Raw genomic sequence first — 72,089 nt, 5'->3', positions numbered from 1 at the left:
TTTTTTTTTTTTTCAAAAATGCTTTTGGCGACTAAAAAAAAAATAGTCGCCAAATGTATAAATAATAAAAATAATAATTCACTATTAGCGACTAATAGTTTAGTCGCCAAAGGTATAATTTCCAAAAATGGAATTGACTATTGGCGACTAAAACCTTAGTCGCTGAAAACCTATGTATTGCCGACTAAAAATTTTTTTTGTCGCCAAAGGTATTGCCGACCGTCTATTTGCGACAAACCCGGCGACTAAAAGATTTTGTCGGGGAAAGTGGAAATTTGACATTTGGCGACTAAAAAGGGACTTTTGGCGACTAAAAATTTAGTCGCCAAAGGTGTATTTTCCTGTAGTGTCTGTCAATTTTATGTGATGGACTTAGAATATTTGTAGGTTTTGTATATTGTTTTAATGCATCCGTAAGTTTTAAAATAATTCTTTTAAAGCATCTGCATCAAGCTTGCCATATTAGCTTTGTATTTATATTAGTCCAACTATATCCAAAAGAATCTTTACATCAGGATGGTTGCAACAAAATAAAATTTGGCATTATTACAGTACATGCTTGATGTAGCAATAGTTCACAAGTTATATACTATTTTATCATTTATTGTAAAGAAAATTTCATCAAGTAGTTGACCACCCGATCATCCAACCGGTTGACCACTTGATCGGTCACTCAATAAATGAAAAAACCAAGCAATTTTTATCAAATGGTTGACCACTCGGTCATCCACCCGGTCGACCACCCAATATCTCTCAAAATTGGGCAATTTTAACCAAGTAGTTGACCACCGAATAAAAATAAATATTTTATAAAATTAAATTTTAGAATAGGGAGTCTGATAGAGATGTATATACAAAAAAAAAAAAATGTTAGATAAAATATAAAAAGTTACTTTTTTATTATAATTTAGATCAAAATTTACTGAGTCTGATATGGATACCCTTACCCCATTACTTTTTGGAGACATTGATAGATGAAAAAAAGGGTATGAAATTTTAATAAGACATAAAAATGTGATTTCAAATTCTTATAACTTTAGTGTTCAGAATTGATTAAAATAAAAAAATAATTCTTGATTATTTATTTGAGCATGAATCACATTCTCAGATTAAGTGCAAATTTGATATTCTCCCTTCACTATGGTAATTTCACATTTCTAAAGAAATGTTAGCTATTCAAGTCTAAAAATAATAAATGGACATACAATAGTTAAAAGGGAAAATTAGAAATATATCCTCCATATGGTTTGGATAATAAGAGAGGTCCAAGATAATTTCCTTCCTAGTTAAGATCCCTCAATGTTATTCTTTTAGTAGCTTAGGTCCTTTATCCCATTTTTTTAAGTCTAAAATACCTATTTTACACTCTCTTACAATATAGGTTGAAATTGATTCGATTTTTTTTTTTTTTTTCTAGTTTCTATGGGGATTGCGATTTGATTTTGTTTTCAGATTCCGATTCTGTTTTCAATCTATGAGGTTTGATTTTTGTGGTTTTGGAAGGTTTCTTCGAGGTCATTTTGTAAAATTTTCACTCGATTTAGTTCGTGTAACATTCTAACTAGGGCTGGATCACTCGAGCGGTGGAGTTAACGCTCGAGCGGTGAATCGAAACTTTCAGTATTTTGTCCTGCAGGTTTGATATTCTGGGAGGTTTATTTTTTGCTCGAGCAATAGAGTTATTACCACTCGAGCGGTTCAAGCTCTCACACTGCTCGAGCGATCTATTTGGGATCAACATATTAAAAAGTCACTTTACTCCTCATTTCTCACTCTTCTCTCTCTCTCTCTCTCTCTCTCTCTCTCTCTCTCTCTCTCTCTCTCTCTCTCTCTCTCTCTCTCTCTCTCTCTCTCTCTCTCTCTCTCTGAGAAACCTTAATCCAAAACTCTTGATTTCACCCATTTTCATCAAAAGATTATCCTAGATTTAATACTAGAAGTGAAGTGGAGGTAGAGACATTCTACTGATCAAGTCACTTTATCTTCGAAGTTTCTTCTTGCGTTTCATTTCTAGCTTCTATTTTCAAAGTAGGAATACCTTTAATCTTGTATATCTATATTTTGACATGATTATGTGTTAGCTTTCATAATACATGTTGTGGTATGAGATAGTTGACTTGACTTAATGGGTGTTAATGTTGAAATGTGTTCTTCCTTCAATAATCTTGTAATGTTTAGATATTCTGATTCCATGACTCTTGGATTTATAGAGAATATGGAGAAAAGTCCTAAATTTTATAAAACTCTAGCTATTGATTTTGGCTTTCAAGGAGATAATTGGAAATAAATTGATATTATGTTGATGTGTTGAGAAATCTTGTGATGAGGTAAATTTAGGAGTTTGTTGAAATGATATGTTGAATGATGTATTTGGTACCCAAGCGGGGAATATAGGTGCCCACGGGCTCAATCATGTGAGGACGATAAATGTGAAAAATATTTGAGGTGTTCACATGCTCGATCATGTGAGGACGATAAATGTAAAAAGTTTGAGGTACCCACTGGCCCATCCGTGTGAGGATGGAGAATGTGGGATTGTTTTTGAAAGATCTTATATTTATCTAGATAGACACACACACACACACCCCTATGTGGGTTCATTTTGAATAAAAGTCTTAGGACAACTGATTTTGGGTTGCATATGATTATATCAAATGTTGATATACCTTATTAAATGTATTTTATACTGGGCAATTTTGCTCATTCCTATAAAATTAACATTTCATGTCAAGATGAAAGAGTGCTATCTCATTGAGCAGAAGACGAGGATAAATCTTTTGTGGAGCACAGACGGTCTTTTGTTGTGCCTATTGTGATTTAGATGTTGAGCTAATGTGTCCAAGTAGTTTTATTCTTTTTGTGATTCAAAACATGACGTCTTGAAAATTTGTAAGCCGTTACGGCATCCTAGTGTAGTCTCTTTTCTAACTTTTTGAACTACATGTATTATTATTTCTGAATGTGGGAATGATGGATGTATGGTGAACATGTAATCAAATGGAAGTTCAATGAGAAAGAGAAGTATTTTGGGGTGCTATGCTGATCTAATCTATCTACATCATTTATACATACTAATTACAATTATTATTTGGAAATGGAATTAAAAGATTGGATAATTGTTGAGGATTATATTATCGAGGCGTGACAATTCGTTTTTTCCATTCGAGCACTACAACAATTTGCACTTTTAGCGACGTTTTTTTTAGTCACCAAAAGTGTATTTTTCGTTGCCGAAAGTATTAGCGATGCAAAAAAAAAATTAAATAAAGTCGTTGAAGCCATGTCACTAAATGATTCGGCGACCAAATAAATTACGATCGCGCTTATAAAAGAATCAGTGACCAAATAGTTTAGTCACCAAATACCAAAAAGTCATCGCTGTAAAGTAACATTTAGTTGTTAAAAATAATCTTAAACGTTTTAGCGACCTATAAAAACGGCGCTAAAACATTCTTCACCGACCAAACAAATTAGTTGTTGAATGCCAAATCTTTTGGCGACCAATTAAGATTTTGGTTGCTATAGACTTTTAGTAACCGAAAAAAAAAATTGTCACCAAAAATAAATTAACAACTAAAAAACCAGTCATAAAAAATTCAATATTTTAATTTTTTTTACAATTTCCTTGTTCAATTCATAAACTTGTAAAAAATAATCCAAACCCGAACTTACTTTTTCTGTGCATAATTTCTACACATACATGTAATAAAAAAAAAAAAATAATAATAATACATTGTGCAAAGCATCCAAACTATAAACTTAATTAATTCAAAACTAGTTGCATATTAAATATAAGTAAAATAACAAATCCAAAACATTCAACATGAGTAAATCCCTTACAATCCGAAACTTAAAACATATACACAATGATTCCCAAAAAAAAAAAAAATCCAAGTTAGAAAATCCTATGACAAAACATATCCAAAATTTCAAAATGTAATCCTTTGATGCTCCCTAAAATAGGTTCCATCCATTGCCAATCTGTCAAACATATGAAAAAAATTAAATATTAAAATGTTAGTAATAAAATACTTAGTCTCAAAATTATGATATATCAAACACAACAGCCACTCCTAATATATTACCCAAAAAATAAGAATAACAGCAAGATTTTTTTTTTTTTTTTCACAAAAGGTAGCTTATTAACCAAACATACAGCCACCTATATGATAATTTCTAAATAACAAAAGCTGAAATGAAAGTAATTTGGAAAAAGACCAAGTATGGTGGAAGTTGTCCCCTGTGCTCTCCTAATTGGAAAAAGAATTAATTTAATTGACAAAGATTGTAACTTTTGTTTGACTCATTTATAGAACCATAATCATTACAATAAAAAAAAATGGGAAGACATCACAGGTATTCACATGGGATGACTAGCTTTCTACTTAGGCTTTTTAGGATTTTAAAGGTGGCTTTATGCTTTATTTTTAACTTCCTAACACTACAACCTGCGTAATACTAGCTAGGATGATGAGGCCTAGCCTTTCAGACCTCGTATACATATGTGTCCTAATGTACTAAAATAAACTATAATTTGATCGAAACTGAAGACCAATGAACGAATGGTTTGAACGGCTTTTGGGTGGCTGCTGCCAAGTTTTGTTATGTTCTGTACCGGTTTGTGAGACTTGAGACGGGATAGCCGAAGTGTTTGTTGTGTTTTGGTTTTCTTTGTTGGTTTCTCACCAACCTCCCTCCCCTCCCTCCCCTTTATTGATGTAATCCTTGAATCTTGTACTTTGTGATTTATCAATAAAGTTCTTTTTTTAGATAATAAAAAAAAAAGACTAAATATTTCTATTTTGCAAAAGGTGGAATGATGATATGTCTACCAAAGATATGTTCATAAGGCTTATATGTCCACAAGAACGCACAAATAATAATAAATTTTCTCAGCCTCTTTGAGGCAAAATCAGAAGGCAATATGAAATCAAATGAAATGAATAGTTATAAAAAATCTAAATGTAAAGACCTCTAAAACAATGCTTAATATTATGACTTAAACCTGATTAATATCAACCAAATAAATAAGGATAAAATACACTTTCAAGCTTATCAAGTAAGCCTCCGTTTGGGAAGTGGGTTGGCTTTTTGGCTTTTTGGCTTTTTGGCTTTTTGGCTATTTTAGCCTGGGCTATTTTAGCCTGGTTTGGGAAGGGCTTTTTGACTTTTTGGCTTTTTTGATTTTTTTTGTGAGAGAGGATTGTAATGATTATGGGTTGGATTTGATGTTTTGTTTTTTGTGGCTAAAATAGCCTATTTTGTTTTTTGTGGCTATTTTAGCCAAAAAAACCTGGCTTTTTGCTTGCCAAACGGAGGCTAAGTAGGCTACAAGGTTGGTTGGGCAGTGGCTAAAACAAGAAATCATTTAGGTAGAGAATATGGACTGAATATCAAATAACACATAAGGATACTCATGTCCTATTTTTAATTTTTTTTTTGTTTTCTGCCTTATTGTCAAATAACATAAATGCTTGTACTTATAATATAGACAACAATTGTATTCTTGCCAAAAAATGATAAATCACAGCTTTGAAAAATGTACAATGCACTATTGAAAAAAATAGATACACAACATAGATTAGAAACTTGGATTGAAGAAAAAATAAATATCAACTGAAGCAATGGCATGGCATCATACAAGTTTGAACCTATAAGCAAAAATAACAAACTCTGTTTATATATATATATATATAAACACTACTTTTATGAATTTAAATATTAATTTCAAACTCTTTAAATAATAGGACCAAAACCTCTCTCTAATTCTTCATTATTAGACTTTTTACTTAACAATCTTTTCATTCAATTCTATTTATTAAAATAATCAAACAAAATCAATCACATCTCAGTCCTATTACAATTTTTTTACTTAACATTGGCCTATCAATATGTTTTTCTAATTCATTTCCTTAAAAAATTATCTTGTTCTCTATAGGACTATCACAACATATGACAAACCCCCTCCTCTTCCCTAAATAAAAATAAAAAAAACCAAAAAAAAAAAAACCAAAAAACAAAAAGAACAAAAAATGAGGCAATTAAAACAAACAAAAATGAGGATCAACTTTCCATGCATCATTTGATTAAAAATGTTCTGAAAGCATGGGGAATTTAAAAAACTAAACACAAAACCCCATTAATTAATTAAGTTATTGGAAAAGATTGAATATATCAGCAGACCACCAATCTCTTCTTCACCCCTCATTATGTTGTTATGTTTCCAGTAAGTTTTGTTTGGTTGTAAGGTGGTTACTTTTTTGAATCAAAGAAGGCTCGGGGACTTTGTACCCCCCCCCCCCCCAAAAAAAAAAAAAAAGGAAAGAAAAAACTACAAACAAACAACATTTAATAATATAGGAGTATTTGTTTTCTTTAATTAATATTATTATTAGGGTATGAAATTTACATTAACAATTCCACCTTCAAATATACAAAACCCCAACCTATACCTAAATCCAACCCATCTCAAGAAATAGAAATCTTTTAGAAACTCATTTCAAAAAATAGAAGTAGAAACCATTTAAAAACCCACTTCAATCATTGTAGAGAAGAGAAGAGATGCTATAGAAATCATATCATTTCATAACCGAAATCAAATAATTTCAAAACCATTTGACTCATAGAGAAATAGATTTTAGGAAATAGAGAGTAGAAATTGAAGTTTTTGTTACTTGTGATTATGAGATCCAATGGTGTGAAAATTTGTTTCCCAACAAAAGAGAGAAGAAGAATTCAGCAATTTCCAAAGAAGTGAGTTATCTTTTGTAGAGTTATCATCCTTAAGGTCCATTGTGGCTTCACTTGTAATTCCTTCAACTCTATAGCGATCCCGGTTGTCCCTTTACTGTTCTGTTGTATTCCGGACTCGGTTCCGTGATGTTGGTAGTGATACACCTTGTTGTCATCCTTTAATTCCACTTGATTGAGTTTTAGGATGTATTGGGCAGAGTTGTTATAGGTTGGTTAGGCTCTGGTTTCAATTCTTTGTTGCCCAGATTTTAGGAGGTCCACTCGAGCGGGTCTTCTTGCGCTCGAGCGGGTATTCTAGCGCTCGAGCGGGTAGTACTTTTTGGTGTAAGTTCTGGGAGGGGGAAATCTACGCTCGAGCGGATTGGTTTTCACGCTCGAGCGGATGTGCTTTATTCTTGTGTCTTGGCGCTCGAGCGGACCTAGTTTTTGTTCTTGACGCTCGAGTGTTGTGTTCTCCGCTCGAGCGGGAATGTCGTATATCAGTTGGTAGCTGGGCATTTTAAAATCACTTTTTACATTCTCTCTCTCTCTCTCTTACTTTTCCAAAAAGCCATTTGAGAGCTCCTCTCTCTAAAATCATAACTTCTCTCTAAGTATTGATCTAGCTAGGGTGTATTCCTCACCTTTGGTCTTTACAAGAGTTGGGTTGATCGTCGAGGGCTTTACCTTGATCTGAAAATCTCGAGTTTTGGAACGCGTTGAGCTTCGTCATCTTCTTCCCTTGAGCTCCGAATTTGCAGTAGAGATTCCTACTCACTCTTATGGTCCTTGACCTAGATTTTTAGTTGTTTTGATAAAGTGTTGAAGTTGGGAAAATTTTGGGACTTAGGGTTTCAAAATGTGTTAAAGAGGGTTTTGTGATTTTGGGCTCATAATATGTATTTTGGGTTTCAAAATGGTGTTATTGATGTTGGTTGTTGAAATATAGACCATTGGGTCAATATTGAGAAATGGGGTAGAAAACCCTAATTGGTTATATAAATTAATTGATATGATTAATTCGAGAAAATGGTGGTTATATGGAATTGAGTTGGAAATAATGAAATTGCCTCATTATATGGTTGAATAGTGGAGTTAGATTTGTTAATCGCTCACTTTTGAAAACATTGATATTTTATCTGTTGGAGCTTTTATTATCTGTTTAGAAATAATTGTTTGGGCTACCGGTGGAGGGTAGTTTTGATTGTTGTAGACAATGCATGATGATTAGACAAACTAAAACTAATCAATTGGATATGTCATAGAGTATGACAGTTGATAGAATACATTAATGTTATGTATTGATTGATTGTGTATATGACCTTTGTGTATATACGTTGTATGTGCGGGAGGAGATAGGGGATGTACTCCACAGTTTAGGGGAAGATAGGGGATGGACCTCTAAACCGGATGTTGTTGGGGAGGAGATAGGGGATGGACTCCACTGATACAGCTCATATGCTTGTCGGATAATGTATTGATATAGCTCATATGCTTATCTTTGGAAGTGTTGATACAGCTCATATGCTTATCATTGGAAGTGTTGATATAGCTAATATGCATATCTGTCGAAATGTGGATACAGCTTGTATGCTTATCTGTTGAGATGTTGATACAACTAATATATTTATCTATTGAAAAAAAAATGGGAAATGTCTAATATGAGTCACTGTCTCATAGAAATGGTTGGCCAGGTTTTGAGCCATTGATGTAAATTGTGAAATTCAAATGAAATATGAACATGGTGGTCATGAAATGGAAATGGGTTATGAATTGATTTATGGAAATTGAACATTTATCAATTGCTAATGTCTTAGTCATTGCTCATACTGTGTTTAGCATATCTCTACTAGGCGTTGGCTCACCCTTTATGGGACATTATTTTCAGGTACAGGTAGTATGCCACCTCCAAGGACTTAGCTTGGATGATGATGAGAGTTGAAGACTCTTTTTGTTTATTTTGATGTATTACATGTAAATTCAAGCCAAAGGCTTAATATGTATTGAGTTAGTACTCTTTCTTTTTGTAACCAAGTGTTAACTTGGAAAGCTGTAAGCCCATAGGGCATTTGCTTTTGTTGTTAACATGTAATACAGTTGTAAGGATTACTCTGATGAATGGAAATAGTTGGTTTCTTTTATATCGATGCATGTCTAACGTGATGGGTTTTATGTATTATTTTGAGGGCGTTACAAACTCTACGACACCATTTACAATTTCACACATCTACAACATGTCCACTCACATTACAAGTCAACCAAACAAATAGGTAATTCACATAAATTTGAACTTCTTTTGATTACAAGAAATTATGACGTATTTGGGAGGATCATTAAGAAAACAAGCAGTGTTGAACTATAGTGATCCATAAATCGTCTAGTATTTAGCTTCAGGGGCAGCTCTCTCTTAAAAAAACTTTGCCTCCAACTCCTTGTTGGCTCTACAATGGTACAACAAAGCATTACACTTCAACACACCGAAGAAATCTATGTACATACTTTTTGAAACCATTTATATATCAAATGTTAAAGTCTAAAGAGAAACAATGCTACAATATGACACCCAACGAGGGCATTCCTATAAATAACAATATAATTAGCAATTCAACATCATTGACACGTTCCTGAATAGAAACTAAGCTACGTAATTTATGCATAATATCAGTTGAAAATGGAAATAAAGTACAAGCTCATTCCTAAATGTCAACGTTTATTCTCAACAAAGAGTAAACCCTTACTACTTTTCCTAGTTCCTTCTCTTCTAAAAGTTGGTTTTGTCATGCTTAATGACTTTTCAATCCCCATAGAAGTGGTTCTTGAAGTACTTAGTTGGAATTTCAAGAGAAAAAATGAATAATAAAATGTCTTCAAGATAAAATCCTAATAAGAAAAATAGGAACTCCATTCATTCCATTGGACATTCTCGTGTACACATCAATACTACTAAACATTTGGAACCCAGACATAATGAATTAAAACATATTAAAATTTGTAAATTCTAAGTTGTTTTCAATATTGCATTCTGAGTTATAGAGACTTGGATATTGCATTATTTCTTACATGGACCTCCATACTTAAATGGCAATAATTTTTTGTATTATTTTTTATATTTTAACACTAATTTATGTTTGGAAAAATCACAAAAAAAAAAAAAACCTATAGAATTTCACTTTTATAACGAAATATAAACATAAGCTTTCAATTTTATCAAGTTAAACCTTAATTTTTGATATGTTTTCAATCTAAACCATCATGACTAGAAAAAAATATTTTTTAAACACAATGTACTGGAAATACCGTCTCCAATGAAACACACATTTCATAGATCAATACTATGATCCATATCTATACACTAGCATTTGAAATGCAACTGAAATTATTGTTGAGTTGAGAATAGCTTCTATATTTTCCTCTATCCAAGTTTGAATAAGGGTGAGCATGTATCTGTGAGGTTAGTGACCTGGTGTTAATATGTTTTCTGGTTATGTACCCATTTATGGGGTGCACTTTTGTTCTTTGATTTTTATTATTATGCTCTGGTCTGTGTGAGTTCAATTGACGAATCTTGAAGTATAATGTTTTGTGTATTGTGCTGGACGCCACTAGCTTGCTTCGGGTTGTCTGGTGGTGGGGTCCAAAGAGTATAGGTTGCTTAGGCAATGAGGGTAGTGTTAGATTTATTGTATTACCTGGGGTAGGCCTCTTGTAAATGTGTACATTTTTTTCTTTAATTTACGACTTATCCACCCAAAAAAAATAGTTTCTACATTTTGAGATACAATTTTCTATATATATATATATATATATATATTTGAAGTAAGGGGAAAAAAAACTACAGGTTTTCTATTTCTATTTTCATAGCAAACATGTGGTGTGCATAGTTTACACATAAATTAAAGTAAAGAAAAACAAGAACATAGAAACCACGTGGTGGCACATCTTGGAAGACAAATAAACATGGAAGTCGCTATCTACATACCAGATTGTCTAGCCATCACAAAAGAGCATTAAAATTCAAAGTTGAATGAAGTTCCAGTTCGCAAAAACACCAATAGAAAATGCAGAACATTGAGGAAAGCATAACGTAGTAGGGAATTGCAGTCCCAAAATCTATCTTCTATATAGAATTGCAGTCCCAAAAAATATTACATAAATTCAGAATATCAGAAAGAGAGAAGTGAAGAGGGTAGTGACCAGACAGGTGGTCACAATCGGCGTTGTGAGAAAGGGAGACAAAAGGGAAGCACTGTTTGAGGGAATGCCATCGGTGGTGCTCAGTCGGTGGTGCAAGAGAATGAGAGGAAGAGAGAAAAAGAATAAAAAATGAGAAGCTCTAGTTCTGAAAATGCAGAACAAGAGAATGAAATTGAAGACAAAGAAGAAGAAAAAAAAAAGAGGATAATGCGGTGTAAGAGAATGAGAGGGAGAAGGAGAAGAAGAAGAGAAGACATACCTCTGTGTTATGCAGTGTTCTGCCATACTGCTTGAGGTTGTGGAGTGAGAGAATAAGATGAACAATATTAGGTCAATTATTTGTTTATTAACCTAAAAGGGTCAGCCAACTCTTAAAAAAAAAAAAAGGACAAATTCAAAACGACGTGGTTTTGACAGCTACTTTATTGGCGATTAAAATAATTAGGTCGCTATAAATATCGTTCACCTTTTCCCAACTATTTTATTTCTGTTGCCAAAAATTTACAATCAGCGACCAAAATTTTCGTCTCCATATATTAATTTGGTCGCGAAAACGTTTTTAGTGCTCTCGTGCAGAAATTTAAGTTGGCGCCAAACTTTTTGGCGACCAATAATCTCAACTTGTCGCCAATAGTTTATTTTTTGGCAACCAACAAGTATATTGTCACCGATTATATACAATTGACCACTAATTTCAGTTTGGTTGCTAAAAAACATTGCCAAAAATGCTTTTTGTTGTAGTGGAGGTATTTGTTGTTTTCGATTTCATTAGAGGTGTTTGTTATTTTGCCCTGGAGGTGTTTGTTGTTTTGTTTGGGAGGTATGTATTTTGTAGCTTGTGTCCATGTGATTAAAGATTTTTACAATTGAAAAAATATTTTTTAGTGATTGAATATGATGAAGAAAAATTTCTCTATGTTTTTTGGATGTGAAGTGATTGCAATATAAGTATGAATAATTTTGGTGTTGTTGTGTTCTTGCAATTTTGATGAAAGTTGTGCACTATTGCATTCAGAGGTGGTCATTCACCGGGCCAGGCAGGGTTGGCCAACACTACCTAATAAGGGACTATGTGTCTGTCCAAGCCCGTTCGGTCCAAATATTGGAACTATATAGTCACCCCAAGCCTAACCCTAATATAAATTATAGTTCGCAAGCCTGTCCATCGAGCCATATACATAAGTGATTAATAAATAAATAAATAAAACTAAACATTATAGTACCTATTATTTTTTCATAAATAAACAAAGGCCTATTGAGCAACTAATAGTTAAATATTCAATACATTTTTAAATTAAAACATTATAAAGTTTTTTAAACCAAACACACTCATAACCTTATAAGCTCAAAATTTTTAAAACCAAACTATTAGTAGTACATCCAACTATTGTCGGACAATCTTCACTGTATTCGAAGAATTACAAAAATGAGAGAAACTGTTTGATTACAAAAATCAAAAAGTATATATAAAATAAAATAAAATAACATATTCTTATTTTGTTACAAAAAACAAAATCAAAATCTGATAAAAAAAAAATAAACAGAAAGTAAATTAATTACTTACCTTGTTAACTTTCTCGAATAAAATTTTGATCAAGTCCAGTGTTTAACATTATGTTCTTAACACAGATTTGTCCTCTCTACGGTGTTTTCAGATTGTAGACATCTATCTCTCAAGATAAAATTATCAATAGCAAACAGTAGCAGCACTACAAACTGTTTGCACAATGAACACACTTTGTGTTTACACTCTTTCTCACAGGAAAATAATGCAGCAAAATGTAGAGAGAACAATAGCAAGGTTAAAGACGAAAATTCAAGTGAAAAACCAAATGAGGGACTTGTCTATTTAAAAGTGCAAAGGTGGCTGTTTGGTTTGAATCCAACAGGTAGCAGATCTGTCTGAACAAGTATTGTACCTGTTCAACACTGTTTGAACAGATACAACCTGTTCGGTTTTAATTTTGAACAGATAACTGAATCTATTCGGTTTATATTGGACAGATATGGACCTGTTTGGGTGTAGGAATAATCTGGACACCATTTCAAAATTGTTTTCAAAATTTAAATTCAAAAAAGGTAAGAATTTAATTTTAGAAGAATAAAAATCCAAAATGTTTTTGGCCCAAAAAAATAAGCATTGGGCTGGACAAGCCCAACCTAACCTTACACCACACGCCCGCGCCCAACCTACCCCACCGATGGAGCGGACGGACGGACGGCGTGTGCGTGTGTTTATTTTGGATCCAATGGGTCTAGCCCACTTTGCCCATAACCTCCCCCTCTGCAAAACTTGAGCACCCCTTTGGGCCTATCCCAAGTTCCAAACTCAAGCCTTATAAACTCACTCAAAGTTTGCCCACCAAACCAATGTAGGACAAGCTTTAACTCAAACCTTTATGGAAATTCCACCAAAACACCATTTTCATGGTAGTCACTTTGGTTTCAATTTCTCATTCACCCGATAATGGTTTTGAGCAACCAAATATACTACGTGAATCATCACGCGGCATAGAACGCGTTACCACTTAGATCCGCCAACTTTGGCGCATGGGTCCCACCTAAACATTAGACCAAAGTTGAGGAAAAATTTGATGTTTCAAAAACTATTTCTTACAATCCCCCACATGAATGGAATTTGATGATAACAGAAGTGCAACAATATGCAGAATTTGTCGAAAGAGTATAAATCGAAAATATTTTGCATCATGATAGGTAGCTTTCAGCCTTGAACCTTCCCCTAGTAATAACCTATCGGACTTACTAGTTAGCCAATGGACGCGATGCCTTGAATTGTTCAGTCGTTTGTGTAAGCCAAGACAATAAATTTCACACAAAATATCTTTTGACACATCATGGTTCTCATGGTTGTGTTCATTTTGGCCTTAAATGCTCCTCGTTGTTCATGAGTGCTTCTAGAGAATTTATCCTCATCATTTTCATAGAACTGACCCCAGTTCGACACTCATATAAGTGATTCTTACTGTGAGTATCTGTTATACTCGTCTTGATTTTATGCATAAATCAAGATATAAGTAATCATTAAAAGCAAAGTTTATCCTTAAACCCTTGCATACAACACATGTTGTAGATATCACTCTCACCATAGGAATGGGTTGAGAATTTTTAATCCCTTGGTGATTTCTGGCGAACCACACATAACTTAGTTGTCTCTCTCAACTTAGTTCTTGGGATCTCCAGTCACTTAAGTAGGGTTACCATTATAATGACTCTTATGTAATAGGCTTTAATCACATCCCCTTTGATGAACTATACATTTGTTCTTTTGTCAAACCTTTTGTTAATGGATCCACAATATTTTCCTTAGATTTTATATAATCTATTGAGATTATTCCATTTGAGAGCAATTGCCTTATGGTATTATGTCGACAATGAATGTGTCGTGACTTACCATTATACATATGACTCTGTGCCCTGTCTATTGTAGATTGACTATCATAATGAATGCAAATAGCTGGCACATGTTTTGGCCACATTGGAATGTCTTCTAGGAAGTGGCGAAATCATTCTACTTCTTCTCCTACTTTATCTAAAGTAATGAACTCAGATTCCATTGTGGATCGTATGATGCATGTTTGTTTCATAGATTTCCAAGAAACAGCAATGCCACCTAGAGTAAAGACATATCCACTAATGGATTTTGAATCTTTAGTATCCGAAAACCAATTTGCATCATAATAGCCTTTTAGTACTGTAGGATATCGAGTAAAGTTCAAACCATGATCACGGGTAAATCTTAGATATCTAAAAACCCGACTGATTTCTTTCCAATGGTCTTCTCTAGGGTTACTAGTGTACCTACTGATCAATTTACTGACAACATAAGCTATATTAAGACGAGTGCAATTCATTAGGTACATTAGGCTGCCAATGATTTGGAAGTATTTTAGCTGAGACACCACATCACCTTTATTTTTTGATAAATAAAGACTGATGTCTACAGGTGTTCTAGCTATATTCATATCATCCTTGATATATTTACCAAGAATTTTCTCAATATAATAAGATTGAGATAATGTATACCCATAAGATGTTTTAATAATTTTCATTCCTAATATAACATCTGCGACCCCCATATCTTTCATATCAAATCTTTTGTTCAGTATTTGCATAGTTGATTTGATCATGTTTTGACTGCTTCCAATGATAAGCATGTCATCCACATAAAGACAAACGATGACATAACCTTTGTCAGTATTTTTAACATAGACGCACTTGTCACATTCGTTTATCTTAAACCCAGTAGTAAGCATAGCATGATCAAATTTTTCATGCCATTACGTAGGAACTTGTTTTAATCTATAAAGAGATTTTACAAGCTGACAAACTTTCTTATTTTGCCCTGGTACTACAACTATAACAATCCCGACCTATGATTAGTGTTAATCCATGACTTCATATGTCTAATAAGTTATTAAGATCAAATTCTAAATTAATTACATGCGTGTTGCATCATATGTTGCTTTATGTGTGTGTATATCTGTCTAACATAGATGATCTGTTCATGCTTTTTATTTCAGTTGTGAATTGAAGGCCTTATTGGCATCCGATTCAGAAATTGACTTGATTTATGTGTTAATTAGAATTTTTAAAATTTTATGATAGGTTTAATTTAAATTCAATTCGGAACGATTTAAATTGATTAATTTGATACCCATGTGATTAGCCTTAATTAACTATCATTAGGCAAGCCTATATAAGGCACCTTTTGTCTCCACTCATCTTTTCCCTTCATTCAACACAGCTTGAGCCTATATTCACACACACAACCGTGAGAGTGAGAGGGGGGAGAGATTGGAGTCAATTTGAAGCCAAGCTAGCAAGAATTAGAGGAATTGAAGAGAATTGAAGCGATTAAGTAAGAGAACACTAGCATTTGAGGAATTGAGGAATCTAGGTAAGGAATCAAACTCTTAGATATGTAAGTGAGTTAGATTTTACAAGAATTCAAGTGAGAGAAATGGATTGACAAGAGAATCAAGTCAAAATTTGGGAATAGTAAGTCATTCCATGCATGCATGACCATATCATGAAGTTTTGAATTTGTTTTCATGAGAAATCTCACATGCATGTTCATATTTTGGTTGTAGTCTAAGAATTCACCATGTTTTTGAGTTGAATATTTCATTTGATCATGTTTTAGAAGCCATGAACTCAAGTGAACACATGCATGTCATGTTCACGGATCATTCATGAATTTTAAGTTGAATTTTGCACAATTGGCAAGCTATTTGGCCATGATTTCTTGAAAAGATCCTTAATTCATGATGTATTATGAACTTCTAAGTGTTCCTCAAGTTTCAGCCTAGAAAAAAAATCAAGTTTATTGCTTAAAGTTTGAGTTTTGAGCTTTGGGAACAAATCTGGAAATCCCAGAATTTGCATCTACGCTTAAGCGACCACTCTGAGTGCGTGCACTTCTGCTCGGGTGACCTGAAGTACGCTCGAGCGTGAAATGCAAGCTCTCAGAAGTTTTTATGTTTTACAGCACGCTCGAGCGACAAAAGTCATACTCGAGCAAGGGTCTGAGTCTCGCGCTCGAGCGAGGATTGAGCGTCTGTCGAGTGTAAAAAACAAGCAACCAGTACTTTTGTCAAAGTTTACAGACCGCTCGAGCGAAGAAAGTTATGCTCGAGCGGGCCCTCACATTTTACATGTCCGCTCAAGCGAGGAAAGCCACACTCAAGCGTGGACCTTGTTTTCAGCAAGTTTTGAAAAATGTTTTCAAGTACATTTTTGCATCATCATTTCATCATAGGCATTCCTAGGCCAAGATTAAGACACCATAATGAGGATAAAGGCTAGAAACACACTAAAACAAATGAAATAAGTTGTGTGATCCGAACATGTGTCTCAACATATATATTTGTCATGTTATGTAGGTCACGCGCCTCAAGTTTAGTGAATTGCCCACTCTACCTGTCTAATTGGAGCCACCGGTTATCTATGCGTAATAACTCTGTAAAGCTATGTTTAACTTTAATTATTTTCTGATGATGTGAAATGATCAGTTTTCTAAGATGCTATGTCTTGAAAGAATGAATGTTTGTCCAAGTATCTAAAATATATTTGTGGCATCCTTAGTATCATATGTTATGGCCGTCCCTTTATGGGTCTTCGGAATTCCTTTATGGTCATCCCTTTATGGGTCATCGGAATGCCTTTATGGCCGTCCCTTTATGGGTCATCGGATTTGTTAATGCTAATGGATGTGCCACGTACTATGATGTGAAATATATGAATTTTGAAAATAAATATGAGCAAAGGTATGAATAATCTGAAATCTGAATATGCATGAGACTCTGATTTCTCATTTTATGCTAGACATCATTTATTAAAACCCCTTTACCTTGTTATTATTCATTGGGCTTCCGCTCACTATTTATATTTTGTATGTAAGTGATCAGGCACGTGACCAGGCTCAAAGCTGAGAACCTGACGTCTCTATTTTTTTCAGCCAACCTTTGTGCCTCCTGAGGAGGTTCCAGATTAAGTCAAGTTTAGTGGTTATTTTTGTGAATGTACTAGACTTTGTTTCTTTTGATTTTCGAGTGAGACTTATGATAATATGTTTATAGAGTGATGTGTAAATACTATATCTTTTGACGTCACTCGCAAGTTTATAAAAGTTTCAAATTACCTGTCTCATGTATGTCTTCACAGCTCAATGGACTACGTATATTTCGTATATTTTGTATATTTGCTTCCACAGCCCCTTATTATATGTTATTCTGTTAAGAGGCCTTTGGTAATCCAAGGATTACTGGCCGGTTACGACGTTAAACCTATATGGGCGGGTTTGGGTCGTGACAACAATCCTTTCAAGTTGCTCTATATAGATCTCTTCATATAGATAACTATTTAAGAAAGCTGTCTTAACATCTATTTGATGTATTTCTAAATTATACAATGCTGCTATGGCAATAAGCATGCGGATGGATGCTATTCTTGTCACAGGGGAATATGTGTCAAAATAGTCCAAACATTCCTTTTGTCTGTAACATTTTACCACAAGTCGTGCTTTGTACTTGTCTATTGAACCATCTGCTTTTATTTTTCTATTGAATATCCATTTATATCCAAGAGGTTTAGAACTGGTTGGAAGATCCACCAATTCCTAAGTATGATTTTGCATAATGGATTCAATTTCATTATTAACAGCCTCTTTCCACAAAGGTGCTTCAGGACCTGTCATTGCTGCCTTAAAGCTTTGAGGTTCATTTTCTAACATGTATGTCAGAAAATCTAGACCAAACGATTTTGATGTTCTTGCACTCTTACTTCGTCTTGGTTCATCATCAGTTAAATCTTATTGGTCGAGACCATTACTAGTCTCTTGTGTTTGATTGTCATTAGTCTCTTGATGTGTATAATCATAAGTTCTTTTATGTGAACTTAATTTCTGTCCTTTCTTGTAAGGAAAAACATGTTAAAAAAACACAATATTCCTGGACTCTATAATAATGTTCACTTGCATATTAGGTACTTCTTATTTATAAGTTAGAAACCGATATGCACTATTATTCTAAACATAACCAATAAACACACAATCTATTGTTTTTGGTCCTATCTTAGGCTTTTTCGGAACAGGGACTTCTACTTTTGCCAAAGACCCTCACACTTTTAAGTATTTGTAGGAAGGTGGTCGACCTTTCCACAATTCATAAAGAATGCTGTTGGTTTTCTTGTGGGGTATTCTATTAAGAACATAATTAGCAGACAAAATTGCTTCTCCCCACAAGTTTTGTGGTAAGCCTGAACTTAGTAACCTGCATTCTTTATTTCTTTAAGAGCATGTTTGTTTTGAGGAATAAGAGGGTGGGATTGGACTATTAGTCCCACCGGACTAATAGTCCATTGTTTGTTTGAAAATTTTTGCTCCGGACTAATAATCCCCCCGGACTATTAGTCCCACAAACATGGGACTATCCTATTCCATGGGGGGTGTGGGATAGAAACCATGGGATTGGTATCCCATGGGATTATTTTGTGAACAATAATGATTCATCCCACTAAAAACACTACCACTAATAGCACTAATGCATTAAAAAAGTAAAAAAAAAAAAAAAAATACAACTCCAAGATCAAAACATCACATCATTAATGGCGGGACCCACTGCCACCTAATTAGTGGGAGCACTAATTAGTGCTCCCAAGCATTTTTCTTTTGTGAAATGTCCATTTTACCCTCCATGCTATTACTTAGTGAACAATTAGAAAAGGGTAAAATAGTCTTTTGAACATTTATAAATTATTTTTTTAGTGTTGTTAATTTAAAACTATATATTAAATAAAAAATTTAAATTATAAATTATAAATTAAATTTAATTAAAAATAATAAATTATAAATTATGGCCTTATAAATTAAATTTTTTTAGTGTTGTTAAAAAATTAAATTTACGTATTAAATAAATTTTTTTTAGTATTGTTAATTTAAAATTATATATTAAATAAAAAAAATAAATTATAAATTAAATTTATTTAAAAATAATAAATAATAAATTATAAATTATGGCCTTATAAATTAAATTTTTTTAGTGTTGTTGAAAATTTAATTTATATATTAAATAAAATTATTTTTTTATTGTCGTTATTTAAAATTATATATTAAATAAAAATATAAAATATAAAATATAAATTTAATTTAATTGAAAATAATAAATTAAAAATTGTGGCCTTATAAATTAATTTTTTTTAGTGTTATTAAATTATAAATTATAGATTATAAGGGTAAAATAGTCTTTTGAATATTTATCCTTATCCAGTCCGTCTAACCAAACATTGGATTTACTAAAAATAGTCCAATCCAGACATCTAATCCCATGACTAAACAAACATAGGATACAAATCCAATCCAACCAAATAGTCCCGGGACAATGTATCCCGAGACTAACAGTCCGATGGATTACAATCCCCCCTTATTCAGTCCGTCCAAACAAACACACCCTAAGGGTTCTATTATTCCTTTCAGCAATTTCATTTTGCCGTGGAGAATAGGGTGCTGTAGTTTGGTAAATAATGCCTTGTTGTATACAAAATTCATTTAAAAGCGTATCATATTCACCACCCCTATCACTTATAACCATTTTAATGGTTTTACCGAGTTGATTTTCAACTTCAGTTTTGTAGAGTTTAAACATTTTGAAGGCTTCATCTTTACTTCTAAGTAAGTATACATAATAATATCTTGTGCAATCATCGATAAATATTAGGAAATACTTTTTGCCTCCTCTAGTTTGAACAAATTTAAGATCACACACATCAGTATGAATTAATTCTAGAGATTCGATTTTTCTTTCAATCAATTTAAATGGAGTCTTAGTTAGTTTCGCTTCTACACAAATCTCACATTTGTGATTAGGATCAATTTCAAACTTTGGTATATAATCCAAACCAATTAATCTACGCAAAGTATCAAAATTTACATGTCCTAATCTACCATGCCATACATTTGACTCAAGAATATAAGCAAAAGATGTGTTATTCTTATTAATAACAAGCTTTGGTACAATCGTCATTACATTTAACTTAAAAAAACCATCGCTCATGTATCCTTTACCAATATACATACCACTCTTTGTTAATACAAATTTATCAGACTGAAAAACAAGTCTAAAACTATTCTTACTTAACAAAGAACCAGAAACTAAATTCTTCCGGATGTCAAGTACATGCAACACGTTGTTGAGGGTCAGTTCTTTCCTTGATGCCATCTTCAAGATTACTTTCTCTTGTCCAGCCACAGCAAAAGTAAAAGAATTTCCCATGAAAAGTTGTTCACTATTTGCAGCCTCATTGTAAGTAGTGAACATCTTCTTGTCTGCACAAATGTAACGAGTTGCCCCAGAGTCAACCCACCATTCCTTGGGATTTCCAACCAAATTAGCCTCAGACACCACAGCAAAGAGATTGATGTTATTTATCCCGTCAAAGATGTAATCTAATTCTATCACATTGGCTTGATTGGTGGTCTTCTTGCTTATACTTCCGCGATGCTTCTTTGGGCGGCGGCAATCAGAGGCTTGATGTCTAGTCTTGCCACAATTATAGCATTTTATTTTGAACTTCTTATTGCCATTGTTGTCGTCTTGTTTAGGATTATTTCCAGCAAATTTCCTCTTTTTATTATGTGGTTTGGGCGCATGTTCAACTACATTAGCCTTGGACTCAATAGGATTCTTACCATTCCTCTTTTCAGCCTTACGGTATCTTCCCCAATTCTTAGTCTTACAATAATTTCATCCATAGTTATCTTTTTGTGTTTATGTTTTAAATAATTTTTGAAATCTTTCCAAGCCGGTGGTAATTTTTCCACTAACGTAGTGACTTGGAAAGACTCGCTCAGAGACATACCTTCAGCATGAATATCATGCAAAATTAATTGAAAACTTTGAACTTGAGAAATTACTGTTTGGGAGTCTACCATAATAAAGTCCAGAAATTTACCGACAATAAATTTCTTTGTGCCGGCATTCTCTGTCTTGTATTTTTTCTCCAAAGAATCCCACAATTCTTTTGCTGTTTTCAGATGGTTGTAAACATTATACAGTATGTTGTCAAGGCCATTGAGGATGTAGTTTCTGCACAAAAAATCAAAACGTTTCTAGGCATCTACAGCGGTAACAACTTGTCGATCACTTTCATCCTCTTTAAGTACTAGAGCCTCTTCACAGAGAAACTGGGCAAGATTCAGAGTTGTAAGATAGAACAGCATTTTCTGCTACCATCTCTTAAATTCAATGCCATTAAATTTTTTTGATTTTTCTCCATGATTTATCGAAATTTGAACATGCTTCTGGATAGGGACCGAAGTCGTTGTAACAATCGGATTTGGAGTACTACTTTTAGCAGCCATAATATCTTATTACAAAAAAATCAGAAAAAACCAAAATCAAATTAATTTTCTAGTTACTCAAACCAGAAAATAAATTATACCACAAAATAATTTTATTTTTCTAGTTACTAAAACCAGGGAAATAAAATACTACACAATAATTTTCTGTAACACTACTAAACAAATTAATATTCTGAAATTGTTAATGGTAAACAGTATATTACTACTATTTGTCAAAAAAAATAAACAGCATATTATTACTATTTATCAAACAGTATATGACTACTATTTGTATTTTCCAACCAGAATATCAATTTGTAAAAAGCATAGAAAATAAATACAATGAAGGCACCAAAAAATAATTTGTCTTAAGATTGTTGGACAATCTTCACTGTATTCGAAGAATTAAAGAAATGAGAGAAGCTGTTTGATTACAAAAATCAAAAACTATATATAAAATAAAATAAAATAACATATTCTTATTTTGTTACAAAAAACAAAATCAAAATATGATAAAAAAAAAATAAACAAAAAGTAAATTAATTACTTACCTTGTTAACTTTCTCGAATAAAATTTTGATCAAGTCCAGTATTTAACACTATGTCCTTAAGACAAATTTGTCCTCCCCACGGTGCTTTCAGATTATGGATGTCTATCTCCCAAGATAAAATGATCAATAGCAAACAGTAGCAGCACTACAAACTATTTGTACAACGAACACACTTTGTGTTTACACTCTTTCTCACAGGGAAATAATGCAGCAAAATGCAGAGAGAACAATAGCAGGATTGAAGACGAAAATTCAAGTGAAAAACCAAATGAGGGACTTGTCTATTTATAGATGCAAAGGTGGTTGTTCGGTTTGAATCCAACAGGTAGTTGATTTGTTTGAACAAGTATTGTACGTGTTCGGCATTGTTTGAACAGATACAACCTGTTCGGTTTGAATTTTGAATAGATAACTGAATCTGTTTGGTTTATATTGGACAAATATGGACCTGTTTGGGTGTAGGAATAATCTGGACACCATTTCGAAATTGTTTTCAAAATCTAAATTCAAAAAGGTAAGAATTTAATTTTAGAAAAATAAAAATCCAAAATGTTTTTGGCCTAAAAAGATAAGCATTGGGCCGGACAAACCCAATCCAACCTCACACCACGCACCCACTCCTAGCCCAACCTAGTCCGCCCCACCGGACGGCGGCGGCGACGACGTGCGCGTGTGTTTATTTTAGGTTCAATGGATCTAGCCCACTTTGTCCATAACTTCTCTCTCCTCAAAACTTGAGTGCCCCTTGGGGACTACCCCAAGTTCCAAACTCGAGCCTTATAAACCCACTCAGAGTTTGGCCACTAAACCAATATGGGACAAGCTTTAACTCAAACCTTTATGGAAATTCTACCAAAACACCATTTTCATGGTGCTAACTTTGGCTTCAATTTTCTATTCACCCGATAATGGTTTTGAGGAACCAAATATACTATGTGAATCACTACGTGGCATAGAACGCGTTATCACTTAGATTCGCTAACTTTGGCGCATGGGTCTCACATAAAAATTAGACCAAAGTTGAGAAAAAAAATTGATGTTTCCAAAACCATTTCTTACGACTAAAAAAAAAAAAATAAAAATCCATGGTTTAAATTTCAGATTCTTCCTTTGTTTCATTATCGACTTCTGAAGAGTTAGAATCACCATTAACCATTATTTCCGATGATACTAAGTTTCCTAATTATCAACAAACAAATTATTAACATCAAATAAAAAAGATTTAATTACCTGAAAGTCCTAGTTATAAATGTTATGATAGCTCTGGTTTTATCTAAGATTTTTTTGTACCAATAAGTCCTATTTAGTAAAACTAATAATATTATCAATTTTTTTTTCAATTTTTAAAATTAAGAACATTATCAATTTTGCATAGTAATATTTCATATAATTGTTTCACTAACTGATGAAAAAAAGTAAAGCATGAGATTAAACATTTTTTTCTTTCTACTTATTGGTTTGATTCAACTATCTAACAAATTGAGAATATTTTCATTTAAAAAAAAAAAAAAAAAACTGAGAACATTATCAATTTTTTCATTTTTTAATTTTTTTTTTTCAATTTTTTTTTTTTTTCAATTTCATATCAATGTTCCATCATCTTACTCTTTTATAGATACAAAATTTTCAATTTTGCACAATAATAATAATAATAATAATAATTCAATTTTTTTTTCTTTAAAAAAAACATTGGCTTTTTTTTTTTTTTTGCACATAATTTTTTTTTAAAAGTTTTTCAATTTGAAAGTTTATATTTTGAAGTTTTGAAAAACAAAATAAATGTCAAATCATCATGTTCATTTATAAATAATCATAAATGATAAACAATTATTGTTTAAAAGGCAATTTCGATTATTAAAAATTTAATGGGACTTGAAGGTTAAAAAAATCTTATTTAAGACTTAGTAGAATATAAGTTCATAAATTAGGATTTGTGTGAAAATGCCCTAATAAAAAACAAATTAAAAAATTATACAATTAAAAGGGTATATATATTTTAAATATATTATATAAATTAATTTATTTATTAAATTAAATATATAGCGGGGCGGGACGGGCCTGACTGGGTCAGTGCAATTCCCAAACCCAACCCATTTATTAATCGGGCTGAAAATATCAATCCAGCCTGGCCCTATAGGCTAAAATTATATTCTCAAATCCTAAAAAAATAAGACTAAACTGGGCGGACCAGCGGGCCGACGCCTACCCCTAATTGCATTGCTTGGCGTCTTGAAATTTTCTTGTATCTTGTGTTTTTGTCAATGGGAAATAGCATACATGGATCAGTGAAATTTTATAGGAAATCTTAATTACGGCCTCGTTTGGGAAAGCTAATTTTTTTGGATTTTTAGCTTTTTAGCTTTTTGACTATTTAATTATTTGGCTATTTTAGTAAGCTATTTCAATTTTTGTGTTTGGAAAAATGGGTTAGATTTTTTGTTTGATTGTTGTATTGAAAAATATGTTTGAAATGATGTGGGAAGGGAAATAACAAAATTGCCGTTAATGATTGAATGATTGGTGTGGTTTTCAAAAACTTTTTAAAGGCAAAATCGTCTTTTCGCATACCTGGGACAGCCTTGTCACACCCTACGTGAACCTGCTGAAGATGGGTTGCACTATCAGTGAATTTGTAAATTTCTCTGAATTAGATTTATGAATTGGACATGTTATTTAACAGAGAAAAATTTCTCTATGCATATTATTCCAATTTTTTATGCATTAGAAAACCACATAATGTGTACCTTGTGTTCCAATAAACAATTACCATACATTTTCCAGGAAACCTTAATCGGATATCTCAGTGAAATTTTGTAGCTTAGGTATACAAAAAGAAATTTCTCTGTGTATGTTTTCTATTTGTCTATGCATCAGGAGACATTGTGTTTATAATCACCAGTTAGCATACATTGTTAGTAAGAAATGGCAAATATAGTTCAGTGAAATTTGCTGGGGAACCTTAATTACATATATCGATGAAATTTTGTAATTTTACTTTAGACTAGTGAAATTTCTCTTAAATTTATCCAATGAAAAACTTACTGGTTTATTGGTTATGGAAACCCAAATCATGATTTAGTGATTTTCGAGTTGATTTTGAAGTGAAACCTGAGAGAATTTTTGAGAAATTTCAAATTTTTGCTTTCAAAATGCTTTAGAGAAACTACAATGTAAGAAATTTGGAACAATCTGTTCGTCGTTCGTGAAGAAAGTGGAGAAGATAAACTAGATGGTTTGAGAAAATGAGAGTGATCTTCTCTGTCGATCATGAAACAGAACATTGTTGATCATGGGCAAAGGAACGATTGTGTAGTGGTGAGGGCATTTTGGTCCAATATGCTCCTATTTTGAACTCCAACTATTATGAATATATTTAGCACTTATTTTGGAAGACCCCAGTTACTATGAAAATATTTGATATCCTGTATCTCCTAAAAAATTGATACAAAGGATCTTAAAAATAAATAAATAAAAAAAAATCCCCTATTTAAAATTATCATTTTGCCCATTTCTTAACAAAGCCAAATGCTTAAATAGTATTGTTAGTAATCTATGTGATCTCATTATCTTAAAAATTTATGTCATTTAAACATATCCTAAGCGTACAAAGGCATACTGTATGCTAATATGTAAAGCCTAAGGAATTGCCAAGAACCTATATTTTTAATGCCATACAAGTAGCCATTAAATGGATGCTATGGTACTATGCAGAACCCATGTTTTTGACATTAATAGCTCAAATTTTCTCCAATGTTTGTAACCTTTGTCTAATTGGATTGCTAACCGAATAGTAAGGTAGTGAACATATCAAAATATAGTCCACATAAATCTTGGCATTGTAGATTCATCATCCAAAGAAGGCATTTCTTTATGGAATAGTGTAAAATTAGTTGTTGGACAAAATTACACTAAGACAGTCAACTATTTAAAAAAAAATAAAAAAATTCCCTATTTAACATCCTGCAATCATGACTAAGGTCTCGTTTGGAAACTTTAGGCTCTGTTTGGAACAATTTCCAAACGTTGATTCAACTCTCACATTTCAATATGATGTTTGGATAGGTATATGGAACTAATTTTTCACAACTCTGCAGAAAACTCCGTTTGAGAGCGCGATTTTCAAAAATTTTCTTTTTGAAATTTGGCAAACTGGTCGTCCTACCGGTTGACTAGAATAGTGCATTTTTTTTTTTTTTTTTTTTGCAATTGATATGTTAATTTTTATATATTCGAAAAAAATATTTTCTGAATTTTTTATAATTTTTTATGTGCTTTAATAGAATTTTGAGTTGTATATTTGGTTATGAGTTGTAAGTTTTTGTATCAAATATCATATGCCACAACAAAAATTTCCAACTCAATTCAAAACTCTTTTACCAAACAAATTTTTTACACTCAAATCATAATTCCAAAACTCACAAACTCAAAATACAACTCTTACTCTCAAATCATATTTAGAAAGCTCTACCAAACACAACTTTTTTTTAGTATTTTTTGGCCTTGACATTTTTATAAGGTAAAAAAAAAATTAATGTGTTTGAAATGACATTTTAATTAAATAGATAGTTGTGAGAAAAAAAATTAATTGTTTAATGTGTATAATGTGACAGTTGAATTTTTTTTTTTTAACTGTTTTTTTCATATAAAAAAAAAATAACTGTTACCAAACAAGCTCTGAAGTTTTCTAGCATATCCTCAAATGCTAGACATGTTTTAGGTAATGGGATGTTTGTGAATTTTGTGGGCCAACTGTTTTAACCACTACAATACAACTGCCAGTCTACCAGCCAACAACATCACTTTTCTTTTTGAATTTGAATTTTCTGCCCTCGTATGCAAAAAAAATAAATAAATAAATAAATAAATAAAAAATAATGGTAGGACAAGACAAAGCTCAAACACCACCTACGTGTTGGTTGGTCCATCATTCAATAATTATGTTTGGTTTAATTAGTTGAATCCGCAACAATATTAGTGGAAAAAAACATACTCACTGGACCATCAAATTTGGGTAAACCCTTTCCAATGCTAAATGACTTATTTTTGTGGCACTGAGTTTGAAAACATGTTCTACAAAACTCTAAATTACATAAACAGATTAACAATATGAGTGGAAACATTGCTAACCAGCTCATTTACTTTTATTTTTTGGACAAATTTACTTTTATTTTGTTTTTTTAGGTTTTTCTTAAAATAATAATAATAATAATAATAATAATAATAATAATAATAATAATAATAATAATAATAATAATAAAATGAAGTTAGATTGAACCAACCACAAGTTCATTTTCTTTTCTAGCTCTGCATTTTCTGACTGAGTTCTTTATCAATGGTATTATGATTAGGGAAAGACTATGAACGCCACTTTAACTATATTTAGAATTTATCCCGAATAAGAATGTATAGTTGAAATTGAATTTGTGTAGTGTGAAATTCATGTGTAAAATAAATTTTAATTATAAGATGATAATTTTAGATAATTTGTGAATAGTTAAGTTTGAACTTGTAATATTACTCTCTCTCTCTATATATATATATAATGGGAGGGGAAAAAGAGAGTATAGAAGCTTGAGGCATTCCAAAATTGTAGGTTTAAAGTGAAGATAAGTCACTTCCATTTCCAAAAAAAAAAAGTTTGAGGGCAGATGTTGGTTTGGGAATTGATTACTTTTAAGTGATTTTTTTGAATTTTTAGAAAAGAATGTGTGAAAAAATAATAAAATTGATGTGATATTTATAATAATTTTATGTCATTTTAACTTTTTTAATTGGTTGTCAAACCAAAAACCCAGGAAAACGAATATGCTTTCTCAAATTGGCAGCTCATATTAGTCATAAGAGAAATTCTATTAAACACACTATTTAAAAGGAATGTATCACATATATATATATATATATATATATCTTTAATTATGTTTTTTTTTTAGTTATGATTAATTTTCTTCTTTTGTTATGATAATATTTTAGTTATGACTCCTGAGATTTTTTATTGTACCTTATGTGGTATTTGATTATGACTTATTTTATTTTATTTTAATTATAACTCAAAAAGTATGAAATTATATCATTTTTTCTTTAATTATAAAGTGCATATAATATACACATTTTGAGGGATATGTTAGAGGTGAGATTGGTCTGGATTGGGATAAAACTAGGACCAATCCGTTATTTACGAATCTTGAAAAATTGGAGCCAATTCAATTCATTTAAATCGTAGAACCAATCCATTTAAACATGGATTTGATTGATTTAGGACCACGAATTCACAAAATTAAATAACAATATCTATATACATATAGAATGTTTTAATTTCATAAAAATATAAACATAGCATCATATTAACTCTATAATATCAACATGTGTTTCCATAATAACGACATACTGTTCTAGAATTTAAACAATCATAAGAAAACTGGTTTCACCATAAGTATTTAAACCATTACAAATTAAAACTAAAAACTAACAACAAAAACAATAAAAGAATATACTATGTGGGTTTAGGTTTGGATTTAGGTTTTATATGGAATAAGAGAAGATACTATACGGAAGGGTGTATAATATAAATATAGGTTACTTGTATACGGTTCGGATCGGTTCAAATCTAGAACCGTGAGATTCAATTCGGAACTGATTCATGGACTATGAAGTTTTAATTTTTCAATCCGAAACCAAACAACAGATTCAAAAAATCAATCCAAACTTACCAGATTGGACTTGATCCGATCGTATTACCAATTTCATGGATTATTTACTCAGCCTTAAGATATGTACCACAATCTTTCCCTTTTGTTATTACACCAACTGTGCTACACAAGTATCACAAAAGATTAAACTTTATGCTATAGCACTATTTGGCATAAATTAAATAAGTGCACTTATTTGAGTCACATCACTTCTTTATTTTTTTACACATCTTTTTATAAAAAATTAAAAAGTATATATTTATTTAAATCATCTCAAATCCATCCCACTATCCAACTAGAGTTCAATATAGGCCCTGATTCCTCTCTCTAGTTAGTGGAGAGGGTTGTTCGACATTGGTGGGCCCTAATTCGGCTTCATATTGATAATTCAAATATTTCAATATGTAGAATCCATAAAGTATATCATTTCTACAAAAAAAAAATCATATTTATTGGATATCGATAATCACTTGATCATATCATATTTTAAAATATAATTTTTGAAGTAAATTGCGACAAAAATGCGATCAGATCATATGATGACCAGTTTCATTACATGTTGTTTCATTTTTTCCCTCTTTGAGCTCGTGGCGTTCGAGTGCTTTCCTTCAAATTTCTATCCTTGTCTGACTTTGGGTTGAGCGTCATTTGTTTCGGAGGGTGAACGGCCCAGTCTAGAGTGTTCAGGAGTGAACCAAAAAGATTCAGGGTTAGAGGGCCAGGGCCGCACGTGCGGGAAAGTGGGGATTTTCAACTTTGCACACTGCATTAAATGCAGGTGTGGGGTGAGGTGCGGATTGGAGGGCTGCATATGTGGGGATCGATGTTGCACGTACGGGAAACAGGCTCCGCACGTGCGGGACGGGCTGAGTCCGAAAACTCTGTTTTTTTACCTCATTTTGGCTGAGTTTGTATCATTTTCTAACCCTTATTTCTCACTCTAAAAACACTTTTGCTCCTCCTTCTCTCTAAAAACCCTCATCAAACACTAAAAATCTTTGATTTCTTGCAATCCATTGGGTCTAGATCCATCATCCCTCACATGTCTTGGATATCAAAGCTAGAACTTTACTTTGTGTGGTGGAGATCGAGAATCTCTCATCTTTGGCTCTAGGGTTTTATCTCATTTCTTCAACAAGAACTCGAGGTAGGGAATTACTTAGAGTTATATATATGTTTTTGCAAGTCTTTGATTGATTTTTGAGAACTCTCCTTTGTTGATTTCGAAAATTGGTTTTTGGCTCAAGGAATTGATAGTATTGTAAAAGAAGTCCATCTTTTGTTCTTTTTAAAGAGTTTCTTGAAATGTTGAACTACTTGGATTTGAGAATGAGGTGTTTAGTGAGGTTTTGCAAGGAGATGGGAAATGATGGGGTTTTTGGAAAAATGTAGGGAATCATGGATTTTTCTTGGGTTAAATGAAGGGTGAGTGAAAACTTTATATTGTTGTTTGTAAGTACGATAATGTAACGCCTCGAAAAGATCCAACATATATAATACATCAACCCACATTCCCTAAATAAAAATGGCAAAATCTCCAACCTTTACATCATTGATCAATAGAGTTATTACAAAAGTTTCACATGCGAATATACATTCAAAGGTATGAAAAACACATGAATCTATAACATGTGAAATATCTAGTCTAGAGTAATTAGAATGCCCTTAAGGGCTTACATCTTCCAAGGCATAAACCCGGTTACACAAAATGATCTCTTGAACCCATACATGTTTAGCCATTGGCTAGCAAAATAAATACAACAAATAGAGTCGTCCGCTCTTCACAAAAATATATATCCACGCCCTCAACTTGGCGGGACTACCACATCTTTACCTGCACCAAATCCCATAGGGGTGAACATAAAACCCAGTAGAAAAATCCTTAACAAAGTACATATATTTATGCAAGATATCCAATATTAAATGCAAATACAAATGCCATGCAATGCCATTCTAAAGAAAGATTTCATTTCATGCTCTTCTTGAAAATCATCATATATCAACAACAGTTTGCAATCTCGACAGTTTCAAACTTCACAATTTTATTAATGGTGACGGTAAATACGACTCAGGTAATCCGTAGGTTGGTGTCTGCAAGTAGGCTCAACAAGCACTACTAATACCCCACTTTACCGGTTGCTAACTGGAAGGGAAGTGGTACCTCCTCCACACGTGTTTTTGGTCTTTCACCCTGAACATTTAGGCCAACTTATCAACTCATCTACACCTCATATCCGGACTTACCAACGTATTTACCCTATAAACATTTTCATGATTTCATTTCACGCTAATATTTGTCAATGCCAGCGTTCCAAACTCATTTCAAGTGCAAAGTTAAAAATTTGAAGAGAATGTGATGCAATAATTAATAATGCTACATAGCAATCCTCATTCTTAAGTGCCTCAACAACAACACATAGGTAACCAAAATTCCCATATTCATTCCCTCAATGCCATTTCACAAATTGGTCATAGAGTCAATAGGAGTTGCTAACACATGGCAACATTTCTTCATTTTGAACAATTTTTCAACTATTTAGTTCTTTCAAAAGTATAGGCAATATTTTGAACATCAACTTCTAAGATTTACAATCTCACATATTTCATGGAATTTCAACAATGTACCCATTTATAGCCACATGTATATATATTTATATACGTATTTAACAAAAATTCCAATTCTTTTTTTGGTTTCCACGGCCCCTATTCATCAAGGGGTTATCATATTCAACTCAACAACATAAATCCTTACTCATTCTTTCATTCAATACAAGAAATTTTTCCAAAATCCCCTCATAGCTTCCAAAACCCCCAATCTCTAGGTTTTTCACAAAAACCCCAATATTTTTCTCATAGTTTCAAAACATCACTGATACGTTAATCTCAACCCATGTGATTCAATATTTCAAGAAGATCTAAAAAATAAAAGAACAAGGGTATATTTTCTTCTTACAAAACCATCACTTTCTTGAGTCAAACCCATTTTCGAAATAAACAAGGAGGAGCTCTCAAAATCAATCAAAATTTGCACAAACATATATATAACTCAAAGTAATTTCCCTACCTCAAGGTTGATGAAGAAAAGAGATGAAAACCCCAAATTTCTAGGCGTTGAAGAGTGATCTCCACTGCACACAATGTGGTTCTCAAGAGGCTCTACAATATTGATGAAGAAACTATGGACCAATCTCAAATGGATGATGAAGGATCAAGGATTTGATCTTTGTTTTGAGGTAGAAACATAGAGAGAAGGGAGAGCAATGTATTTTAGAGAGAGAGAGAGAGACACTAGAAAAGTGACACACACAGCTTAAAAGGAGAAGAAAAACACGGCTCTCTCGGACTCAGGCCTCCCGCACGTGCGACACTTGCCCCCGCAAGTGTGGAGCGTGCCTCCCGCACGTGTGGCCCTGATCCCCACACGTGCGGCTGCCTCCGTACCTCCCCCTCCGTACTTGCAATTTAAGTAGTGTGCAACCCACTGAAATTCACCGCTCCTTACATGTGTGGCCCTGGCCCAGCAGCCCAGAATTTTCTGGTTCGGTGCCCAGGCACTCAAATGAAATTCAACACTAAACAAAAACAAGAACAAGAACTTTATTTTGAGAAAAATTTCCGGACGTTTCAAACCCAACGAGAGCAAAAGGAGAACGTAGCGAAGAAAAATAGACATGTTCGTTACAACCTCCAACTTCTTGATGTATGAGAAATTGGGGACTATACTAGAATTTATTGACAAAAGCTTATGCATATGTAGTTATGAATTGATCCATTGTTGAGTTCCATAAATTATGAAAATTGAAATCTTTGGGAGGTTAATGTTCAAGAATATTGAATATGGTCTTGAAATGACTAAAATGTTGAGGATGGTACAAGATGTGGAAAGGTTGCTATATATTGTTGGATGTAATTGAACATGTAGCATTTTGTGGATTAATGTTAAAAAGAGGAAAATGGGAAATGTGGTTGTCATTGTATTATTGTTGAGGTACTTAAAAATGGAAGGATGTTATGAAATATTGATCATCATTGCATTACACATTCATTCAATTGATTATTATGCATTTTGAATTGAGTTGGGAAGTAATTACATTGAGAAAAGAATATTTTGAAATGAGAACTATCGAAATGTTTTGGGGTAAATACATTGGTAAGTCCGGATAAGAAGTGTAGACGAACTTGATTAAGTTGGCCTAAGTGTTCGGGGTGAAAGACCGAAAACACGCGCGGAGGAGGTACCACTTCCCTTTCCGTTAGCAACCGGTAAAGTGGGATTTTTGATAGTGCTTGATAAGCCTATTTGCAGATACCAACCTAGGAATCACCTGAGTCATATTTACCGCCCCATTGAATAACATTGTAAATGTCAAATTTTTTTTGAGATCTCAAGCTATTGTTGAACATGGTGATTCTTTTAAAAAGATATGTACATGAAATGCTCTTTTAATTTGCATTACATGGCATTTGCATTTAATATTGGAAATGTTGCATAAATGTATATACTTTGTTAAGGGTTCTCTACTGGGCGTGGACATATTTTTGTGAAGAGTAAAAGGCTCTATTTTGTTGTGAATTATTTGCTAGCCAAGGGCTTTAACTGTACAGGTTCGTGAAACCATTTTGTATAACCGGACATATTTTTGTGAAGAGTAAAAGACTCTATTTTGTTGTGAATTATTTGCTAGCCAAGGGCTTTAACTGTACAGGTTCATGAAACCATTTTGTATAACCAGACTCAAGCCTTGGAATATGTAAGCCCTTAAGGACATTTTATTTATTTTGGGATTTTATGTTCTACATGCTATAGATTCATGTATTTCTTTATCATTGAATGTATAACTCGCATGTGAGACTTTTATATAAACCTTGGTTGATTAATGGTGTAAGGGTTGGAGTCTTGTTACTACTCCTCAATGGATGTTAGTTATTATGCCTATTTGTGTTGGGTTATTTCGAGGTGTTACAAATCAAGTAGTTTTCGATATCTAATCAATGTGACTTTTTACAAAGATAATATACTCAAAGGGTTTTATACATTGAACGATTTGAATTATCAATATAGATCCAAATTAAGACTCACAAATGCTGAACAACCCTCTCCAATAATTTGAGACGAGCCAGGTCCTTCAGTATATTAGTGAGACATCAGATAATAATCAACTTTTATGAATAAGGTGTTTTTTTTCTTTTTTGGTCAAAACATCTCAACATTGCTTTGCTCAAAAGTGCTTTTAGGCATATTCACAAAGATTACTGTCTTTTAAAGCAAAACCAAACGGTGGTTTGGTTTATCTTAAGTTGTTATTTGAATATGGGAAAGCATTTGAATTTAGTAAGTTTATTTTAAGATTGATTTTAATGATTAAATTTTTTACTTTTTAGGATTCGTTAAGTAGATTATTGATGTAAAAAATAAAATGAATGGTAGTTATATGTTTGAATTATAATTGTTTAAAAAAAATAGACGATAATTATAATGTCAAAAATAATCATTCATTTTTTGTAATATAAATGTGATTCAAATATATAGTCACTGATGTCTAATTATTTTTATTTTTTACATAAATATTTTAATTATTCAACGAGTTCTAAAAAGTGAACAGTTCAAATCATTGAAATCGATTATAAAATAGACTTACCAACAAGTCCAAACCCCCTCTTAAGTTGAAATAATCAATATGAGTAAAGTCAAATTATTTTCTTTTTAGAGGTCTTCATTATTATTATTTTTTTAATTTAAATTTTTTTTTTATTATTATTATTGTATTTGAGGGGGAGTTAGGAAGGGATTCTCGGAACTCTCCATTCTGAATTAGTGAGTGTAATACTTCAGCCTCTTTGGCAATAGACTTTAGTAATTTTTTGAATTTTTAATTAAAATATAATATAAAAAAAATTAGCATGAATGATTTTTTAATTTTTTATAAAAAGATATGTAAAAGCAAAAAAAAAAAATGAATCTTTTAACTTTTTTTTTATTTATAAATTACTATCTTTTAAATTTTTTTAATATTTTTTAAACTTTTTAATTAAAATCACCACTTGCCAAATGACACATTCATAGGCTATAAAATGAGCGCCCATCTTAGACTACTCTATTTGACCTTCCAACTGTAGTTCCAAACTATGGGCCGTATCGCAGCCCAGATCAAAATGTTAGTAACGCATTAGATGGCGTACTCAGATTTCATCACCATAGTATCACTGAATTTTTAATGATTTTGTAAATAAAACCCTACTGTAAATATTATTATTATTATATAATTTAACATATGAATCGTGCTATGCGCAAAATAAAATAATACATTATTTTTTAAATAAGGTACATACTATTTACATTTACTTTTTTTTTGTTTTCCCCCACTCATTAATAAAAAAGTTAAATGTAAATTTAGGAAATTGTATATTAATTTGTTCGGTCTCCATCAAAAGAAATTTAGTCATTAATCATTCTCCTCGTATAATCCTGTTGACCAAGTCCACGCTCCTCCGTACGACGTCGCTTTGTCACCTGAAAACACAAACGTGAGCTAGCCGGCGGGTGTGCGCCGGAAACCTCTCCGATGCCTAAGTCAGAAAACTTGACAAATAGACAAAGCTCTAAGTTCTCAGAAAGATTGTGTTCAATTACCTCCTCCTAGGTGATGCTTGTGAGCTTTTATAAGTTTCCCGTGGCACAATCCTAGTAGGACTTGTATTTCTCCATGCAGAGTCCTCCTAGGATTCATACTCCTAAGGATAATGCTTATCCTTTTACACCCTCCCCCACTGCTTAAACCAAGTGGGATGGTTTTCTCCATGGCCGAACTACCACATGACCGAAATAACACTGGCTATGCTGAGCCACATAGAAGGCCGAACTATCCTTAGCTCGGTCTTCTCTTCTAACTCATTACTTCGGCTGCCCTTGTTCAACCTTGGTGCGTTTAGATCAAACTTCCAAGTAGCAAGTTCTGACTGACCTAACCAGAGTATGTCACGACCGGACTAATTTCGAAGCCGGTCTTCCCAGAACATATTGCGACCGGACTAACTCTGAGACCGGCCTAACTCCGAGTTGCCTCTGGACCGGAGTAGCTTTACTCCTCCTTGGGCCGAAGCAACTATCTTTTCTTGAGCCGGAATAAACTCACCTCCTTGGGCCGAAGTAACTTTGTCTCCCCAAGGCCGGAGTAACCTTGCCTTCTAGGCCGGAGTATTCAGTACGGCCTTTTTACCTAGTCCTCTGCGTTTTAGGCCTCAAAACCCAACTCGAAGCTCGGCCCAATTTTTCCCAAAAATTACCCTCTCAATTGCCCCTTAATTCCATCTGTGCAACATGATTGGGATTACCAGCCTTCTGGCCGAGCTAGAGTTTGTTACGCTTTCTCAGCCGAGCTAAAAATCCTTTAGCCTTTCCAGCCGAGCTAAGTTTACCTCGGGTATCACTATATCCGGTCAAAACGTCTCTTCAATCACAGCGACTGTAACGCTTCCTATTCCAGTGACACGTGGCAAACTCTGATAAGCTGTGGCCAACTGTCACGCCGCCCTACAAAAATTTCGTACAGTTCCCGCCCCTTTTTGCCGCTTCTTTCTCTCTCCTTTTTCACAAAAGAACCATTCTACTTTTGAATCATTCACTTACATTCTTCAAATCCTTCGTCTTCTCTCTGTGTGCTCTAACTGTTCTTCCATTGTTCTTGAAAAGGCTGTGGTTTTGCTGCCATTCTTCCTTCCTCGCCTTTGTTTCCCTCTGGTAAGTTTGAAAAAACTTGTTTTTGCTTTCTTCTTTTCTGTTTTCCCTGTCTTGGTGAAGCATGCTTGTGCATTTTTTTTGTTTTTGCCTCTGTATTCTTATGAAAAAATGAATAGAACTTGTACGTGTATGAACTGTTATGTAGAAAAACAAGTCTTAGATCCAAAATCACATTGCAACCGAACTAGGATCCTGTTTGCCCCAAATATGTAGATTTCTGTAGTCAATAACCGAACTAGAACTTGTAGGAATGTCAGTAGTTTCTTCTGAACCACTCTAGCCAAGATAAGATCACCGAACAAGCTTGCACATACCGAACTAGGTACTTCGGTCTATAACCGCGCTAAGATTTTGGGGCCAAACCGGCTTTCTTAGTTCTGAAACCGAACTCAGAAAGCCGCCCCTAGGGGCTCAACCGGAGTAACTTTCCTCACACCGCAACCGATTTAGGCCTTGGGACTAAACCAGCTTTCTTAGTTTTTTAGACCGAACTCAGAAAGCTGCCCCTAGACGTTAAACCGGTCTAGACTGCTCAAAACCGAGCTAACAAACCTTCTGATGGGCCGAGGTAGAACCAGCCCACTAAGCCGAAGTAGGATTTGTATATCTTGCTTATAATTTGTAGCGCGGTCCAACGATCTGTGCTTAACCCCTTTGTTTTCTACCTTGCAGACTTAGGTTGCCCAGGCACTCCTGCGTGTGCTCAACCGAGCTACTGAGCCAAATTTTTGTACCGACATAAATTATAAGTAATTTATTCACCAGATGGGTAAGTATAGATATCTAGTTGAGACCCCTGGTGGCATGGCCGAATTTAGGGAAGATTACCAAATTCCTGACGATGTCCATCTGACGTTGGCCGAAAAAGATGCTACTCCCTGGGACAATGAAGGCTTCGTCCCTTTTACCCTTCAATCCATAATAGAAACCGGACTATGGTTTCCTGTCCAACCGCTAATCTGCGAATTTCTTAGACAGACTAGGTTATGCCCCACTCAACTGTCCACCAATACATATCGTATTATAATGGGAATAGCCGCACTGAACCACCAAACCGGACTAAATCTTGGCCTAGCCGAAATATTCCATCAGTATTCCATCGGCTCGAAGAATGCTGGATGGGTCTATTACCTTAGGATTCGCCGCCGCCGAGAGAAGAGAATTAAGCACACACCGGACAAAGACCTTAATGATGATGACTTCTTCTGGGTCTCTGGGAATTTTGAGGATTTTCAAGCTCAAATTCCTGGCCGACCTATAAATTGGAAAATGGGAGAGCCTGGTAATTTTACTTCGGTCTTCTGCTTTGTGTGTTATCTCGGTTGTTTAGTCTATTAGCCGAACTAACACTTCTCTTTTTTGCAGATTTCGCCCATCTCCATTCCTTGTATAGCTATCCCAACCTCGGAGTTTTGCGAGCCGCATTTCGGATTAAAGAAAGAGGTTGGGCCAAGCTTCTAAATTTTGAGCCGACCTATCGCTACAGCGGTCGCCGAAAAGCAAGGGTGACTGACTTCCTTCTTGAAGAAGCACCGGAGCCGGACCCAACTTTGCCCGAGATAAGACTTGTCCCTCTAACCGCAGAAGAAGAGATGGCGAAAAGGAGCAGAGTTAGGGCCCTTCTCACCGAAACAACTAGGCCCGAAGTAACGCCTCCCAGTCAATCGCAGCCTGCTGTTGTCGCCCTCCCTTCCCAACAGCCATCCTCTTCCCGCCGAACCAAACGTGCCCGAACTGCCGAACCCGAACGAGTTTTGATTGATGAAGAACCTCCTATTCAGCCGAGCTTACCACCGAGCCCCCAACCGGAGTCTTCCGACCGAACCATCGGCTGCTGGGCACCGAAACTAACCTTCAACGACCGAGACATTCTAGACACAGACTCGGTCGTTGCTGAGAAAGACCACCTGTTGGCCATCAACCTGGCCAAGAGCGTGTGTCTGCCCAAAGACATGGAACATCACCAAAAACAGTTAACCACCGAGCTGAAGTCCATCCGGTCTGCTACTAAATCCATGATTCTGGTTAGTAACTTCGGTTGCTTTTCTGTTTATGTTTCTTTTTCTTTTTAACTCTTTCTTCGGTTAAAGGGAAGTTGTTTGCTTTGTCAGGCTATTCAGAAAAACCAAATCACCCACAGGAAAGTACTGGAGCTGAGGAAAGTGACTAGGCAAGCAGCGGCCGAGGCAGAGGCGAAATCGGCCGAACTAGAAGAAGCCAGAAAGGAACTGGCCGAACTCCGAGGTGAGGTCGGCCGACTGACCGGAATGGTTAGTTCGGCCGAAGCTGAAAAACAAAGGACTGCCATAGTTCTGAAGGACAAGTACTTGCGCGAGTTGTTAAAACTTGAAAGAAAGAAGGATGCCGAAATAAAGGAGAAGGTAAAAGAGGCTGACAAGCAGGGCTTCAAGAGGGCAGAGGATGCTTACGCCCTACAATGCAATGCTGCCAAGGATCTTTTCTTTAAGTGCGGCTGGAGGGGAGCCGTTGAGAAGCTCGGTCATGATCCTCAGACCGAGGTTTTCAACCCTCCAGCCTACTTTATACCGAACTCCCTGCTGGAATACGCCAATACGATGCAGCAGCAATTCCTTGAGGACTCAGGTTCAGATGAAGACTCTGCCACTAAGGATACTCCGGTTGAAAACGTGGATCAGATAGATCGGCCCGAGTCCAGAGTGGAAGATCTGACTATTGAACAGCCAAATGAAACTGTGGCTCCGGTCGATACCACTATTGTGACTGAAGGAGTCCTGCCGCCAGAGACCGGTCTTCCAGCTGACACTGATGCTGCCTTTGATGCCGAGATTGAAGATCTTTTCGCTTGACTTTGTATTCTTTTTCTTTGTAACCGAACTACACTCGTTTGTAATGACTTTTTCTTTGAATGAAAATTTTACGCCAACTTTTATTCCGGTTGTGGTATGTATGCCTGTATTTTGTAATGTCTTCTATTACTCCAACTGTTATTTCGGTTTTGGCTTTCTAAAATATGCTTGCCAGCCAACCACTCCTTAGCCGATATACTTACTTCGGCTGAGGAGTATACAGTGTTTGGTTACTTCGGCTGAAGAGTAACAAGAGTTGGTTTATTCCAGCCAACCACTCTTCAGCCTTGCACTTACTTCGGCTGAAGAGTAACAAGAGTTGGTTTATTCCAGCCAACCACTCTTCAGCCTTGCACTTACTTCGACTGAAGAGTAACAGGTGTTGGTTTATTCCAGCCAACCACTCTTCAGCCTTGCACTTACTTCGGCCGAAGAGTAACAAGAGTTGGTTTATTCCAGCCAACCACTCTTCAGCCTTGCACTTACTTCGGCTGAAGAGTAACAGGTGTTGGTTTATTCCAGCCAACCACTCTTCAGCCTTGCACTTACTTCGGCTGAAGAGTAACAAGTGTTGGTTTATTCCAGCCAACCACTCTTCAGCCTAACACTTACTTCGGCTGAAGAGTAACAAGTGTTGGTTTATTCCAGCCAACCACTCTTCAGCCTAACACTTACTTCGGCTGAAGAGTAACAAGTGTTGGTTTATTCCAGCCAACCACTCTTCAGCCAAACACTTACTTCGGCTGAAGAGTAACAAGTGTTGGTTTATTCCAGCCAACCTCTAAGTTAGTTTTTCCGGCTAACTTATAGTATTTGGTTATTCCGACCAAATGTCCTGCAGCCTGGATCCTTATCCTGGGCTTAGGAAGGGTGTTGGTTTAATCCAGCCAACCTCTAAGTTAGTTTTTCCAGCTAACTTAGAATAACATGTTTGCAATATACTTAAGTCTTGAAAGCTAATTTTTACAAAGAGTAATTTGTGCCAAAAAGAATTTCTCATTTTATTGAAGGAAGAGAAAATTACATGTTTGAAAAAGAAAAGCTAAAAGTAAAATAATTTGAGATTGGCCGTATTCCATGGCCTAGGGATTGCCTTGCCATCCTTGTCTTCTAGGTGGTATGCCCCTTTGCCTGCTAATCCAACCACCTTATAAGGACCTTCCCAATTTGGGCCTAACTTGCCGTCTCCTGGGATTAAGGTGTTTCCCATTACTTTGCGTAGTACCCAATCCCCAATCTTGAATTGTCTTGGATGAACCTTTTTGCTGTATTTTTTGATTAACTCTCGTTGGTATGAGGCGATGTGGACTAGCGCTCTTTCTCTTCTTTCTTCTGCAAGGTTGAGTTCTAAGGCTATGGCTTCTCCATTTAAGTCTGGATCAAAATTTTCGCTTCGAATTGTGGGGAGGCCAACTTCTAGTGGGATCACTGCTTCCATGCCATAGGCTAAGGAAAATGGTGTTTCTCCAGTTGATCGCCGAGGTGTGGTGCGGTAAGCCCATAGGACGTGAGGAAGTTCATCCGCCCACTTGCCTTTTGCTTTCTCTAGCCTTTTCTTTAGTCCATCCAAGACGACTTTATTTGATGCTTCAACCTGCCCATTTGCTTGAGGATAAGCCGGTGTGGAATTGTAGAACTCTATCTTGTATTCTTCACAAAAGCTTCTGAAGATTCTGCCTTCGAACTGAGTTCCATTGTCTGAGATCAGTGCTTTTGGTATGCCAAACCGAGTGATAATATTTTGCCAAACAAACTTCTTCACATCTTTTTCTTTGATTGATGCCAATGCTTCTGCTTCCACCCATTTTGTGAAGTAGTCTGTTGCTGCGAGAAAGAATTTTCTGCCTCCGGGTGCTGTTGGAAGTGGTCCTACTATGTCTAAGCCCCACATTGCGAAAGGCCATGGGCTAGTTAAGGGTAGCAGTTCTCTTGCCGGTTGATGTATTTGGTGTGCGAATTTCTGGCATTTTCACACTTCTTCACATATTTCTCTGAGTCTGCTTGCATATATGGCCACCAATATCCTTGTGAAATAGCCCTGTAGGCGAGCGACCTTCCCCCTTGATGACTTCCACATACCCCTTCATGTATTTCGAACAGGAAGGCTTCTACTTTGCTGGGGTGAACGCACTTGAGGTAAGGCCCAGAGAACGACTTCTTGTATAATGCCAAAGATGGAGATAGCCAAAACCGCTGCGACTTTGCCCTTATTCTGTTGGCTTCTTTTTTCTCTTCTGGTAGGATGCCGTCTTTCAAGAACAGGATGATGGGATCCATCCAAGAAGGGCCTAATTCTGCGCAACATATTTCTTCTGCTTCGGGGTCTTCTATGCTTGGTCTTGGTAAGAAGTCGATGAGTAATGGATGAGGGATCGATGTATCTGCCATTGAGGCAAGGCCTGCTAGCTCGTCCGCTCGGCTGTTTTCCTCCCTGCCAATTTGTTCTATCCTTACCACATCAAACTTCTTGATCTCCGTTCTGACTAGCTCTTGGTACTTGGTCATTCTGTCATCCTTTGCTTCGTATTCGCTAGAAATTTGGTTTACCACCAGCAGAGAGTCACTGTACACCATTAGTTCGGTTGCTTTCATGAAGTGTGCCGATTTGAGTCCTGCGAGAAGCGCCTCATACTCCGCTTCATTGTTGGATGCTGGGAAGCCAAGGTTGATTGCTTGCTCTATAACCAGGCCGTCTGGAGAGATGAGGACTATGCCAAGCCCTGCACCATGTCGGTTGGATGCTCCATCCACAAAGAGCTTCCACATCTCCCCAACGAATAGTTTCCAGCAGGTGGAAGGGTCAGACGATGCCGTGGGGTCCAGGATGGTGTTTTCTTCAAAGTCCATATTGGCTGTCTGCCCTTCGTCCTCTGTTTGAACTGCTGGTGAGCCTTTGTTCGTCTCTTCTTTGTTGTCCTTGGTGTGGTTTGCCTTTGTGCTTGATGGACTACCTTCCACTAGGGGTTGCGCTATTCCGGCATCAACTTCCGTCCCTAGTTCGGTTGGACTACCTTCCACTGGGGGTTGCGCTATTCCGGCGTCAACTTCCGTCCCTAGTTCGGTTGTGTCAGTCAGGTCGACTGGGCAGATATGATGATTTCCAGGAGTAAATTCTGCGACGAAGTCTGCCAAAGATTGGGCTTTTATTGCTGTCTTGGGTTGGAATTTGACGTCGAATTGTCCCAACTCTACTGCCCACTTCAAAATTCGCCCACTAAAGTTCGCCCTTTCAAACAGAGCTTTTAGTGGAAAGGCTGTGAGGACGACGATGGTGTGGGCGTGAAAGTAGTGCGCTAATTTTCTGGATGCCATCATTAATGCCAATGCTAGTTTCTCTAATGGCAAGTACCTTGTTTCGGCTCCCAATAATGTCTTGCTGACATAAAAGATGGGCAAGTGTTGTATTCCTTCTGCACGAACCAATACCGCGCTGACTGCGTGCTTAGAGACTGCCAGGTACAAAAAGAGTTCTTCACCAGGTACTGGAGTAACAAGTAGTGGTGGGGAGGACATGTACTCCTTCAAGCTTTCCAGAGCTCGGTCGCATTCTTCATCCCACTCAAACTTGGCCTTTAAAGCTTGGAAGAACGGTCGTAGCCTGTCTGATGACCTGCTTATGAACCGGTTGAGTGCAGCCGCCATTCCAGTGAGATGCTGCACTTCTTTGACTGAGTTTGGTCTCTCCAACTCCTGGATTGCTTTGATCTGAGAGGGGTCTGCTTCTATACCTCGGTTGGTCACCAGGAAGCCCAAGAATTTGCCAGATCCAACTCCGAATGCGCATTTGGACGCGTTGAGGCGCAACTTGTGTTTCTTCAGGATCTGGAACATCTCGCCCAAATCTTTCAGATGGTCATTCTCATCCTTGATTTTGACCACCATGTCGTCGATGTAAGCCTCCATTGTTCTGCCTAACAATGGTTCAAACATCTTGGTGACCATCCTTTGGAATGTCGCCCCTGCGTTCTTTAGGCCAAAGGGCATGACCTTGTAGCAATATAACCCCCTTGGTGTTGTGAAGGATGTGACCTCCTGGTCTGGTTCATGCATGGCGATCTGGTGGTAGCCTTTGTATGCATCCAGGAAGCTAAGACGGTTATGCCCTGCCGTTAGGTCCACCAGTTGATCTATCCTTGGTAGAGGAAAACTATCTTTTGGGCACGCCTTGTTGACTGTTTTGTAGTCGACGCAGACACGCCATTTACCATTCTTTTTCGGCACTACGACTGTGTTGGAGATCCATCTTGGGTAGTGCACTTCTCTTATTGCTCCTGCTTCCAGCAGGTTGCCTACCTCTTCTGCCACTATTTCGGCGTGGTGGAGTGCCGATCTGCGTGTGCGTTGAATGACTGGTCTGGCGGATGGGTGGACATTGAGTTGGTGACTGATGAAGTTTGGATCAATGCCTGGCATGTCGTAAGGTGTCCAGGAAAACACTTCGATATTAGAGGTCAAGAATTCCAAGACCTCTAATCTCTCAGCGCTGGACAATGATGAGCCAAGCAAGAAGAACTTATCCGGGTTCTTCTCATCTATTTTTACCTCCACCAAGTCTTCCACCGCTTTCTGATCAGCCTCTTTGCCGACGTCCGCGAATAGTTCATTACTCTCGGGTTCTTCCACCGAATGAACGTATCCTTTGGCAGCTCGGCTTCCGTTCGCTGTGGCGAAGCATTGTTTTGACATGATCTGATCGCCATAGACTTCTTCAATTATACCGGCGTCATTGGGGAACCGCATTACCTGATGGTATGATGACGCTACCGAACGCATGGCATGCAGCCATGTTCTGCCCAGGATGATGTTGCAGGTGGAGGGGACCTTCAATACCCAGAACTCCACCTGTTTTGATACACTTCCTGCTCTGACTGGAAGGATTATTTTGCCGACAGGCCACTCTGGCATGGAGTTGAATCCAATCAGGGGAGAAACTGCAGGTGCCAAGTCTTTGTCTTGCAGCTTTAGTTGTTTGAATGTGTCGTAATACATGATCTCACATGAACTACCCTGGTCAATCAGAATCCGCTTGACGTCAAAATCCTTGACTCGGAGAGTGACGACCAGGGCATCATTATGGGGGCAGTAAATTCGTTCTAAGTCCTTATCTGAAAAGGTCATGACGTTTGTTGCCTCTGCCCTCCCCTTCTTGATGGCAGGTTGGGCACTCAATATTTTCCTAAAGTGCTCAGCCTTCTTGATTGAACCTCTGAGCTCACATACGTGCTCGGGTTCAAAAACTCCATGAATTACATTGATAATGCCTTGAGGTGGTGCATCGTTTGGCATTCTATTGGGATGGTCATTATGATCTTGGGGGGCCGGCTGCACTCCTCCTTCAATGTATTCGTCCAAGTGGTCTGCTGCCACCAATTCTTCTAAGTGCTGTCTCAGTGGCGTGCAATTCTCAGTTCGGTGCCCCTTTTCTTTGTGGAAAGTGCACCGTGATCTATCATCGTAATTCTTCTGACCTTCCCCTAGCTTGGCTGGCCACTTGACAAAAGGCTTGTCTTTGATTTCGCTTAAAATTCGATATATTGGTTTTTTGAACACCGTGGTTATGGCAGTGCGGATTCTCAACCATCTTTTGTCTGGGTCTTCTCCGTTATCTCGTCTGCCACGCCCGTTTTTGTTACTTCGGTCGACCGTGTTGACTTTGGCAGGGGTTTTCTTTTCTGGTGCTGCGGTCGTACTCGTTTTTGCTTTAGCACGCGCGCCATCCTCTTCTACCCTGATGTGCTGATGCACTCTTTCCATCAGGGCCTCCATGGTGAGGGGTGGCATCATGGTGATCGAGTCCCTTAATCGGTTCCCTACTGGTAGGCCTCTTTTATATTGCGCAATGGCCAGATTGGTGGGGCAGTCTCCAATCTGGTTGAATGTCTCCCAGTAGCGACTGTTGTAAGATCTGAGGGTCTCTTTTTCACCCATGTCGATGGAGAGTAACTGGTCTATCTCCACCGGTGTCTTAGTATTTGTCCGAAACCTTGTTACGAACGCTTCTGCCAATTGGGCCCAGGAGGCTATGCTACCCTCTGGGAGCTTTTCGAACCAAGTCAAGCCTAGGTCGCCCAGACTTGACGGGAAGAGTATGCACATTAAGGCCTCGTTTCGCCTGTACACAGCCATGACTTGGCGAAAGTGGCTCAGGTGTGAATATGGGTCCGTCTTCCCTTCATATGTATTGAATTTCGGCTGAAGGAAGCCTGATGGTAGGGGTGCGTTTTCAATTGCTGGGACAAACGGCGAAGTCTGTAGTCTTGCCAATGCCTTGTCTGTTGGTTCGTAGGCCGGTCGCGGTATTGGCATTCCAATCTCGACGCTTCCGTGCGTCCGAGGAGCCAACCGTTGTAAGGCCGAAACTCGGTGTGGATCCCTTGCCCTGGCATCCTCCTTGCATCGTGCTTTTTCTTCTAGCACGGTTCGTAAGTCGGATGACCTGGGTAGCTCGGTTTGTCTGGATCTGGTTTGGTGTGAATGTGAAGGCCAATACGTGCTTCCTTCAGTGTATGATCTTTCGGATCTCGTCCTCTTAGACCTGGAGTGACGAGTCCTTGAAGATAAGGAGTGAGTGTCGCCTGTCCTGAGGCTTCTGCTCTCTCCTTGGGAGGGTGTAGTATTCCTACTACGACTCTCTGAGTGGCGAGGGGGCGTCTTGTGCTTGCGCCCCTCTCCTGTCGCCACATCTTTGGTCTTCATCTGGCGTTTCAAGGCCTCCATGTCCGCCGCCATCTTCCGAATTAGTTCATCTTGTTCCTTTACGCGATCTTCTAGGGCTTGAGGATCAATCCTCCTCCTTTGCCTGTCAGGACTTTGAGAGTGACGAGGGCTGCTATTTCGCCTTCCCCTGTCACTCCTCCTGGAATTATGTTGTTGGGGCTCCAAGTCTGCCATAGGAGGGACAGAGGGTAGTCCTTCACGCCTTGCGCCCCCTTCTGGAGTTAGTCCGTCGACGGCGGACTGCGGCAAGTCTTCAATGTGTGCCATTGAATGAAAAAATGAGAAGCTTAGTCAAGAGGTTTTTTGTTCTCTGTCTGTTCTTCCCACAGACGGCGCCAATTGTACGGGGAGGAAATAATTCTCCTCGTATAATCCTGTTGACCAAGTCCACGCTCCTCCGTACGACGTCGCTTTGTCACCTGAAAACACAAACGTGAGCTAGCCGGCGGGTGTGCGCCGGAAACCTCTCCGATGCCTAAGTCAGAAAACTTGACAAATAGACAAAGCTCTAAGTTCTCAGAAAGATTGTGTTCAATTACCTCCTCCTAGGTGATGCTTGTGAGCTTTTATAAGTTTCCCGTGGCACAATCCTAGTAGGACTTGTATTTCTCCATGCAGAGTCCTCCTAGGATTCATACTCCTAAGGATAATGCTTATCCTTTTACACCCTCCCCCACTGCTTAAACCAAGTGGGATGGTTTTCTCCATGGCCGAACTACCACATGACCGAAATAACACTGGCTATACTGAGCCACATAGAAGGCCGAACTATCCTTAGCTCGGTCTTCTCTTCTAACTCATTACTTCGGCTGCCCTTGTTCAACCTTGGTGCGTTTAGATCAAACTTCCAAGTAGCAAGTTCTGACTGACCTAACCAGAGTATGTCACGACCGGACTAATTTCGAAGCCGGTCTTCCCAGAACATATTGCGACCGGACTAACTCTGAGACCGGCCTAACTCCGAGTTGCCTCTGGACCGGAGTAGCTTTACTCCTCCTTGGGCCGAAGCAACTATCTTTTCTTGAGCCGGAATAAACTCACCTCCTTGGGCCGAAGTAACTTTGTCTCCCCAAGGCCGGAGTAACCTTGCCTTCTAGGCCGGAGTATTCAGTACGGCCTTTTTACCTAGTCCTCTGCGTTTTGGGCCTCAAAACCCAACTCGAAGCTCGGCCCAATTTTTCCCAAAAATTACCCTCTCAATTATTATATAATTTAACATATGAATCGTGCTATGCGCAAAATAAAATAATACATTATTTTTTAAATAAGGTACATACTATTTACATTTACTTTTTTTTTGTTTTCCCCCACTCATTAATAAAAAAGTTAAATGTAAATTTAGGAAATTGTATATTAATTTGTTCGGTCTCCATCAAAAGAAATTTAGTCATTAATCAATATATGCTTTTAAATTTTGTTTTTTGAAAATCTAGTAATCTAGTTTAATAGTTTTCTTCCCCTATCTAAAAGTAAAAAAATTGCTTAAAATATTAAAAAAATTCAGTAAAAACAAAAAAAAACACGAAAAATAAGAAAGTAAAATTTTCTGAAAAGTGTTTTTTGAAAAGTGGAAACAAGCAAGGTGTTAGGTTTTATTAGAATTTTATGTTAGGTTTTTTTTTTTCTTTAAAATACATAAGTGATATGTGTAATTTACTGAAAAAAAATGAAAAGGTACTAACAATTTTATGAAATGTGTCCATTCTATTTAGAAATTAAAAATATTATTTGAAAGATCACAACCAAATAAAATTTCGGAATTATTATATTGATAGAGTCGAAGAAGCTTAAAAAGAACAAATAATAGCATGAGACATTTCTTTTTGAATTTTATTGGTAAGTTTGTAATCGATTTAAGGACAACTATTATGAAAATTTTAAGTTATAAATATTTAAGGTTTAGACAATAGAATTTTTTAAACATTTTGTATTTTGAAACCTTAAAGTTCTAAAAACGCTCTTAGTAAGAAAAGTCTATTTACAATATATATACTATTAAAAGGATTGGGTGATGTACTTCATTTTGTTTTTTTAATTTTTAAGTTTTAACAAATTTCAATTTTTGAGTTTTGTAATAGTTAAAATAGGTCATATTGTTTGGTAACGTTTTTATTTTGTTTAAAACTTTTTTATAACTTAAATTTAGGAAGACCCTTTTTTTTTTTGTGGCTAATTTTCTTCTTTGATAAAATTTTAAAAAATAAGTAAATATATATAATTTTTATTTTGTGTAACTTAGATGACCCTAATTTTTTATTAAAAAATAGGACAGATTCAAAAAAAAAAAAAAAAAAAAATCCAAACTGAAAAATTAAGTCAAGACGTAAAAGGAATAAAGTATTTTTTGGGGCTAAAATGTGACATTTTTTTTTTCATTTTTGTTTTTTGGTTTGTTTTATGAAATAATTTTTTTTTGGGGGACTTTTTTAATTGACAAATAAAATGTACTATTTTATTAATAACAATAAAACATTACGAAGAAAATTTAAAATAAAAAATGACATCTAACCAACACAAGGAAAAAATCTGCAAAAATTGAAATAGCAAATATATATATAGTTGTTCAGGAAACAACTAAATAGAAAGCAAATACCCACAAAAATTATAAAAACAACTTAATCACACCCAACTAAGTTTGTAACTTGTTTGATGTAAGAATATGAAAAACAAAAAATATATAAAAATATTGTTGGAAATTAAAATAATATTAAAAAAAGATCAAAAAAAGATTAAACAAGGAAATGATGTAAAATACTATTTAAAGAATGTAAGCATATGCAACATAAAAGATTAAATATAAACTAACCTTTAACAATCTTAGAAGAAGAGATTAGAAGTGATAAGTTGCATGAGCCTCACCTTTGTAAGGTGAAGAGGTTGGGAATGGCGAGGAGAAAATGTATGGCGGTTAAGGTTTTAAAGTGGGAAAGATAATAGGTTGTAGAGATAGAAAGAAAGGGAAATTTGAAAATTTTTCTATTATAAAAATAATTATTATTTACAGGAATGATGACATAATTATAGTAATATTTTTATTTCTAGAAAAGAATTGTAAAATTTTAACAAAATTAATATGATGTGTTAGCCAATAACATTTCTTTTAATATTTTTAAAATAAAAAAATTAAGAATTTTATGATGAAGTCTTAAGAGTTTTATTTTCTTATTATAAAAAAATTATTATTTCCAAGAATGATGGCATAATCATAGCAATATTTTTTATTTTAGGAAAGAATTTTATGTTGAAGTCTTTTACCCTTTATCATTGAAACATCACTTTATAGATAGATATTTAATATCCAGTCAACCTAAAATATTTGTGTCTTGTTCTAACCCTATCTTGGGTTTGATAAAGAAAAAAGAAAAAAAAGTTATCGATCAATTAATAAATATAGTTAAAAATAAGAATAAAATTATACACACCAATTGATATATCAATTAGTGTATTAACAGATAATATTACATAATTTTAAAGACAAATATATTTATAATTTGTATAATGGGTAGGGTCTATGGCTTTAAAGTGGCAATGTCATCACATATGTTGGTACATTAATTGATATACCAATTTATAAATATAATCAATTTATATCATAGTTTCTCAAGTTTTAATACATATTTCCGTAATTCAAATAAAAAATATATACAAAAAAAAAAAAAAAAAATCAAGTTACCATTACAAAGTCTGATAATAATAATAAAAAAAAAAATGGAGCTTTTTTGATAAATCCATTTTCTAAGAGCTTTATTCCATCAAACCCATATTCTTTTTGACTATTCCATTAGGTCCAATTTGAGATAAGAAGACCAAAATACCATTTTCATCTACTTATGTTCCATTTAGTTCACATTATTTTCTTATATTTCAATAAGTCCTATGGGTGACATAATTACCAAAATACCCTTAATGTGAATGTTCACACCGTCAACGTAAATGTTCATATCGTCAATGTGTAGGGGCCCGGCCCATGTCGATCCTCGTGGGTGCCCGAAAAAATTCGAGTCAGGCCGGGCCGGGCCGGTCCACAGGCCAAAAAAATAGGCCCGGCTCGGCCTGTTGATAATATAAATATTCACATTGACAAGTTAACATTTACATTGATAGGAGTGTAAAATTGGCCTGCGGCCCGTGGGCGGCCCGAAACCAGCCCGCCGCCCGGGGCGGGCCCGGACCGGCCCGTTCACAATGTGAATATTCACATTGACATATTAACATTAACAATAACATTGACAAGAGCGTAAAATTGGCCCATGACCCGTGGGCAGCCCGAAGCCCGGGCCCGGCCCGTTGACAATGTGAATATTCACATTGATAGGAGCGTAAAATTAGCCTGCGGCCTGTGGTCGGCCCGAAACCCGCCCGCGACTCGTGGGCTGCCCTGGGCGGGCTCGGCCCGACCCGTTGATAATGTGAATATTCACATTGACATGTTAACATTCACATTGATAAGAGTATAAAATTAGCCTGCGCCCCGTGGCTGCTCGAAACTAGCCCACGGCCCGTGGGCGGCCCGGGGTGGGCCCGGCCCGGCCTATTAACAATGTGAATATTCACATTGACATGTTAACATTTACATTGATAAGAGTGTAAAATTGACTCGCGTCCCATGGGCGGCACGAAGCCCGTGGGCGGCGCGGGGCCAGTCCGGTCCGGCCCGTTAACAATGTGAATATTCACATTGACATATTAACATTCACATTGATAGGAGTGTAAAATTGGCCCGTGGCCCGTGGGCGGCCCGAAACCCGCCCGCTGCCCAGGGCGGGCCCGGCCCGACTCGTTGACAATGTGAATATTCACATTGACATATTAACATTAACATTGATAAGAGTGTAAAATTGGTCCGTGACCCGTGAGCAGCCCGAAGCTCGGCCCCGGGCCGGGGCGGGCCCAGCACGTTGACAACGTGAATATTCACATTGACATATTAACATTCACATTGATAAGAGTGTAACATTAGCCCGTGCCCCGTGGCTGCCCGAAATACGCCCACGGCGGGCCCGGCCCGGCCTGTTAACAATGTGAATATTCACATTGACATGTTAACATTCACATTGATAAGAGTGTAAAATTGACTCGCGTCCCACGGGCGGCCTGGGTTTGGGTCCGGGCCTACCCCGGGCCGCGGGCGAGCTTCGAGCAGCGAACAAATTTTACACTCCTATCAATGTTAATGTTAACATGTCAATATGAATATTCACATTGTCATGGATCGGGCCAAGCCCGCCTCGAGTTGCAATCAGGCTTCGAGCCGCCCACGGGCTGTGGGCCAATTTTACACTCCTATCAATGTGAATGTTAACATGTCAATGTGAATATTCACATTGCCAACGAGCCGGGCCCGCCCCGGCCTGAGGTCAGGCTTCGGGCTGCACACGGGTCACGGGCCAATTATACACACTTATCAATATGAATGTTAACATGTCAATGTGAATATTCACATTGTCAACAGGCCGGGCCGGGCCCGCCCCAGGCCACCCACGAGCCGTGGGCGGGTTTCGGGTAGCCACGGGGCGCGGGCTAATTTTACACTCCTATCAATGTGCATGTTAGCATATTAATATGAATATTCACATTGTCACGAGTCGGGCCAAGCCCACCTCGGGCTTCGGGCCGCCCATGGGCTGCAGGTCAATTTTACACTCTTATCAATGTGAATGTTAACATGTCAATGTGAATATTCACATTGTCAACAGGCCGGGTCGGGCCGGGCCGAGCCCGCTCCGAGCAGCGGGCGGGCTTTTGGCCGTCCATGGGCCGTGGGCCAATTTTATACTCTTATCAATGTGAATGTTAACATGTCAATGTGAATATTCACATTGTCAACAGGCCGGACCGGGCCCGCCCCGGGCCGCCCATGGGCCGCGGGCAGGTTTCGCGCCACCACGGGACGGGGGCCAATTTTACACTCCTATTAATGTGAATGTTAACATGTCAATGTGAATATTCACATTGTCAACGGGCCGGGCCGGGTTGGCCCGCCCTGGACTGCTGTCCAGTTTTATACTATTATCAATGTGAATGTTCATATGTCAATATGAACATTCACATTGTCAACAGGCAGGGCCGAGCCCGCCCACGGCCCGTGGGCGGGTTTCGGGCAGTCATGAGGTGCGGGCTAATTTTACACTCCTATCAATGTGAATGTTAACATGTCAATGTGAATATTCACATTGTCAACGGGCCGGGTCGGGCCCGCCCCGGGCCGCGGGCAGGCTGTTGGCCGCGGCCCAATTTTATACTCTTATCAATGTGAATGTTAACATGTCAATGTGAATATTCACATTGTCAATGGGCCGGACCAGGCCCGCCCCGGGCCGTCCATGGGCCGCGGGCGAGTTTCGCACCGTCACGGGACGGGGGCCAATTTTACACTCCTATTAATATGAATGTTAACATGTCAATGTGAATATTCACATTGTCAACGGGCCGGGCCGGGTCGGGCCCGCTCTGGGCTACTGTCCAGTTTTATACTCTTATCAATGTGAATGCTAACATGTCAATGTGAACATTCACATTGTCAACAGGCCGGCCCGGCCCCGTCCACGGGTCGTGGGCGAGTTTTGGGCAGCCACGAGGCGCGGGCTAATTTTATACTCTTATCAATGTGAATGTTAACATGTCAATGTGAATATTCACATTGTCAACGGGCCGGGCCCGCCCCGGGCCGCAGGCGGGTTTTTGGCCGCCCATGGGCCGCGGCCCAATTTTATGCTCTTATCAATGTGAATGTTAACATGTCAATGTGAATATTCACATTGTCGACGGGCCGGACCGGGACTGCCCCGGGCCGGTCATGGGTCGCGGGCGGGTTTCGCACCGCCACGGGACGGAGGTCAATTTTACACTTCTATTAATGTGAATGTTAATATGTCAATGTGAATATTCACATTGTTAACGGGCCGGGCCCGCCCCGGCTCGCGGCCGGGTTTCGGGCCGCCCACGGGCCAATTTTACATTCCTACCAATGTGAATTTTAAAATATGAATGTTCACATCATTAAATTGCTAATCGTTCAAAAAATATTTATAAGGGTATCAAGATTAAATATAAGGGCATAAGTGTCCAAGAAAATAGTGTAAATCAAGAAAATGGACTTTATGGAATAAAACTATACCTACATGGGACTAAATGGGTTAAAAAATTCCTTCATGGACTTCTTAGGTTAAAACACTTCTAAATTGGACTTACCAATAAAAATAAAAAAAAAAGACTTTGTCTACGGTACATGCGAGTATACAAAGTAATTGAATGTGCGTAATTACAATTTCAACATATTTCCTGTTGAAAATTCTTAATTTTTATTCTTTAAAAAATTGGAAATACTAAAATAGTAATATGATTATGTAATATAAATTATGTAGGGTTTGAAAAATGTAGGAGTTAATTTAGGAACATAAATTTAAAAATTAGAGTGTATCTATATATGGTATAAATTTATGGGATATTTATCAAGAAATTTCATCCCACAAACAAATACTTCAATTAACTCCAAGTTTTTATTTATTTATTTATTTATTCGTTAAGTCATATTAATAGAAAGTTTCTTTCAATGTAGTCATGTTTTCGGTTTTGGTAATGTTTTGATAAATGACTATACCTTTTTTGTTAATGTGACATATATGATATGAAATTTTAATGTGGCAGGTATAATGTGGCACATTAAAAAATTTCTTATTGTATTTTTTTCAAATATGACACTCTAATGTTGTATGATATGACGTACTAAAAAAATTCATTAGTATATTTTTTCTAAATATAACAACGTGGTAGGTATGATGTGACACATTAAAAAACTCCTTAGTGTACTTTTTTTTTTTTCCAAATGTGACACTCTAATTTGACAGGTATAATGTGACACAATGTAACAGGCATGATGTGACACGCTAAAAAACCTCTTGATGTACTTTTTTCAAATATAACACTTCAATGTGACAGGCAAATGAGTTATTATACATCCAAAATAACTAAATTTTTTTGATCAGTCCAAAATAACTAAATTGATCACAATATATATATAGGACTATATGGATTGCAAGTCTAAAATATGAGACTTATTGGCTAATCCCCTAAATTTTTATGGAGTTTATTTTGGAACATACAAATTTAGGTGATACTAAATATTAAAATAAATTTAATCAAAGGAGTTAATTTAGGAATATAAATTTAAAAGATTAAAGAACATCTATAGGGGAACACTATGGTGCACTTTTAAAGGGTGTACACCATATATACTTTAAAATTAAAATTAAAAAAAAAAATTGACATAATTTTCATTTTGTGAGTCATAACTAAAAAAAAGAAAAAAACTATCATAACTAAACATAATATGATGCATAATTAAAGAATTCATGAGTTATAATTAAAATAATATCATAACTAAAAAAAAAATTGGTCATAATTAAATAATAAAATCACATAATTAGTGGTGCATATGGTACACAATTTTTAAAGGGCGTATATTAGAATTTCCCTAGTATAAATTTTCAGGTAGTTAATTTAGGAACATATAAATTTAGGTGATATTATTAATATTAAAATATCAAAAAATCATTTTAAGGCATTTTTTTTTAACAATAATTTAAAAATTTTGAAAAATTATGTTGAGAACTTAGAGCTCTCATAGGCCTCCTCATTAGAAACTCATTTCTTCTTAATATATATACTAGTATATCACTAGTGCTATGCATCAGATAAAATAATAAATTATTTAATGAAAATACGATAATTATATTTAATTTTTTTTTATATTTTGTAAAATAAAAGTTAAATAGAAGCTAACCAATCAGGATTTTCTTAATTGTTTAAAATTAAGAAAATAAAAAAAATCAGTATGATATATTGATCACAAGGCTTACTAAAATTCTCATTTTGCTTATTATTTAGGGTGGCGGTTGTGCAGGGTACACAACAGCCACAGTTGTGCAGCTAAATAGGCCCATTTCGGGGCTCATTTTAATAATCCGAATTGTTCACATTTTAGAATACATCAAGTAAAACATACCTGTCAAAAATCAAGTTAATTGGATATCGTTTACCTTTTCATCTACTCACATTTAAATCACAATTGTTATTTATTTTTAAGATACAAATGTGAGTGGATTAATGGGTAAACGATATCTGATTAACTTGATTTTTGGTAGATATGTTCTACTTGATGTATTCTAAAATGTGAACGGTTCAAATTATCGAAATGGGTCCGAAATGGGCCCATTTAGTTGCACAACAGTGGTTGTTGTGCACTCCCACACAACAGTCACCCCAAATCCCTTATATAAATAGGAGTATAAGATTCACTATATGTAAGTAAAACAATTCACTTTTTCCTTCTTTTCTCGATGTAAGATTATAAAATAAAAGTTAAATGAGAGATAGCCAAAGAAAATTTTCTTAATTAAAAAAAAAAGGTATTGATTATAGTGCTTCTCACTAAAGATCTTCTTTTGTTTATATAAATGAGACCATAAGATTCACTTTATATAAGTCAAACAATTCACTTTTTCATTCTTTTCTCGATGTGAGATTGTAAAATAAAAGTTAACCAATGCGAATTTTCTTAATTGTTTAAAATTAATAAATTTTAATAATTTATATAAATTGGAGCATAAGATTCAGTTTATGTAAATAGAACAATTCATTTTTTCCTTTTTATTTCTCCCAAATTTGGGATTATAAAATAAATAAAAGATAAATGGAAGCTTGCCAAAGAGAATTTTCTTAATTGTTTAAAATTAAGAAAATTCAATAATTCTCCTTTAAAACCCCCTTTATATAAGTGAGTTTTTTTTCCCTCGATGTGGGATTGTAATTACTTTAAAGTTAAATATTATGAGAGTTTCAAAATCTCATACAAAATTATTTTTAAAATCAAAACGTCTATGTGGGATCGTAAAATAATAGTTAAATGAAAGTTAGCTAATGAGAATTTTCTTAATTATTTAAAATTAAGAAAATCAAAAAAATGAATATGAGATATTAATTATAGGGCTTCTCCATTAAAATCTCCTTTTGCTTATATAAATGGGAGCAGCTTCCCTCAAGTTTGATCCAGTCATAGATTAGACTGGAGGGTGCTGTTGGGCACGTGAGGGCCTACCACAAGTCCCATTTCGATAATTCGAACTCTTTAATGTGTAGAACTCGTCGAGTACTATATGTTTATAAAAAATCATATTGATTGGATATCGATAGTTATGTGATTAAATCAGTTTTGTAAAAAAAAATAGATGGTGAATAAATTAATAGTTGACAAAAAACTGATCCAATGAGATAACTATCGATATTCGATCAACGTAATTTTTAACAAGTATATAGTGTTTGACAAATTCTATATATTGAATGATTTGAATTATTAAAATAGGATTCATAATTGACCTCCACAAATCTAACAATATCTTCTAATCTGATCCAGAATTCGAGAGAAGACGCTCCTAGTATTTTATTATTCTTTTTCCCATTAAACTCTTCTTTGATAAAGCGAATCACTATCCCCACTTACCCAAAAAAAAATCACTATCCACGTTTCAGTCTTCTACTATCATCTATATTATTATATAAGTAATTACGTTGTCAGGTCTTTGAGACTTAAAATTTCAATGTAATTTTCTTAAATTATTGAATTTATAAATTATAAAAATACACATGTTAGGAAAGTATTGGATTTTATTGCTAAAAAAATGGCTGTTTTAGTTGGAAACAAAGACTAAGGTCTATTTTGAGAAATTCATATTTTAGCCGTAAAATTAAAAAGTTATTATAAAAAAGTCAATTCTTCTTTCTAGTTTTTTACACATTTTTTTTCCATCAAAACTCGAAAAATCACTTGAAAAACCATTTCTCAAATTTTATTTTGAGTTTTCATTAAAATTGTCACATTAAAATATTATTTCAAAATAAATAAAATTATGTCAATGAGGCAATCATTCTTTAATGGTAAAATAAATTTTATGAAAATTTACAATTTTTAAAATTTTAGAAGAAAATAATAATAATTAAAAATATTGATCAATAACCATAAATAAATCTAAAATATACGTTCTGAAATAATAAAAAAAAAATCAAGTTGCAGTGTATGCACAAGTTTAATGCAAGGGTTATATATTACTAACAATAAAAATCAAAATGCTTGAATTGAGACAATTCCTACTCATGCTTTTATTGAATTTAATTTGAGTTGGTAAATTTTTCTGTTAGGCCTATTTTGGCAAGTTGGCTTTTTAGTTAAAAAACTAAAAAGCACTACAAAAAAATTAACTTTTCTTTTTGTTTTTTTGAATGTCTTTTTGCAAAAAGTTAAAAAGTCACAAAAAAAAAAAAAAAAAATCAATTCCCAAACAATTCTTAGTCCTGGCCAAATTGAAAATAGTCCTAAGGCCATAAAATTTTACTTATTCAATTACTTAAGGTTATAAAATTTTACGAACTTACATTACTCAAATTGGGCCCACCCAATGTTGGCTAGGTCATAGAGTAAAATAGATGGTGCTCTTTTATGATCTAAAAATTTATACAATATTAATAAAATATTCTAAAATATATCTCAAAATTCAAAATTAAAAAAAAAATTATAATCTAAAAATTTATAAAATATTAATATATAATTATGATATATATTTAACCGTATATAACATAGATTGAATACTAATAATTAAAAAAGCGTTTTCATTTTTTTAATTTTTTTTTGCCGAAGCATCTTAACATGAGTCAAGAGCCTCTCCTTGCAGGCCCGTCCTTGCGTCTGTCCTTGCAGGTCTTCGGATCTATTTTTAGGCCCAATTTTGATAATATAAACCGTTTATATTTTATGATTTATTCAGTATATCATACCTGTAAAAAATCAAGTTGATCGGATATCAAAAAGCATGTGTTTGAAAAATTGAACTAAAAACTATTTTTTAAAGAATTTAATAAACAGTTTTCTGAACACATACTTTCTGATATTCAATCAACTTGATTTTTTACAGGTATGATATACTGAATAAATCATAAAATATGAACGGTTCAGATTATCAAAATTGGGCCTAAAAGTAGACCGAAAGCCTGCAAAGACGGACGCAAGGATGGAGGCTGCAAGGAGAGGATCCTTATTCTCTTAACATTGCTTCAATGTTAAAAAGTGTTTTTGGTAACATATCTACAAAGGTTAAGCTGCTTTAAAGACACTATCAAACAATCAGCATCGCCTTTTTATGCTTTTTTCTTTGTTTTTGGGGGGCTTCATTATCACTTTTGTTTGTTTGTTTGTTTTTTTTTCTTTTTTGTTTTTGTTTTTGTTTTTGATTTTGCTTTTTTTTTTTTTTTTTCGAAGTTCTTGGGTCTTTCAATTATGAATTGGTGAGTATAATTTGACTTATTTTCTTAAGTGTTTTTATCACTGTACTAATCGTGTTATGCAAGTACCACAAAAGATAAGTATTTTGAGAAGCCCATCATTGAGGGTATAACTAGACCCATTTTCTTAACATTCTGTTTGGATTGGGAAGGGGAAGTAAATGAAAGAGTTGCTTGTGAGGGGAAAGAAATGAAAGAGAGGGAAAGGATTGGTTAGACAATATAGTTAATTAGAAACAATATATTGAATTATATATTTTAATATATTATTAAGAGGAGCACTTCACTTTCCTTCCGTTTCATCTCAATGTTGGAGGAGAAGTGAAGTGATTAAAATACTTGTATTCTCGCCCTCTCATAATCTCTCTAAGCACTTTTATTTCCCTCTAATGTTGTGTTTGGTTGGGGGATTTGAAGGGAGATTTGAAAAGAGAAATGGAAAACGTAGGTGAAATGAGACTAAAATATGCCTAAATTTCACATAGTTTCACACACCTTTTCCCTTTCCCTTTCCAAATCTCTCTCCCAAATCCTCCAACCAAACACAGCATAAAAGAATCCAAACATGATTTAACTAATTTTATCCCTTCAAATAATTCACTTCACCACCTAAACCATCAATCCAAACCAAATGTAAGTGTTTTTATCATTTCACCAACCATATTACACAAGTACAACAAAAGATAAAGGGCTTGTTTGGTTTGTATTTGAGAAACATGTTTTGAGATAAAAAGTACGAAAATTTGTTTGGTTTGGTTTTTTTTCAAAAGATGTTTTGAAAAATTATTTTGAGAGAGAGTTTTGGAAAAAAGTGATTGATTTGATGTGTATGAGAGAGAGATTTGTTTGGAAAATTTGTAAACCAAACATGTTTTGGAAAGAAATTTTGGAAAAATTTGTTTGGTTTGACTACTTTTGAAAACTTATTTGTAGAGAATTTTTTCCAAAATTTTTTGAGAAACACAAACCAAACAAGGCCAAAGTCTCTAGCCATAAAAAACACCCATATTAACCTGATCCATCTCCCTACCAACTATAGTTCCAAATGGTGGCCCGTATTGTATTTGAATGGCCTACACAACCAAAACTTTTAGCATATTGCCCAAGTTTTTCTTGATCATTTTAGATGATACAGTTAATACAATAATTTTTTTTGTTATCTTTAAGGTGGGTTAAGGATATGCTAACTTATAGTATAATTAAGGGATTTTTACTGGCCGGTCTTGCTTTTTGCAGTTATTCCACTCTTAGTCTTAGAGATCGGTTTTATGCGCCAATAAGTCCTGGAGTACTATTTTTTGTACCTTTTTACCCCTGTTTTGTTTTCCCTTGTTTTTGTCGCGTTTTATGTTTGCTTTTTGCTATCAAAATACTATGATGTGAGTTGGGGTTTGCATTTGTGATTGTGAGTTTGGGTTTGTGATTTGGATTTCTATGGAGTTTCGTGATTTGTGATTTTGCATTTGGCGTATATTTGGATTTTGTAATTTGTGATCTTGTGGAGGGAACATGATTTATGATTTGCTTTTGTAATTTTGTGAATCTTCGTGATTTGTGATTTCACGTTTAGTATATATTTAGATTTTGCGATTTACGATTTTGTAGAGGGAGCTTGACTGGTACGTTTGTTTTTGATTTTGTTTGTGATATTGTTGTTGTTACGATGTTGTTTTTGCCATTGAATTTGTATTTTGATCATGATATTAAAAGTTTTGAGATCTGTATAAGTAATGAATATTAGATTTTTTTTTTCTTACAAAATTATTTTAGTTGAACACAGTTGTTTATTTGTTATTTTCTATAGTGATAAATTTGTCACGATTATTTTTTTCAATAGTGATAAATTTATTAGGGAATATGAGAATAAGAGATGAAAAAGTTTCATAATGTAATGGTAAAATTCAAATCCAGTTACCATGCCTAATAAGTGTAAGCCTTATTTACCGTTCCATTCTCTTGGTCAATTGGTAGTGTTAACTGTTAAGTAATCCTCAACATAGTTTTAGTGTGTGAAAAAAAAATGTAAAAATTTAAATAAAAACAAAGAAAAATACTCGAAATATTTACATAGGGATGAGACTGATAGGCATATGGGGTTTTTTTTTTTTTAAATATATTTTTATGTGGTCTAATTGTGTAGGTAGGGGTGCTATATTAACTCATCATAAAATCTAGAAGATGAGAATGGTACGATAGTGATTCTGGTTTAGATCCAACCCGTTGATGTTTTGGATCCGGGTTTATTGTCTTATACGATTGTTCATGTTTTATTTCTCCTTATTCTTCATTAAGTTTGGTTATTGGAGTATCTTGGTTGCGTTTGGAATAGGTTGGGAGTTAGCTTTTCAAGATGGTTCATGCCCCAGATTTTGGCTTCTTCGCTCAAGCGACACTTTTTGCGCTCGAGCAGTCTTTGAGAACTCTCAGTACTTTTGCAGGCTTGCAGAGATACTGGGAGTTGGCATTCTACGCTCGAGCGGTCATTCTTGCGCTCGAGCGATGTTGGCTTGAGCAGTCATTCTTGAGCTTGAGCGATGGTCCTCTGTTTGCAAAACTTCTGGGAGTTTGTATTCTTCGCTCGAGCGGTCTCACTTGTTGTGTCTGGTCGCTCGAGTGACACTTTCTTCGCTCGAGCGGTCTGTGCGTATATTAGGCTGTGAAAGTCATTTTTTGGCTCACTTTTTCATATATCTCTCTCTCTCTCTTTCTCTCTAAACTTTCTAAAAATCTTAAATCTAGAGCCCCCCCTCTCTCTCTCTCTAAAACTCTACTTCTTTCTACAAATATACCTAGATTCGTTTATTTCTTCACACTAGTTCCTTTGTTAAAATGGTAGAGCACACAAAGAGCTTCCTTTTGCTCAGAGAAAAGTTGCTTTTCGGCTTTGTTGAGTCGCAATCCTTGTTCTTTCTTGTCTTCTAGCTTGAGGTAGGGATTTCTTCGCACTTTCTTATGATTTTTAACTTAGTTATTTGTGTTTTGAAACAATATTGTGATTCGGGAGAAATTTTGAACAAATCTAGGGTTTTGGTTTAAAAATCAAAAAGAGGGATTTTCAAATGAATTCTTGAAATTGGTTGTGGGATTGGAAATGAGATTGAGTTGTGATAAAGTAACAGGTTTTCATACTTGGAGTTGATTTTGGGAGAAAAAATGAGTTTTGCTCTAAATATCTCAAATGTTGATTTTGTATAAATAAATGGAATTGATGTTGGAAATGTGAAATTGGGTTGATATTAATAAGGACGGTGGAGTTGGGTATGTATTACCACTCACATCTTGGAATTTGGAAAGTTTATCTTTATGAAAATTATTTATTTGTTTAGAGATATCTGTTTTGGGCTATTAGTAGAGGATAGTTATGATTGTTGTAGAAATTGTATGAGAATTAGGAGAATTGAAACTATTTTCTCATCCATTGCATTGAGCATTGTTGCATATTTAATACATTGAAAATGTTGTTGTTTTGAGAAAAAAAAAAAGGTGAATAGCTTGATGAATCTGGGTAGAAGTGTAGTTGTGGTATTAAGTTGACCTATGTGTCCTTGACTAAAGTTCTGAAAGCCGCACCGTTAGGTGTCGAGCCTTACGATTAATACCGGTAAAAATGACAAATTGGTAGTGCTTGTAGCCTACTTGTAGACACGTCGTAGAGATTCACAGTGTTGTATTCATTGCCCTATTTTCTATTGTAAAGGAAATGGTATTATGAATTGAGTAATAAGCTTGGCATTGCACGATTTTGGAAAGAGAAATGAAAATGTTTTGACATGAGCATTGCATATGCATTCACCTTATATCTTTGTTAAGATTCATAAACTGTATTATAGTGTCTCTATTGGGCCTTGGTTCACCCCATGTGGGAAAATCATTTTCAGGTGCTGATGATATGCCTCCGCCAAGGTAGTAGGTTGGAAGGAAAACTTGGAGCTGAAGGCTTCTTTTGTTATATGTTGCAATTATTTTTGTATAAGCCAATGGCTTTATTTATATTGGGTTTTCAAACTCACTTTTGATATAACCAAGCATCGTCTTGGAAAGCTGTAGCCAATAGGGCATTAATCTATCTGTTTATTCTTTTACTTCATGTCTTTAGTTGTGACACATGCTATAGGTTCAGGGTTAGGGCTTATGAATGTATAACTGCATGTGTTACCTTTTGTATAATGGAATCAGATGAATGGAAGGGTATTTTATTTAGAAATGTATAGTTATTTAATAACTATCTTGAGTTGTATTATGGTCATTATTTCGGGGCGTTACAACTTAGTATCAGAACATACTGGGTTTGTATACTTTAGGTATGAGGGGAGTGGTTCTTACCGCAATGGGTTTATCTCGCTTGATAGAGATATTTGTATGTATAGTATGTAATGTGATAACATGCTTATGTGGCTAAATTGGTATGGAATTTAATTTCAAACATGTTGATTGGGTCTACAAGTTTCTAGAAGTCTTGTTAGAAGAGCTCTTGATCACTGCTATTTCTAACTAGAACTCTAGCAACGTCACTGGACGATCATTATCTAGAAAGGAAATTCGTATGTGTTTATGTGCTTATGTGGAGTGAATTAATTATTGTCCATCGCCTTAGGACCCGAGGAGTTATTTTCGACACATTTGTAAATGTGCTAATCTCTTATGTTACCTTCATTAGGATGTTAGGACGTGGACGTGGTGGTAGTAGGCGTGGCAGGCCTAGATAGCAGGAGGTGCAGCTACCAGAGGATATTCTAGCGCATGAGGAAGAGGTTGGTCAGGCCAATGTGGCCAAACCGGTTGGTCAGCAGGCCATGGACGCTTTGGCCCGAGAAATGAATGGAGTCTTGTGGTAATCCACAAACATTTTCAAGGCTGAGAATCAAGTCTAGGCCCATGTTGCTGAGATAGGGCCGTCTTTTTTGAAAAGGAAGTTCTTCCGGTCAAATTTGAATGAGTTTTTTGGGGATCCTAAAGAGCCTTTGAAAGCGGATGAAAGGCTCGAACAGATGGTGAAGACGTTCGAGATGCTTGGCATCGAGGACGGTGGGCTGTGAGTGACCTTGGCATCCTTCAAATTAAAGGGGATGCGGGTTAGTAGTGGAAGTTTGTGCGGGGGCGCATCGAAGTGACTTGGGAGGCTTTTGTCAACGCCTTCCAGGACAAGTTCTTTTCTCCCACTGTTAGAGAAAAGTTGAGAGAGTAGCTCTTGAAGCTCAAGCAGCTTAATACACGGGTGGTCGAGTTTGAGTCTACTAGCTTTTTTGAGGTTTGCACTTGAGCTTGTGGTGATGGAGGAATGTCGTTGCTTGGAGTTTGAGAAGAGGGTGTGGACCAAACTCCTTTTTAAGGTGGTCGCGTCCATGATTAGGAATTATGGCTGTCTTGTTGAGGCGGTGGCTCCCTTAGAGACCGTGATACAGGCCGAGGAGGAGAGGATGAGAGGCTCCAGGCAGAGGAGTCAGGAGGTTTAGGGAGAGACTCGAGATAGTAAGAGACAGAGGGGTTCTAACCCATAGTAGTCCCAGGCAGCACAGTCTAGGTCCACTTTTCCTATACCGAGTTTTGGGTCAGAGAGAGGCGGCTAGGGAGGGATCACTTACTTCAAGTGTGGCCAGCTGAGTCACAAGTCGGTAGTTTGCTCGCAGAAGGGAGGAGGTCAATAGTCTGCACTATCTACAACTCATTCTCAGAGCCAGAGTCAGAAGAGAGGGCAGCCGCCTACTTGTTATCAGTATGGGAAGTTAGGTCATGTGAGGAGGTTTTGCCCTCAGTCGGGTGGCACATCTAGTGCGTCTGGTCAGAGGCAGACATAGAGCCATCAGCCTGCACAGCCAGCACAGGCCTTGAGGGCCAATCAGGGGTCCTTTTTGACTCTGTCCATGCATTAGGCTTATGCTCTGAGGGGTGAGGAAGTAGAGTAGAGACCTACAGGTATGTGTATGTTGTTACTATGCCAGATTTGGTGCCAGTGCTTTTAGTAGTGAGAGGTAACTTGTTATTGTGTAATTCTATTGCCAAAGTGTTGATTGATACGGGTGCATTCCATTGTTTTAACTCATCTGCATTTACATTAACATTGGGGTTAGAAGTGGCTCGGTTATCATCTCCACTCAGGGTAGAGTCACCAGTTGGTGGTGAGGTTGCGTTGGACTAGGGGTGTCGGGGTTGTGATATAGAGGTTGCCGGTTGCCGACTTCCTTTTGCATTTGTATTGATTGATATGTTGAGCTTTGATGTTACATAGGGTATGGATTGGTTGTCCTTGTATTGGGATGTTATAGACTATTACCGTTAGAAGGTTACTGTATGTATCTTGAGTGGTGACTATTTTTATTTCTTGGGAGACCGAGCTGATAGAGCTTTGTTGTTAGTGTGTGATCTGTGTGGTCAAGGTGAGCTTAGTCTCCTTCTTGCTACATTCCTGGGTGTTGAGAGTGATGTGGTCTGAGTTGAGTTGCTGAGGGTAGTTTGTGAATACCTGGACATCTTTCCTGAGGATCTTACTAGTTTGCCACCTCATCTTGAGATAGAGATAGAGTTATCTATTGATTTAGTGCCTGGTACAACACAAATTTCCATGGCACCGTATAGATTTGCACCCGCCGAGTTAAGCGAGTTGAAGGTTTAACTCCGAGAATTGTTAGATAAGGGTTTTATCCGCCCTAGTACATCACCTTCGGGAGCACCGACTCTCTTTGCTAAGAAGAATGATGGTACTTTGTGACTTTGTATTGATTATCGGGAATTGAACTAGATAACTGTTAAGAACAAGTACCCAATGCCTCGTATAGATGATTTGTTTGACCAGTTGAAATGGTCTTGTTATTTTTCTAAGATAGACCTGAGATCGACTTATCACCAGTTGAAAGTGAAGGAGGAGGACATCCAGAAGACGACGTTCCATACGTCGTATGGCCATTATGAGTTCCTAGTTATGCCTTTTGGGTTAACCAATGCACCGGCCTTGTTTATGGATTTAATGAATCAGATCTTTCTTGAGTTCCTAGACCATTTTGTGGTTGTCTTTGTTGACAACATTTTTATTTACTCACCCTTTGAGGAGGAACATGAAGAACACTTGCGAGTTGTGCTTGAGTTACATAGAACCCACAAACTGTATGCTAAGTTCAGAAAGTGTGAGTTCTAGTTGAAGGAGGTGAAATTCCTAGGCCATGTGGTATTCGGGGAAGGGGTGGCTGTAGATTCCTCTAAGATTGAGTCAGCGCAAGATTGGGAACAACTTAAAAATGCCTTTGAGATTCATAGTTTCTCGGGGTTAGCCAGGTATTACCGCCGTTTTGTGAAGGGTTTCTCTAGATTGGCCTCACATTTGACTAGACTGACGAGGAAGGGAATTAAGTTTGTGTGGAGTGAGACTTGTGAAAAGTCGTTTTAAGAACTTAAGATTAGGCTTACCACCACTCCGATGTTGATTATTCCAGAGAGGGGTTTGGGCTATTTAGTGTATTGTTATGCATCTCGAGAAGGTTTGGGTTGTGTCTTGATGCAAGAGAGAAAGGTAGTAGCCTATGGCTCACCTTTTTTTTTCTCGAAAACACATGAGAGAAACTATCCTACTCATGACCTGGAGTTAGCAGCGGTGATCCTTGCCTTGAAGATTTGGAGACATTATTTGTATGGTGAGAAGTTTGACGTATTCTCTAATCATAAGAATTTGAAATATCTGTTTTCACAAAAAGATCTAAATTTGACGTAGAGAAGATGAATGGAGTTCATGGAAGATTATGACTTTGAGTTGCATTATCATCCCGGGAAAGCCAATGTAGTGGCTGATGCCTTGAGTAGGAGGTCCTTTAGCAGTGTAGCTAGTATTGCCATTCAGGAATGGGAGATGTTGGGTGCTATTGGCGAGTTCGACTTGCATCTTGGCGAGTTTGTTGAGTTGGCTACCTTTTTTTCTGTAGTTGTACAACCTACACTGGAGAGTTGAGTTATAGAAGCTCAGAGCGGTGATCATGAGGTAGAAACCCTCCGGGAGAAGATCTCTATTGGGTAGGTGGAGAAGGACTTGAATGTGTATTCTGACTTGAGTGTTAGATACTTCAATCATCTTTTTGTATTGGAGTCTTGTCGAGGGGAGGTACTCTGAGAGTTCACCATTCGCGCCTTGTGGTACATCCGGGAGGCACAAAGATGTATCACGAACTTAGCTGCCAGTTTTGGTGGAAGGGGATGAAGAAGGACATAGCCATGTTTGTATCGAGGTGCCTTACTTGTCAACAAGTGAAGGCTGAGCATCAAAGGCCAGCGGTCTTGTTGCAACCCTTGCCTATAACTGTAGTTGGTTTCTCATGCTCCTCGGAGGGGTTGAGTGTCCTTAGATATGATAGCCCTACAGTTCGAACTCCCGTGGTTTTGAATTTGATTTCACAAGTGCAATGTGTAATAGAAAAACACAAATGAGAGTCCAAATTTGGCAAATCTTTAGAAAATCTATTTACAATTAGAAATGCCAAAAATAGACTGCATTGCCAGATTTCAGAGTCGCAATCTAAATATTTTTGGAAAATTTAGAAAACCTATGACTCGTGCCAAAGGCCACTTGTTGTCAAAACCGAAGTGTCTCGGCTCGGGAACTTAAGTATGAGAGGGGAAGGTCATGAATTGAGCACCCCACTCACCTGGTTAAAGATTAGCCTCTACTAATCATGATGTGAATTTTATGTATACACTATATGCTCTTGTTCTGATTTATTATGCTAAATTACTGTGTAAGGCATTCAAGTATAGACTGCATCTCTCACTTTGGAATACTTTGATTTCAAATTTGTTTAAAAAGAGTTCTGAATATGTGCTACTTGAAAAAGCAAGCTCATATGCGCATTAATCAAGATCATCCAAACTTAAGAAAAATAGCCTCCATCCATAGGCAGTCAAACAATTATTTCAAATAAGCACTTAGCCTTATATGGTAATATGCTTGATATGGTAATACAAACACATATGCAATATGTTAAAGCAAAAATACTCACCTAGTACTCAACCGAGACAAGCTGTAGACGCGCCCGCGTGGGGGGCCCTCGCTACAGTTCGGACTCGATTTTGTAGTCACGGTTCTTAATCTTGAACCAAAGAGTCCAAATCTGGCAAATCGTTTTGAGAAACAGGTTTTTGAAAAGTAGTGCCAAACATGGACTGCTTTGCCAGATACAGAGTCGCCACCTAAATATTTTTTAATGGGGAAATTTAGGAAACCCTGACTCAGTGCCGAAGGCCACATGTCCGTCATCACCGGAGTTGTCTCGGCTCGGGAGCTTGGGTACGATTGGGGAAGGTCAGCTATGAGCACCCCCTTTCGCCCGGTCCGAAGACTGGCCTCTACTAACCATGATATCCGATTTTGAAAACGTTATGTGTTCTTATTCCGGTTATTAGCCTAGAATTACTATGTTATGCGCGCAGCAAACAAATATAGACTAGATTGCCTAATTTGGAAATAAGCATTGCATATCCGTTTGTTTTAGAAAACACTTTGGAATTTGCTACTCGCAAGTAGGCTAAAATACGGATTTCAATGAGTTTCTCCAACTCAAACAATCTAACCTTCACCCATAGGCAATCAAACAGTTTATCACATAAGCATCTAGCCACATGGTAAACATACTGTCATGGTAGCATTCACACGCATGCGATATGCTAAAGCATTAAAATACTTACATAGTACTCCGTGCCAAAACAAAGAACTTGTTAGCAAACATGCATGATCCAAGTCTATGTTAAGTGCCTAATGCATCGCATACAAAATGTTGCTAGAATAGGCTCGGCTAACCTAAACATGGCACGTGAAATGCGATCAATTGATGCACGTATTCAATTTGGAATTGAAGTACAAATGCAATTAGCATGATGTACCGAGCCCGGTGCATGCAGGACAAATGAATGAATGCACGCATGCATAGCATAAGGTATGCTAATTTGAACATGTCCTATTACTAACCATCAAAGCGGGTAAGTAAAAGGGAAGAAAGAAGTGGGGATTGGAAGACATACACACCACCCACACACGCTTATTACAGATTTGCCCTCACTCGGAGGGACCGAATAAATATTACAAATTAATTAACTACGCAAGCTAATTAAATATTACAAATTGCCTAATCAACTAAGCAAATTAATTAATCTAGGAAAAGCAGTAAACCGCCTCGGGAGGAGAGCTCGATGCAATGCATGCTCGGTCCTGCTCGGAAACGCACCGCCATGCATAGGCTGCCTCTGTTTTCCTTCCTTTACTCCTCTGGAGGCTGCCAAAATCTCAGAACTGGTTCCTTGGACACTGAGGAGTGCCACCGGCTGAATGGAACTGTCACCGGCAGTGTGTTATGGCCATCGGCACAAAATGAAGCTATCGGCAGAGAAGGGATTGCCGGTCGGCACTTGACACTGCCGGTCGGCAAAGTGTTCCTGCAGAATCTGCAATTGACAGCAACAGAGGGCAAGGCAAAGCATGGCAGCACAATTCAAGGCATATATGCACCAATCATGTCTCTTATCATGGTAATGACTCAAAGGGACATATTTCTCGGTTCTTGGACCACCAATCACGCATTTTCATGCATGATGGCCCAAGTGACCAAGTGTGCAACTTTCATGTCAAATGAAATGCAAACCAAACAAACACATCAAGGCCCAATTCCTATCATCAAGTCAAGGAACAAGGCATGCATGCAAGATGCAATGCAACCTAAGCATGCAAGCTAAGGATGCAACATGGCATGGCAAGGCACTTATGCAAGCATACAAGCAAACATGAGGCAATGCAAATGGATGAAAAGATGGACTTAAACATGATTTGGGCAGCTCTAAATAGGCCCAAAACAGCGGCCAAAGTGCTATAAAATGAGGGCTAAATGGCATGCAAACATGCATGCACACAAGGACCAACGCTTAAGCATAAAAAGGCAACTCTCAAGCACACTTGGAAGAGGCATAATGTGGGCTAATGGCATGCAAAGTAAACATTGAATATGCATGAATTAGAGGTTCCAAACCAACCAATTAACACAAGCAATGCATGCTAGCATGATCAAAGCTCAAAGCAAGCTAAAGAGAGTATTGGACCACACTTAACAGAACCGAACATGGCATGAAAGGAAGGACCAAAATCAGCGGTTTAGCATATTAAAACAAAGCTAAGAACACAATGACATGACATCCTAGGGACCTAAACATGGTGGCATGCATGAAGGCACGAACATGGAGCATGAGATGACAACCTTACAAGGGATTAAAGGGACATCAAATGCAAGCTTATAAGCACATCATGAGGTCTGAAATAGCATGTCAAGTGGTTCTAAACCACCGAAACAAAGCAAGGATGGCATGCTAGAAGGGCCAAAACTTAAGGCATACAAGAGGGATTACATGGTAGCTATACAAAGCAAAGCATGAACGACTCAAATGACTTAAAACAGTCCCTTAGCACATCAAAACATGGATATAAGCTTCACAAAGCTTGGCCAAAACACAAAAGCATGGTAGTCTAAATGCTATGCATGTATTTGAAGCAAATCATGGCATTACAAGGTAGGTATGCTAAGCATGCATGGTGTACCAAAACTAACAAAAAACAGAGGTATAATATGACATATTAAGCACAAAAAACAGCCAAGGCATGGTCAATACACACTCTAACATGGTGCTCCCTCAAGAGGCCAAAAATGGTCCATTTCAAGGACAACAAGGAGAGGGGGTGGCCCTCTCCTTTTAGAGACTTCAAGACACCATCTCCACCACTGAAATCCCTCAAGATTTCAGTGGTGAAGAGGCCCAAACACCAAAGTCTCGAAACTAGCACAAAATAGCACAAAGTAAGGCCTTTCAAGGCCTAAGAGGGGTCAAACACCCTCAAACCACAAAACACCCTTAATAGACAATCAAGAGGGCTAAAAAACAGAACTTTTTTTGTATTATACACCATTCTCAAAAACGAATTTAAGACAGGTAAAAATACAATGCAAGATTGGGGTAAAAAGGGGTAAGATTCTCACCCATGAAGACCTCTTCAAAAATGATGCTCCAATGGCCCTCCTTGGCTTGAATCCAACACCAAACACCAAAATCAGCCCCTTAGAACCTCAGGAGCCAAAGGAAGGTGAAACACTATGTGTTTGTGTGCAATAGTAAGACACAAACACACTTTAACACACACAAGAGGGAAAAAGAGAGAGATAATGTGTATCAAACCCTAACCCTAGAACTCAAACCCTAAAAATGGCTGCCTAAGCTCTCTAAAATATCTCAAGTGTCTAACCCTTGCAACAAGAGAGAGCCCCTTTCTTTATAGAACTTCTTGTCTTGTAAAGCTTACAAGACAAGCTTCATAAGAGGGAGATCCCTCCATACATGTGTATGGAGGGGAGCAAAAAGCAAGACAGCTGTCTTAAAATATCTGCAAAAGCAGATGCACAGTAGTCGGCCGGCCAAAAATGCCATTTTGGCAAAAAAGAGTGCCGGCCGGCAACAAAAGGTGCCGACCTGCAACAAAAAGTGCCGACCGGCAACAAATAGTGCAGATGGCAGCAAAAGCTAGCCGGTGACCTCTAGCCACTGTCGGTAGTGTGTGGGGATGCCTCACAAGGCATTCCCTGCCCTTCCAAGGCAAAATGCAAGTGTTTGGTGCAAAACCAGACACTAAATAGTCGAGTTCGGAGATCCTGAGGCAAGGCGCGTGAGTCGAGACCTCCGGGAACTCCAAACGAACACAAACATGGATAATCACCGAGTGTTCAAACGGTGACGTCCAAGTCTTGAGGACGGTCAAAAATGGGGTGTCTACAGTTGCCCCTCTTTGACAGAACTCGAAAGTCATAACAATGACGGGAGTGAATGTCAAAGCCCAGAGACGACCCATTTTTGACAAGGCCGAAGACTCAGACAAACATGCAAGACAAACAAGATATGCGCCCGAAGGCAGGGGCAAAATGCAAAACAATGCACAGAGCCGGACATAACTTATGATCATGCAAAGAAAGCTATAACGAAGCACACATGCGACAGTTTTAAGCTGGCGTACACCAAACTACACTACAATGCAGAAAGGATGTAAGAGAATTATGCAATTCTCAATACGTCTCACTCGGAGGATACAATACCTGTGCGGCTCGTCTGGTTGCACCAGCCTCAAATGAACCGTACATACAATATCGTGCCTGAAAAGAAAACAAACTTAACAGGTACAATACCATTAGCAACATGCATGACAATGCAAAAATGGATGCAAAATGATATGCAATATATACAAAACAATGTATAAACAATGCAAATGAAGATGCAATGTAATTGAAACAATGCAAACTATATGCAAAGCAATTGAATCACGATCCAATCACGAGTGGTTCGAAACCACACCTATGTCAAATAGATTGATGGTGGTAACAAGTCTGTCTACCATAGAACGGTCAACTGAACTATGAGCATTGTAGACAGACACAAGAACAAGTATTGGGGGGGAATTGA

Source organism: Camellia sinensis, chromosome 10 (genome assembly GCF_055761805.1).
Source record: "Camellia sinensis isolate YWXY chromosome 10, ASM5576180v1, whole genome shotgun sequence".
Taxonomy (NCBI): Eukaryota; Viridiplantae; Streptophyta; class Magnoliopsida; order Ericales; family Theaceae; genus Camellia; species Camellia sinensis.
This window is presented reverse-complemented; position numbering follows the sequence as displayed.